Source organism: Euleptes europaea, chromosome 11 (assembly GCF_029931775.1).
Source record: "Euleptes europaea isolate rEulEur1 chromosome 11, rEulEur1.hap1, whole genome shotgun sequence".
NCBI classification, from domain to species: Eukaryota; Metazoa; Chordata; class Lepidosauria; order Squamata; family Sphaerodactylidae; genus Euleptes; species Euleptes europaea.
This window is the reverse complement of record NC_079322.1, coordinates 23,671,970-23,744,058: the sequence shown is the minus strand read 5'-3', so window position 1 is coordinate 23,744,058 and position 72,089 is coordinate 23,671,970. Positions and strand designations below refer to the sequence as shown.

At 45.2% G+C, this 72,089-nt stretch overlaps 1 protein-coding gene across 1 annotated transcript; it reads right to left on the bottom strand.

Moving 5' to 3' along the window:
* Window positions 1–16,731: 16,731 nt before the first annotated feature.
* Window positions 16,732–60,308, bottom strand: LOC130484147 (dual specificity calcium/calmodulin-dependent 3',5'-cyclic nucleotide phosphodiesterase 1C-like). The gene is made up of 3 exons (XM_056857052.1): window positions 60,222–60,308; window positions 20,219–20,269; window positions 16,732–16,913 (listed from the first exon to the last, which is right to left on the bottom strand). Exons 1-3 carry the CDS (start codon window positions 60,304–60,306, stop codon window positions 16,732–16,734), a joined length of 318 nt encoding a protein of 105 aa, XP_056713030.1. The 5' UTR covers window positions 60,307–60,308.
* Between the last annotated feature and the right edge of the window lie 11,781 nt (window positions 60,309–72,089).

Below are 72,089 nucleotides of genomic sequence, written 5' to 3'. Positions count from 1 at the left end.
TAATGGGCTTTGGTCTGATCCAGCATGGCCTTTCTTATGTTCTTATAAAAAAAAGCTGCACTTTCTCTCATTCATGTTTTAGTACACCTTCATTCTGTCTCACACTTAAATGGCAGAGCCGTATTGCAGTTTTCAGGCTAGAAACACAGAGCTTTGGGTGATGACAGTCACATGTTTGAATTCTCTCCCATATTTTAACTTAGAAAGCTAACAGGTTATGGAGAATGCTTCCAGCCTAGCTTTCTCCTCCAACGTATTAGTCTCAAATGTGCAGGAGCCTTCTGGGCAGGAGGGAGCATTCAAATATGATTCAGCCTTCAGCCAGAAGTGGTATAATCCAGTAAGAGCTCTGTCGTTAGTTTCCATTTTCTCACTGTGCAGCCTGCGGTCAGTTCATCTCGTGGCTTCCTTCCTCTGCCTTCCAGGTCCCAACAGTTACAGTGCAATTCTAAGCAGCGTTATATCATTCTAAGCCCATTCATAGTGGACTTGGAAGAATATAGTGGTGTAGTGGTTAAGAGCAGCGGACTCTAATCTGGAGAACCAGGTTTGATTCCCCATTCCTCCATATGAAGCCTGCTGGGTGACCTTGGGCTAGTCGCAGTTCTCTTGGAACTCTCTAGCTCCACCTACCTCACAAGGTGCCTGAACCGAGCCCGCAATATCTACAAGGTATGCTTGTATCTGAAAACATACTATCATAATCACTGCTTATTAACATAGTTTATAGAATCATAGAGCTGGAAGGGGCCATACAGGCCATCTAGTCCAACCCCCTGCTCAATGCAAGATCAGCCTAGAGCATCCCTGACAAGTGTTTGTCCACTCTCTGCTTAAAGACTGCCAGTGAGGGGGATCTCACCACCTCCCTAGGTAGCTGATTCCAATGTTGAACAACTCTTGCTATAAAAAAAATTTCCCCTAATATCCAGCCGGTACCTCTTTGTCCGCAATTTAAACCCATTATTGCGAGTCCTATCCTCTGCTGCCAACAGGAACAGCTCCCTGCCCTCCAAGTAACAGCACTTAAAATACTTAAAGAGATCAAACATGTCCCCCCTCAACCTCCTCTTCTCCAGACTAAACATTACCAACTCCCTCAGCCTTTCCTCATAGGTCTTGGTCTCCAGGCCCCTAATCATCGTCGTCGCTTTCCTCTGGACCTACTCAACTCTGTCCACATCCTTTTTGAAGTGAACCCTCCAGAACTGCACACAATACTCCAGGTGAGGCTTGACCAATGCTGCATACAGCAGAACTATGACATCCTGTGATTTGGATGTTATGCCTCTGTTGATGCACCCCAAGATCACATTAGCTTTTTTTGTTGCTGCATCACACTGGCTGCTCATATTTAACTTATGGTCCACCCGTACCCCAAGATCTTGCTCACATACACTGTTACCCAGAAGCGTATCCCCCATCCAGTATGCATGTTCCGCATTTTTGTTACTCAGATGTAGAACTTGGCACTTATCCTTGTTGAATGACATCTTGTTCACATCCGGCCACTTTTTCCAGTGTGTTCAGATCTCACTGAATTCTGCTCTGTCTTCTGGTGTGTTTGCTGATCCTCCCAATTTGGTGTCATCTGCAAATTTAATGAGTAGTCCCTCCACACCTTCATCCAGATCATATATAAAAATATCAAAAAGTACTGGGCCCAGAACTGAACCCCATGGCACCCCACTGGGCACCTCCCTCCATTCAGATGAAATGCCATTGACAACTATTCTTTGAGTGTGGTTCTCCAACCAGCTCTCCATCCACCTAACTGTCCTAGGGTCCAGTCCACAAGTCCTCTAGTTTCCCCATCAGAACATCATGGGGAACCCTGTCTAAAGTCTTACTGAAATCCAAGTAAACAACATTAACTGCAGTTTACCCACTAATCATTTAAAAGCTGCAAATATTTGCCAAATAATGCATTAATTTACATATAGGGTACTTTTTTCTGAATTGTCATGTCAGGTTCTGATCACAATGCAATCTTCCTAGTTCCAGCGGAGCTGGCAGACTTTACTTCATCATACACAAAATGTACATCTGGCTCCCTGAACATTCATTGATATTTTCTATAATCTTTCTAATGGGTAAAATATTGCTGACATTCACAATAATGATATTAACAGAATTGTTAAAGTAATTAAGGAAATGGAGAAGCTCTCCAAAGGATGTTCTTTAATAACAATCCAATATTTTCTCAAGCTTTCATCTTCACAAGGAATTTAAAATAGTGCCGAAGAACAAAAGAACTGTTCAGAATTAGAGCTGAATTAACTATTATCACAGTTCAATTAGCATGAAAAACGTGGTCTTTTTGGATAGACTCAGCAAATATTTTGGCTTTATGACCCAACTTAACTCAAATTTAGAGGACTCAAAAAGCATTCACAGTTGTGTTATGCTGTGATATCACAATCTAAGGAGGGGGGGAGAATTACCAGCATATGGGTCTAATTTAAAAATGGACTCAGCTGTATTCAAAATGAAAAACTAAAATGTGTTGCACTTTTTCTTTGTCACAACAGTAGACACCAGAAAGTACACAGAACTTCTTCGACCCTTATTATCACTGCACGGTGGCAGTCCAGCTGCGCATTCCATCATTACAGGCCACAAAACTCTATGCATATCAACAAGCATATGTTGAGGCAGGCATTACAGTATACCCAAAATCTTGAACTGGTAACACTGGCACTTTACTACCATGGTATTTTGCCAGAGGAAGGAGAGCAGCTACCCAGATCTCTGCTGTCCTTCAGCACCTCCACTGCAGATGGAACAATGCAGTACTGCAACTACCAACTTAGCAGGGATCAGGGTGTTACCCAAGACAGGCAGTCTCCACTTTAAGTTGGGGGAATTAGCTACAGAGACAGAACGAGAGGCGGTAAACTGGGATCTGTAACCCACGTATACCAGGATTAAGCCTGGGGAAACGCTCAACTAAGCAGGCCGTTGTAAAATAAAAAGGGGTTTTATTGAAAATAACAAATAAAGAATTCTCTTTCAAGTAGTCGGCAAACACACACAAATCATACAAAAGCTAAGGAAACAAGGGTGGAAAAGTGGAATAGTTCAGGGATGGGTGATATTTACTGATCCTGAAGAGACGTCTAGTGAAGGCAGCGCCAAGAGGGGAAACTACCAGCGTTTCTGGGAGCAAAAGAGAAGGAGACCACATGCAAGTGGGGGTGTATGCACGGATCCAAGACACACACACACACACACACAATGAATGGCCAAAGGACTAGTATTTATACCTCAAAATGAGTCCTGAGATGGTATGAAGTAGCAGGAAAGCCAGAGACAAAGAATTGATTGCTTTACCAGGGTTCGAACAAAAAGACAGGAGAGGCTCAATGAGTCATCAGGATGCAGGAGAATGCCTGGGCTATTCTCCTGAATACTGGTTGATTGTCCAGGATGGGTACAGCTAAGATAATTAATGGTCGGCTCAGAGCACTGATTAAATCACCTTAATGTGAGGCAATGGAGATTAGCTAGCCCCATTGTTTAGCATGGCACACATTTGGGACATGGGAAAACACACAGCTGTCAACCAGCTTCCTGCCTGTGCTATACACACAAAATGACTCCCAAAACTTTCTGAGAGGCTTCCATTTTGTGGACAGCAGTGTCCTGCTTTGCTGTCAGTCCTTGGTCCCCATGCCTTCATGGCACTGTTTAGCAGGAAGGGTCCGGCTGCTGACAAGAAGACTCATGGGCAAGCAGAAAGTTCTGCTTGGTCCAATAAAATACTGACTGGCCTAGGTCGAGGGCACTCAGGAGCTTACTGGTTATTGTTTCCCACTTACCTGCTGGACAACCTATGTGTTTCCTGGTTCAAGTCCCTAACAGATGCATGCATACCTGCTTCCTTTCAGACTGCAAGTCACGTGGACACAGATGGAGTGTGGCGGTCTCACAGTGCAATCCTAAACAGAGTCACAGCCATTTAAATCCATTGGAGGCAAGGGGCTAAGAAGGGTTTGACTCTACTTAGGACTGAACGGTCAGTGTAGATCAGGTTTTCCCACCCTTTAACGAACATTCAAAATGCTTCTTTTTCAGCAGTATGCAAAAAAGCAGCTACACTTTATTTACTTATTTATTTTATATCCCGCTTTCCCTCCACTGAGGCGGGGCTCAGAGCGACTTTCAAAATTTACATATATACAAATAAAAGCAATACATAATGATTGGATGTAGAGTAGCAATAAAGCCAGATTTTAAAATCGAATTTTGGTTGAGCAGCTCTACAGCCAGTCCAAAAGGCGCAGGCAAGCACTGCCTTCAATTGTACCAATTCCCGCTCCCCAGCATTTGAAAAAAGCACTTTCACCGTTCACTATGGTTGTGCACAATTTCCACTGCCAGAAGTCAAGAGAGAGAGACTTTTTTTTAATGCAGTTGTCATATGCTGGGAGAGGAGAAGGGAAAGGAAGTGACGATAAGAATCAAAACATAACAGGCACACTCTCCATTTAAAATGTTTTAGACAAAATGTACTACATAGGGTCTGATGCGGTGAGATTTAGAGATTCTCTTTGTTCCTATTGCTTTATCAGTTTCTCCGCTAACTACAGTTTAGCAAAGCTACACTAATGAATTTATCCGAAATGAATCTGTCACTTTTTTCTCTCATCACTCTGAAGTTGCTGTCAGAGTGAAAAAAACCTTTTGTTCCTACTTCAGAATACAAGTCACAAAGGGATTCGCTTTCAAAGAATTTTAAAAAAATAATGTTCTTCCAAATACAGTTTCAGAAGAGTTACATTCCATTAGCAAGCTACAAAAAAAACAGAACACAAAAGCCTTTCCCTTCGTACAGCAAAAGAATCAGAGGGCCAACAATGTTCCTCCCCAAATGATTCACCCCACATGGGTCAGCTTTTTTGCATGCTCCAAGAAAAACCATAAAATAGACAAAAGCAGCTGGTTGTGTTCATGCACCAAGACTCCTTAGTGTGCCTGAAACTTACTCAGGCGGACCCTCCAAATTCTACATCGCTGGAATCATTGAGGTGAGAGTCATAAGGGGGCTGCCAAGAACATGTGTAAGAATCTTAGGGTCAAAGGCAGGATATTGGGAGATCCATGATTGGATCTTCCAAGGAAAATTCACAGCCAGCTCTGTGAGTTGCTCCGAAGTGGTCACCGCAGGTCACAGAATCCGAGAGTGGTAACTGCTGTCCTACATACCACCAACTGCTGTCCCCACCCAGAAGTGGCAAGAGATTGTTCTCCTTACAAAAGCGTGTGGAGCTGCACACAACCGTTCCCAAACTCTCACAGGATGCCTTCTTCATGCAAGAATTTTACCACCATTTCTGTCTACCTATGGCGAGGGCAGAATTATTGCGAGAGGAAGGGATCTCCTAAGACAGGGGTCGGCAAACTCATTAGTCAAAAGAGCCAAATATCAACAGTACAACGATTGAGATTTCTTTTGAGAGCCAAATTTCTTAAACTTAAACTATATAGGTAGGTACACTGTTTATTAACTTAATAAACTTTAATTAAAGTTTTAAGTCTTAATTAAACTATAGGTACACTGAATAAAACTTGATATCATACTTAATAGTGATCTTATTTATTGATAAAAATTAAATTGTAAGTCCCTGCCATTTCCCCCTCCCCGTCCAGAGTCTTCGTCTGGAGGCCTGGTCTACAGCCATAAAAGCCTATTGATAGACCTGGCCTCCGGCTGAGTCCCATTGGGAGGCCAGGTCTACCCATTGGCTTTCTTGGCAGTAGACCTGGCCTCCGGAGGCCCATAGAAGCCAGTTGGTGGACCTGGCCTCTGAAGGGGGACTTTTTTCCCCTCCTCAGAGTTCAGGTCTACCGCCAAGAAAGCCAGTGGGTAGACATGGCCTCTGAGGAGGGAAAACGACGGGGGAACGGAGTCGGCGCCGCAGAAGACGGGGCGCCGCAGCCTAGCGCCGCTGCTGGGGACGCGCCGCCAAAGGAAGCCCGCCCAACAGCAGATATTCGGGAGGGGTGGGCCAGGAACCACCGAGCCGCCCGCCCAGCAATCACGCGGCTAGAGGGGAGGGGAGGCTTTAGCCTCCCAACCATTGAGGGCAAGGGCAAGGGGGACCCGGCCATTCTTCACGGCGGGGGGGGAGAGAGAGCCCTCTTGCAGGCTCCGCAGCACGAGAGGGCGCAAGAGCTGACAGCACGAGAGGGCGCGAGAGCAGGGGCTCCGAACCAAGTTCGGAGAGCCACACTCAACAGGCCAAAGAGCCGTATGCGGCTCGGGAGCCGCGGTTTGCCGACCCCTGTCCTAAGAGTTCATGACGCCCTACAGGGCATTCAGAGCTTGCTGTGTTATTTTAAAGAAGGTTGAAAAGGTAAGAAGGCTTATCTCCTCTGGGACGGCGGCAGCGGCAGTGAGACAGGTGGCCGACAGCTAGGGATGCCAGCCTCCAAGTGGGACCTGGGGATCCCCCGGAAGTACAGCTCATCTCCAGACTACATAGACCAGTTCTCCTGGAGAAAAAGGGTAATTTAAAGGGTGGACTCTATGGGGCTGTACCCAATGGAGGTCCCTGTCCTCTCCAGGCTCCATCCCCAAATTCCCAGGAGTTCCCCAACCTGGATCTGGCAACCCAATCCCCCCACCCTCCGCCAGTGGCCTGGGGAGACCTGGCAGCCCTACCACCAGCTACAACAGCTACTGCCTCTGCTTCCTCATGTAACGAAGGATCTTGAGCCACCACTGGCTAACCTGTACCTATGCATGCCCCAACTCAGACTGGGAATATTCCAGGGAGGAAAGGAGGAATAATCCTTGCACCTCTAACTGGTTTTGCCTATTGAAACTGCACCGCTATTAGCCATGGAAAGCCCCCAAAGTAAAAAAGTCGGGACATGGTTCTTTGCCTTCTTTCTTAGGTTAACAGCAGTGAGGGGAGAACAAGTTGAACAGGTGAAACCCTGCAGGGGTGGAAGAATAAGCCACCCTTCCCTGCATTGCTGCAAATTATGGTCAAGCTAGCTACAGTTTTTGTCCTGTCACTCCTGACTACCTAAATGCTGCATGCTTAGGGGCCAGTGCACAATGCAAGTGTCCATTTGTACATGACACTAGAACATGGGAAAGTCTGCAGAGGGAAGTGCTTTTCTCATTCTAGTGGTTGCTTCTACACAGAACTCTTGCTCCATCCCCCCCCCCCCCCGCAAGCTGCAGTAGTTTTCATTTCGGCATCCATGTGACATCCATGTGTTTCTGACAACCTTCCGGGTTTTCTCTGGTTCCACCGCAGGTTTCCCCAGACCTGCTTTGGTAGACATTTCCTGGTTTGGGATGAAGAGTGGATAGGAAAGTACAGCTCCAATGTATAGGGTTGCCAGGTCCCTCTTCACCACCGGCAGGAGGTTTTTGGGGTAGAGCCTAAGGAGGGCGGGGTTTGGGGAGGAGAGGGACTTCAAGGCTATAGAGTCCAATTGCCAAAGCAGACATTTTCTCCAGGTGAACTGATTTTTATTGGCTGGAGATCAGTTGTAATAGCAGCAGATCTCCAGCTAGTACCTGGAGGTTGGCAACCCTACTTATTGGATGCCTCTGGAGAATTCACAAATGGCTATTATTAGGTCCCATTGCTTTCCTCCCAAAATCTGAAAAAGGAGACACCATGGTATTACCTTTGCTAATAGTCCTTGATAGACCAGCAGTTGTCTTGACCTGGATGGCCCAGTATCTGGAGGTTGGCAACCCTACTGATGTGAGTTCCCCTCGTGCCCACTGTTTAGGCCTGACCACCATTCATTCCCTCTCTCCCCAACTGCCCATTTTGTTTTGTTTTTGCTGCTCTTTTCTTAAATTACTAGTGGTAGATATATTGCTATATCACTAAAACACTACAGCAATATACCTGCTACTGATTTAAAATCCTGTCAGACGGGGTGAGGCAAAGTGGGGAACTGGTGAGTTCAAGAAGGAAAGCACAGGGAACTGTTCTGCGTAGAAGCAGCCTGCCTCATTTAAATTGTGCTTTTGCCCATTTACAAGCCGACTCTTTCCCGAGCCATTTTAGCGACAATACTCCCAAAACACAGGGCTTATATTGTGACATACTCAACGGGGGTGAACTGCCCAGCCTTGCAACTGAGCAATACAAACCACACTGCCGTACAAATGGTACGAATAATCCTAATAGCCTCCTGTCCCATTTCGGTCCTGGCTTCATTTTCAGCTGCTCGAACGTGCAAATGGAATTTGGGGGAAGCAACCTCTCTTTCTGTCTCTCTAATACGCAGGACTGGCTGGCTTTCATTCCCTGAGAACGTGCGCTCTGGGCAAATGCGTTTCACTCTCCCTACTTAATAGCAGGGATGATGACTAATACAGGCTAAAGGCTTCACTCGCAGGATAACCCCTGTCCATCATCACGTTGCGCTGCCACCAGCCCACGCACAACCCTTCCTTCTTGCTGTATGAATGCAAGTTAGCTGCTGAAGCATTCTGCAGCCTGGACTGTTTTTTTTTTTAATGTGCCAAACATCCACAATATTTAAAATGCCAGGACTAGCCTTTCCTCCAAATGCTATGAGCACTCTTTCTCTGATTCTTCTAAGAGGCATGGGACCATGAGTATTTCCAGTCCACTGTTTTGTGGCTTTTTTGTTGGGGGGGGTGTTACCTTATAGGTGGAACTGAGCAGAATCAAAACTCTGAGCTCAGAGTAAAGGATAGATAGAGGTACAGTCCAAGAAGCAGAAAAGCAGGCCTGCACTGTGATTGTTAGAAATTCACGCACTTATGCAGCACTTAGTAGGGTTGCCAGGTCCCTCTTCACAGCCAGCGGGAGGTTTTTGGGGCGGAGCCTAATAAGGGCGGGGTTTGGGGAGGGACTTCAATGCCATAGAGTCCAATTGCCAAATGGGCCATTTTGTCCAGGTGAACTGATCTCTATCGGCTGGAGATCAGTTGCAATAGCAGGAGATCTCGAACTAGTACTTGGAGGTTGGCAACCCTAGCGCTTAGGCACCAGCAAGGTCTTCTAAGGATCAATTTAAATGGAACACAGTCCCAAAAGAACTTGCAGGAATCAGGAGGATCACGTGTAGCCCATTTTCCCCTACTCAGGCAGCAGAGTGGAGGTGCCCAGGCCCAACACAACCAACCAGCAGCTGGAGGAGGTGACTCTGAAACTGGCAGCAGGCCAGGAACAAACCCGAGCATTGAAACTGGGAGGGGAGCCTGCCAGCCTTGGGGGAGCCCACCTCCCACTGGCCATCTGGCAGCCAGAGGGAATCAACCGTTCCATGCCCATGATGTCACCAGTCGCAGCATGGTGGTGGGGCTGGTGCCAGCAGCTGGTCCTTGCTGGCCACAGGTGACCCTGGAGAGATGCAGTGATGATGAGGAAGAGCAGAGAGTAAGAGAATAAACGTAAACAGTCACACCTGGAAACAAGACACATGCATAGCAGCAGCTACCCCCTTGGCTACCACCATAGAGCAGGAAACACCACATCTAGGTTCAAGGGTCATAAAGGATACTCATTCCCTATGTGGGAAAGAGGGGCAATTTTGACAGTCAGCTTTTGAAAGGAAAGGATAAACAGCCAGCCTGAGACGTGATCAATTCCCATGACTCTACAAGATGAAAGTGAACCTGATGGAGGTTTGGGGTCCAACGGGGCCCTTTTGGGACACTATCAGTGTTTACTGAAATGCAAGCCAGCAAGTGGCAGAGGTGATACCACCAGATTCAAACCCTCACCCCCACAAACACCGAGACCACGTAGTGACAAGTGTACCTTCTTAAATATTGCTCCCCTTCGCTTTTCATTAATAATGTATCTAACAGACTTTGATATCAAAAAGAGAAACAAACACCTCTTCAAATGGCAGATGTCAAAAGCTGCACGCGTGAAAATAGGAAGCATTCTATGAATGGAATCAGTGCTATAAGACTCATTTCTGCTTATTTCCAAACTAAGGACACCTCACCTAGAGTACTGTGTTCAGTTTTGGGCACCGCAATTTAAGAAAGATGTAGACAAGCTGGAACGTGTCCAGAGGAGGGCAACAAAGATGGTGAGGGGTCTGGAGACCAAGTCCTATGAAGAAAGGTTGAAGGAGCTGGGTATGTTTATCCTGAAGAGGAGAAGACTGAGAGGTAATATGATAACCATCTTCAAGTTCTTGAAGGGCTATCATATAGAGGAGGGTACCGAGTTGTTTTCTGTTGCCCCAGAAGGTCGGACCAGAACCAACAGGTTGAAATTAAATCAAAAGAGTTTCCATTTTTCTAACAATTTTCTAACAATTTTCTAACAATTAGTGCAGTGGATCAGGCTTCCTCGGGAGGTGGTAAGCTCTCCTTCCCTGGAGGTTTTAAAAAAGAGGTTAGATGGCCATCTGTCAGCAATGCTGATTCTATGACCTTAGGCAGATCATGAGAGGGAGGGCACCTTGGCCATCTTCTGGGCATGGAGTATGGGTCACTGGGGATGTGGGGGGGAGGTAGTTGTGAATTTCCTGCACTGGGCAGGGGGTTGGACTAGATGACCCTGGTGGTCCCTTCCAACTCTATGATCCTATGATTCTTACTCGGTTTCACAGTACTTGGTACTCGGGTACAGATACTTTTTGGTACTCGAATGCAGATTCCTGTGATCAAAATACGCATGAAGTGCAACCAAGTACAAAGGCAGAACATGTGTTACAATTAGGGCTGTCGATTCGGTTCCATCCGACATGGAAAACAGCCGAATATTCCCCGATTCGGCGGTTTCCAGTTCGGATAGAGTCAAAAAAGGCGGGAAAACGACGAACTGAACTCAGTGAGTTCGGGCGGACGCCGGATAAATTCGTACAACTTCAGCGCCCCCGAATCAGCATTCTCCCGCGGCCAATGGTGGCCCAAGCTGGGTCTTCTTCTGGCCAATCAGAGCCGGGATTTTCCCTTTTGAATTGGCCAGGAGAAGAGTATAAAAACTCCTGAGTCCCTCCCGTCCCGTCCCGTTCCCTCCCGAGTTCATTTCCTTCCATTTTGGTGGTGCTGCTCCTGAGAGATCCTGAGCTGTGCTGCTTACTGGAATAGGATTGGATTTACTTCTCCTCCCTGCTCCTGCTGGAAGACATCCACACAGTTTGATTTTTGGGGTTTTTCTCTATACCTTTTCTCCTGTGTGTGGGGGGGGGAAGCAGATTCTGTGTGTGTGGGGGGGGGAAAGCAGTTTCCGTGGTTGGGGGGAAGCCAAAGGGGGGCTGTTGCTTGTTCTGCTGGGGGGGTGCCCGCTCGCCTCTGCAGGAGTGTGCATTCTGCCTTTTTCTGCCCGTTGCCACCCTCGCCTGGATTTGAGTTAATGCGGCAGTGTGGCGTGAGTGTCCCTCTGCTTGGCACCCGCGCCTCCTCCTCTTCCTTGGATCATTTGTTTGGGGTTGAGCTGAGAGCCGTACTGGTTTGAGGGGGGGCTTTGCATGTTCTGCCGGGGTGGTGTGCCCGCTCACCTCTGCAGGAGTGTGTGTTCTGCCTTTTTCTGCCCATTGCTACCCTTGCCTGGAGTTGAGTCAGTGCCGCGGTGCGGCATGAGTGTCCCTCCGCTCGGCACCTGCGCTTCCTCCTCTTCCTTGGATCATTTGTTTGGGGTTGAGCTGAGCCGTACTGGCTTGAGGGGTGTTGTTCTGCTGGGGGGGGGCTTGATTGCCTCTGTGGAGTGTGATTTGGGGGGTTACCTGTCCGGGGGGGGGCTGATTGCCTCTTTGTGAGTGAAATCTATCAATCCTGAAGATACGGAATTTGCGCAGATCGCACTTACACTAGTAGCATTATAAGATGCACTTTGGCTGTGTTGAAATGAAAAGATACGTACGTTACCCATGCTAGTTACGCTGTTTACTTATTCTTTGAGCGTTGTTGGATGCACTTTCGGCGTAGTTACATCGGCTCTTAGAAGCCACGGACTGGCTTCTACTGTGTGGGGGGGGGAGCCAAAGGGGGGGTGACCTGTCCTGTTAGGGGGGGCTTGATCTCCTCTTTGCGAGTGTGATTGTTGCTGTTTTCACTGATTGCCACCTTCGCCTGGAGGTCAGTGTGGGTCAGTGAGTCTCTCTCTGGCTGCCTCAGAAACAATGGGAGGTTTTGCCTAGGATTTGCTGCTCTCTGATGCACATTAAGGATTGCCAGCTCCTCTTCATTCCAATGGGCGGAGGGGGGAACCCCTTCCAGACCCCATAACTCGGGACCCCCTGACCCAATCTGCACCAAACCTGGGGGTTCTTGCAAGAAGGGTCCCCTCAAGCTACACTGAAAGTTTGGGACCTCTAACTCCAAAAATCCCCCCCCCGGAGCAACGGAAAGCCGCGAACGTGCTTAAATGGCATTATTCGGTCAAATTTATTTGCGAATGCTGAATTTCATGCCGAATTCCGCGGATCTGAATAGGGGGAGTTCAGACTTCGGCATTTCCTGAATAAAAATGGGCCGAATTTTGCCGAGTCCGAATTTTACCAAAAAAAAATTTCAACAGCCCTAGTAGCAATTGCTGTTTTTCTTTAAAACACAAGCAAGCAGAGATCCAGTTCCTTCCTGCTCACTCCACACACACATATTGTAAAAGCAAACAAAGCAACGTCTGCATCTTGCATACCTGACAAAGTGCACATTTATTTGATACCAAGGTTCTGTTTCTGTCTAGACATCAGGAAGAATTTCTAATAGTTAGAGCAGTTCCTCAGTGGAACAGGCTTCCTCGGGAGGAGGTAAGCTCTCCTTCCCTGGAGGTTTTTAAGAAGAGGTTAGATGGCCATCTGTCAGCAATGCTGATTCTGTGACCTTAGGCAGATGATGAGAGGGAGGGCATCTTGGCCATCTTCTGGTCACCAGGGGTGTGGAGTGGGGAGGTAGTTGTGAATTTCCTGCATTATGCAGGGGGTTGGACTTGATGGCCCTGGTGGTTCCTTCCAACTATATGATTCTATGATTCTACTTGGAACAAAAAGTATATGAAACAGTCTTCAAAGTCACAGCAGAGCTCTGTCTGTAAATGTCTTGCCTAACTTTCAGCGTCGTTTATGGGGGAGGGGGGCGCCTGCCACTTTTGTACTACTGACCTATCCTGTATCTATACACACTGCAAGAATTCCAACATTTGGTTTGTTATGACGTTCAGATGTGAATGCTGACAATCCCAGGTGAGTTTTATGAATGGCTGAAAAACCTAAAAAACAAAATTTAATATTCTCTGCTCTTCCAAAGGTTTTTCTGGGTGAATTACAAATTTATGCAGTCATGAAAACATGACAGCCATAAAATTATTTTCATTAACAATCCAAATAGCCCAAACTGAATAAAATTCAAGCATTAAAGTTGCTGCATCGCCACAAGATCAATAAAAATAAGGGAGTGAAGAGGGCGAAATACGCTCCAACATTACAGAGGAATAAGCTAAATGAGTTCCCAAGTGCAGAGCTGCAAAAGTACTAGAACTACGGCTCCTTTTGAATTCTGAACAGATCAGGAATCAAGCATACGGGATGCTCCAACACGACAGAAAAATTGCCCCTGCAAGCAGGGTCAACTCCATTTTTCAGCATTTTCTTTGCCAAAATACCTAGCCACCACTAGTTGTGGATGCTTGGCACTCTGCATATACTCAGAGGCTCTTCCATCCGCTGTCTCCCAATCAGTCAAAATTTGACCCTGAACTATCCAGGCAGAAACATGGCTTGTTTGTTAGATAACTATGGACTGATCAAGCGACATGAAAAATAATCTGTTGGTGCAATATCACAAATATAAATAAGAGATGTAAGAAATACAGTACTCTCACATCCCCACACTTAGCCTTGAAAACCGGTTCTGAAGTTTGATCCTTATCACATGAGTTATCCTCATCAAGTACATAGCAAAGACCACATATGACTGTTTTTTTAGCTGAATGGCTAGAATCCAGATATCTGTCCTCTTGAATTATATTTACTGGTCCTACAGCTCACAAGATTAGACCCCAGAGTTACTGACATTTGTATACTGTATAGTGCCAGAGTGGCACAATGCTAGATTTTACCCATGAAGGCTCTGGCTCAAATCCCTACTCCGCCAAAAAGTTCATGGGGTGATCTTACGGTTATTGTAAGGAGGAAGTGGGGCATGTATGGTAGTCTGGTCTCTGGGGGCAAAGTAAAACATTTCATTATTAGCAAACAACATCCAAATAAAAGTGAATCTTCAAAAGAAAAAGTGACCCTGCTGTAACTCTTAAAGTTTTCAACACTTCCTTGCACCAAGAATAATTGCATACATTATCTATTGTTACTTTGCGCCCTCTAGTGGACTTTCAGTGTCACATTCTTAGTGCGGAAAGTGTTAACGTTACACACCTTGACTCACAAGCCAGAATTATACATAGATGGCCAACTTATGTTTCTTAAACAGCCTCTGCTAAAAATTCTTCCAAAATTATCCAAATTTCTCCCTGGGTTTTGAAATTCCAAATGATTTGGCCTTGTTTCCAATGTGGGACTGATAAACTTTGAGCAAAAGCATTGGCTTCTTTGCTCATGCCAATCCTGTTGCAGAGAGGAGTTAGGGAAAATGAGTGGTTTGTTTTCTAGTGTTCCTGCCTTGGCCGTTTTACCTCCCTGGTTGACTCCCAAGGATGAGTGTGTTTGTGTTAGTTTATGCTAACTGGAGATATCTATTCTTGGATATCTGGCCATTGCAGCTCGGTCCAGGTAGTTCTGAGCCAGCACGATGTGTGTCACCAGCGGCATTAAGTAGCACATAGGCTATGTCGTTGATTTTAAATGGTGCATGACTTACCCATGATGATCCTGGGGTATATGTAATGCAAGCAAGCCAGTCAACAACGAGCATGTACCAGAAGCAACTATCTGGCCAGCTGAATGTTGAGCCCTGCTGAACGCCACCCCTGCGCAGACTAAAACGACACAGAGTGAATTGCAGCCAGTTGATATTACAGGCATAGCTTTTACCATAGAGAGCTTGGAGAGCATCACTAATTGTTTTGTGCAAGTGCACCTGGTTTATAAAATCAAGAATCCCCAAAGAAGATGAATATTTGATGTCACTATGCACTTTTAAAAAAAATCTAGCTAGCCACTTAGTCATGTAAGTTGACCCTTTTACAATGAAAAGTTTATAGGTGACGGAATTAACACAGTCTCAGTGTTCAGATGGTACTATAAGCCCTAAGAACTTTAGGTAACAAATCAAAAACTTTTGCAATGAAATGACGATACAATTCCTGGGGCCCTGGATGAAAAACAACTCCTAAGAGCAGAAACCTTGACTCAGCAGTCTCAAGCTTGTTCCCATTATAATGTCAAGGAAGCCCAGGACTCATGTGAACTTGTTAGAAGAAAGAATGAGTCGTGTTTATTTTGCGGTTGGCTTTGCAGTATTGGCACCCCCACCTTTTCTACCCAAACAGGTCCATAAGGATTAAAACATCACAAATGATATAACGAGACAAACAAAAAATCCCTACCAACTAAAAGCAACAACAAAATTCAAGTTTAACTGGAAAAGAAGCGCCTCCCAAAAAATCGAACTGCAGTTACTGGCAGAACGAATAACTCATAAAACCAGCAACCAGACCCCAAATCAAATGCCCAAAGATCAAGTCTTAAGCAACTCCATTGGCTGACTAACAAATGGATAGTAAAAGAAGCACCTGGGAGAGAAGAAGGCTCTAGTCCTCATGTTAAACCAACTTGGGGGTCCTCCTTTCACTAGTTTATGACTACTCTCCGTTCATTTTAACCCGAATTAGCAAAGGTCACATGCGATGCCACGCCAGGATAGAAACGGGCATGGAGCTTCATGTATGAGAGGACATAACCTTGCTTAGCCATGCCCGGTTCCAGGACCCAGGTGAACCAATCCACTTCCTTCCTCACCAGCCCACACACATCAACAGTGCTGCTAACAGAATGTTAAATAGTATAGAACGCAATATGAGGGCTGTACTGGTGTCATTTTTGAATCCTGCTTTTGTTGAAACAACCAATGTTGTAAAATTTTACAAACAATTACAGAAAACACCTATTTTGCCAGTTTAGTACTATAGCACATATACTATAAAAAGCAGTGGATTTACCAGAATATAAAAGAATCCAGAATATAAAACAATCCTTCAAAGGCTATATCGGATATGACAAAGTCTTACTGTGCTAGACTTATGACATTTGTCTCTTTCGAGTTCAGGGGTCCCCAGCCTCTTTGAGCCTGCAGGCACATTTGGCATTTTGAGAAAAGGTAGTGGGTGCCCCTCCAAAATGGAAGGCAGGAAGGCAGGAATCAGCTCGTTGCTTTGGGAAGAGATTCTGTTTCAGTTCGGTTTCCTAAGAAAGGGGAGTGTTGGCTCCCTGGTTGGCCACAGGAAGAAGTTAGAGTAGGGAGGCTGGGTCACTAGTGTGACATCGACATGACACTCTAGGATTCGGGCAAAATTCAAGTTTTGCCCGAATCCTAGAGCATTACATCAACATCACGATGGCAACATGACATCGCGTCCAGGCATTCATCATCTCAGCCTCCCTCCCTCTCCCACTGGTTGCCTGCCAGAGGTTCACTGTTGTAGGGTTCCAGCTTAGGGGAGGGGAATACAATATCTACCAATCTAATATTTCATTTCTATGACAAGAACACTGGGAAATACGCCTGCAATCTGGTTCCAGCTGAATGCCAAAACTTCAGTATTCTAATCACTAAGAAAAATCAACAATGAAGAATCCACATCTATATCAATCAAACCTGAATGATGTTTTCACGAGCGCATCAGGACTCTCCACGGGTGGCAGTTCATCTGCCAAGATTTCTTCCGGAGGCCTGGGGTCATAGACTATAGTGGGTTTCTGCTTTTCCTTAAGATTTCCTGTGAGCCCACCAATAATGGTGTTCCACAGACAGTTCTGAGATTTTGACCCTGGATGGATAGAAAAGATGGAACAATGGTCCAGTCTGCAAAGCTGTTTCTTCACAAGGTCAAAAAAAAGGCAGCAAACAATTCTTCCCCCTTTGACCATTTAGACCTTCAGGCCTTATCTTGACATTAAACTTGAACGGGTGGTTAAAAGGTCATGAAATCCATATAGTATAATTTGCTATTTCCATGCAAAATTTAAAAGTGTACTAGGTAAACAAAGTGACCATTTGCAAGTTTGCAACTGGTGTAATTAATGATGACAGTCTCCATTGTTTTATTAAGCAATTTAACACTGGTAGCAGCATTTTTCTTCTCTCCTCTAATGTGTGTATCTGCTGATTCAGAATTCATTTCATGCATCTGGTGAAGCGGTATGTAGCCCACAAAAACTGATGTTTAAATACTTCAGAATATTTTAGGTACTGCAAGACTCCTTTTTGATGCAACAGCAAACATGTTTCCCATTAGAACGTATACTGCACCATGTGGTTTTTGGAACACATGATTGTACTGCACCAAGTGATTTTTAGTGATTTCACCACTGGATTTTATTTTATTTTATTGCAATAGTGGGTAATAGCTTAACCATGAAATAACATATCATCATTGTAGGAAAAACTAGCACATAACTCACTTTTTAAAAAACATAGCAGCATGCAATCATCTTCTATGTAAACACAAAGCAAACATTTGGTGCATGAATACAGCAGTATAGAAATTTCCATGTGGGAGTTTAAATCTGAAATTCAGCTTATACTACTTTTTTTTAAAGGGTTCAGTTATCTGCAATAACTTCACTTTGCCTTCCACTGCTACAATTACCATTCTTTTCCTTTTTTTTAACTTCAGTAAATGCTCAGCACCTCTCGCTCAAAGCTTCTCTCATGAGGGAAGTGAATGGGAAACAAATCCCCATTGGCTGAGATTTATCATTCACATCCCCGCACACAAATGTTTGACGTTGATCTGGCAATAGCCTTTAGATCTGAATTGGGAAAGCTTAACTCTTCAACATCTCAAGCTAGAATATCACAGGAGGGAGAGATTTCAACACAGGGTAATGACAGATAACAACATTTAAACCAAGTCACAGCAGTATTGATTCCGTCTTCCTTCTAGCTTTCCAGTTTCTATGTCATGTGTCTATAACAGCACCTCAAACACTGCTTCAGCTGGGTGCTGCCCACACCCCCATTCTTCAAGTATGCTGTATTAAAAGTGACATATGCACATTTATTCATACATTCATACATTGTGTGCATTGCCTCTGACCTTTGAGATAGGGTTGCCATGTCTCTCTTTGCCACTGGAGGGAGGTTTTTGGGGTGGAGCCTGAGAAGGGAGGGGTTTGGGGAGGGGGGACTTCAGTGCCATAGAGTCCAATTGCCAAAGTGGGCATTTCCTCCCGGTGATCTGATCTCTATCGGCTGGAGATCAATTGTAATAGCAGGAGATCTCCAGCTAGTACCTGGAGGTTGGCAACCCTAATTGGGCAGGGGGTTGGCCTAAATGGCCCTGGGGCCCCTTCCAACTGTATGATTCTATGATTCACACCTTCTTCGCCTAGTCTGCCTCCCAGGGTTGTTGCGAAGATAAAAAGCTGGCTCATGTACACTGCTTTAAAATCAGTTTCAGTAGAAGAGGAAATTAATAGTAAAATAGTAATTGGCACATAGCACTAAATCAGAGTGTGCTTTTGGGGGGGAAGCTGAAGAGAGTTATTTCTAAAGGGCGACAGCCTCAGACTCAGGTTATCCCATGACTTTCCACTTTAATTTGAATCCCACTGCCAATAAAACTTATCATTCCACATGCTTTCCATGTGGCAGGAGTGATATGTCATTGTTTAGCACCTCATATCACACAGTCCCAAAAGAGTACCTGCTGTTCAGAAATCTGGCACAACTGGTGCCTCTTTTTTGCAGTCTTTTCAGTAATTTAGGGTCCGTTGTTGCTTAACTTGTGGAATTTACAGTCACAGGATGGATTGGCGGCCATTATTTTTGGTGGCGTTACAGGAGGGGTAGGTAAATTCTTGGAAGATGAATGGACCTATTAGCTGCAACAGCTAAATTTATTTACTTTTGGAATCCGAATTCTGATTAAAACTGATCAGGTCTGCTGAATTTACAGGACGAGGCAGACAGCAGAAAATAATTTTTGACTTGCTCTCTAGGGTTGCCAGCTCCAGGTTGGGAAATACCTGGAGATTTGGAGGGCGTGGAGCATAAGGAGGTTGGGGTTTGGGGAGGGACTTCAATGGGGTATAATGCCATAGAGCCCACCTTCCAAAGCGGCCGTTTTCTCCAGGTGAACTGATCTCTGTCGCCTGGAGATCAGTTGTAATAGCGGGAGATCTCCAGTCACTATCTGGAGGTTGGCAACCCTATTGCTCTCTGAACAGGCCGTATGTGTGTAGCTATAATTTACCTGGGGGACAAAATCCAGAGAGTTCTTTGAAATACTTGTGTACCCAAAAGGTCTTTCACATTATTTGCTTTGGAAAAGACCACTTATGCTGCACAATGCTGCACAATAACGTCCCCAAGTTTCAAAAAGGGTTAGCCAGGGCTCTTGAGGACTCTTGAGAGGATACTATTAAAAATAAAACCAAAAGCCCCACTAGCAGGCAAGGAAATTGATGCAATGTTTTGTACACAAAATATGGCTATAGTGCCACCATGTGACTGCATAGGAATATTGCAACCACAAGAACCGCTCCTTTCAGTTTAAATCTACAGACAGATGCTTTGCCAAGTTTGACCGTACAGGTGAAGGCAGATGGTAGCATCTGAGCATATGAAAATGCCTTATATGGAGTCAAACTACTGTTCTATCTAGCTCAGTGGTATGACTGGCAGCTACTCTCCAGGGACTCTTCCGACACTTGCTAGCCAAGATCCTTTAACAGGAGACGGCAGGAACCGAACCCGGGACCTTCAGCATGCAAAGCATGTCCCTCTTTATAGCAGAGACTAAATCCACTCTTCTTTTCCTGTGCAGCTCTGATTCATATCACAGCTGCACACATGTAAGTTTGTGTGATCTCCATCATGTCTGTTTTGACCCTTACTTCTTAATACAAGGATTGGCAATAAAGGCAATCTCCAGTCTTGGGCAGGGTGGACATGATCTTCAAGCATGGAACACTCACGCAAAACTGCCTTTTACTTCCTACAGCCAGCTTCTGTGAACCTGGATTTAGGAGAAGGACTTCCCTTCCTGGGTATGTCATCCACAGAAGCCTCAAAATTTACTTATTTATAACATTCAGGAAGTAAAGTCAACAGGACCAGACTACTTACGAGCAAATCGTGAAAGCGGCCGAGCATTTTTGTCTCCTGTCTCATTGGCAACTGAAAGAGAAAATACAGCACCTATTAAAATGCATCCATTGCTAGTATAGAATCATAGAATCATAGTTGGAAGGGACCACCAGGGTCATCTAGTCCAACCCCCTGCACAATGTAGGAAATTCACAACTACCTCCCCCCCCCCCACACACACACACAGCAACTCCTACTCCATGCCCCAGAAGATGGCCAAAAAAAAAAAAACCCCTCCAGGATCATTGGCCAATCTGGCCTGGAGGAAACATTACTTCCTGACCCCAAAGTGGCAATCGGCACTACCCTGGGCATGCAAGAAGGGGCCACGAGGGCCAAACACTGATGCAAACCTTCCTGCCCTCCCTCTCATTATCTGCCTAAGGTCATAGAATCATTATTGCTGACAGATGGCCATCTAGCCTCTGCTTAAAAACCTCCAGGGTGGTAGAGCCCACCACCTCCCGAGGAAGCCTGTTCCACTGAGGAACCGCTCTAACTGTTAGAAAGTTCTTCCTAATGTTTAGCTGGAAATATTAAACAGTAATATTAAACAATGCTTCCCATCGGGCTAAAAAGCACATTGGAGTTTTGATCTCTTCTGCCAGTGCCTTGGGTGCTACTCTCGGTCTCGTTCTTTCAACATCTGGTCAGAAACAAGTGAAATTGGTTGGAGCCAACTAGCTATACTGCTCATGAAAAATGAAAGAGGGGTCTTCCTTGACTACTAAAAAAAGGCTATGCTCAGAATTATGGACTTGCATGTCAAAAGCCATGTGGGGCCAGGGCTGTAGAATAGAGAGGACTTGGGAAACGCTTCGCAAAAAAGCTGACTGGACCCAACACAGTATCTCCCTGTCCCCCTTCTTTGTTTGCCTGTTGACTAAGAACAGCACAACCACCAGAAAAGACACGTGAATTTGTTGCATCTTCTATTTCATCTTGCTATTTGTCCTTTATTTCAATGAACTACTCCTCGTTTATAGAATCAGAAACATTCGCGGAAAAGAAGAGGGGCGGCCAGACAGTAAAAACCAACTTTAATTTAAAACATCATGAGGACAATACAGTCTAATAACAGATTGGGCAGAATCCAACCAGCTTTTCCACTCAATCGCCTCCGATTCCTCTCCTCACTGTAGCCCCTGTCCCATGTGGTCTTTATCCATGTGGGCCCCACAATCCCTGGCACTGCAGTTTCAGTTATACCTTTTCCTCACTCTTTTGTAAGTGGAAAAAGCTGGTAGGATCCAAGCTTTGCTGGACCTTGTTTTACAGAAGTTTAATTGGTTTATTTTTAAGTCAGAATAATTTATTAGTGTTACATATCTCAGTTATTGTTTTTTAAAAAAATCTTAGTTCTACTGCTATCTGACAGTTTTTAATATCTTTAATGGTGGGAAGTGCTCTCAAGTTGCAGCCAACGTATGGTGATCCCATTGGATTTCCCAGGCAAGAGATGTTCAGAGGTGGTTTGGCATCGACTGCTTCTGTAAATAGGCTTTAAGAGGGGAGTGGACATGTTCACGGAGGAGAGGGCTGTTCATGGCTACTAGTCAAAATGGATACTAGTCATGATGCATACCTATTCTCTCCACGATCAGAGGAGCATGACTGTTATATTAGGTGCTGTGGAACACAGGCAGGATGGTGCTGCTGCAGTCGTCTTGTTTGTGGGCTTCCTAGAGGCACCTGGATGGCCACTGTGTGAACAGACTGCTGGACTTGATGGGCCTTGGTCTGATCCAGCATGGCTTTTCTTATGTTCTTATGTCACTAGCTATATCATTCAGACTGCATATACATTCTCCATCTCAGGCTGCTTCCACACAGGGATGGTAACGTCTCTGATTGCTGCTGCAAATGCAAAGACGTTCACAGCAGCAACAGCATTTCCACCTGGAGATTTCTCTGTGCTTTGCTCTCCCGCCCACCGTTTCCCCCACATGCTCTACCAGTGGGCTCTTTGCCATTAAAAAAAAAAGTGTGTCGTTGGCAGATCTCTACAATGCTTTAACACTATAGCAACATACCTACCAATTTTTTTAAAAGTGGCAAAAAGCCTGCCAGAAGTGAGGGAAAATGGTGGGAAAGGGGAGAAATGGCACCAAGGGGCATACCAGATGTGAGCAGGGGGTTCAGAAATCTGCACCTTCCCTTTCAAACTTTTCCAAACCGTATCTGGAAATCACATTTCAGGAAAGACTGCAAAAAATAGTGTCGTGCTGGGAGATATGGGCCTTAGACTGGGTTCCTCAACCCCTGGTTGGAGCATGTCAGCTTCCCTTAGGATTTTCTTCCTTGGCTCCTACTCACGCCTGGGTCCTTTTATTTTCTTTTGCCCCTTGTCCACATGCAGATTCAGCACGTGCTCCCTCAGGAAGCCCCTTACACCAGGATGCCCAACTCCTGTGTGCCCTCTTCAGAACAGGTGTGTGGGTGGTGTAGCTCCAAGTCCCTAGGGATGCCAACCTCCAAGTGGTGCAAAGGAATAGTAACAAGCTCTTGCGATATATGAAAAATAGTGATGTTATTCAAAAAGTGCAAAAACATGCAAAGTTACAATGATATGACGAACTCACACTTATATACATGTCTTCCAAAAGGAAGTCAATCTTGATAGGCACAAGCTTTACAAGGTAAGTACAAAAACTTATTTCTCTTAACATTTGTTCTTTTTGCAGGTAGAAATGTTGAAGTGCTGTGGAGGCTGAAACGGATCGGGAGAGTCCTTCCGGAGAGCGTCCTTCTGGATGAAATCAACGCTTTTGCTGTTACACGACAGCTTCTTCAGCCAAGAGCCTAACTCATACACTTGTCTAAATTCCCAATAAAATACAATACATTTTAAATATCTTATCTGACTTCCTATTATTTATGTTAACAGAACATAGTAAGCTATTCCAAAAGCATTAATAAAATCCTATTTTCATCCAGCAGTAATTTTTCACAGCTTATTCAGTCCCAGGCAGAGCACTGGCTGGGACTGGATAAGCTGTGAAAAATTACTGCTGGATGAAGGTATGATTTTATTAATGCATTTGGAATAGCTTACTATGTTCTGTTAACATAAATAATAGGAAGTCAGATAAGATATTTAAAATGTATTGTATTTTATTGGGAATTTAGACAAGTGTATGAGTGAGGCTCTTGGCTGAAGTGTAACAGCGAAAGCGTTGATTTCATCCGGAAGGACGCTCTCCGGAAGGACGCTCCTGATCCGTTTCAGCCTCCACAGCACTTCAACATTTCTACCTGCAAAAAGAACAAATGTTAAGAGAAATAAGTTTTTGTACTTACCTTGTAAAGCTTGTGCCTATCAAGATTGACTTCCTTTTGGAAGACTTATGTATATAAGTGTGAGTTCGTCATATCATTGTAACTTTGCATGTTTTTGCCCTTTTTGAATAACATCACTATTTTGCATATATTGCAAGAGCTTGTTACTATTCCTTTGCACAACGTGACTAGTTAGTGTAGGTGCTTCCTTCTATTAAACCTCCAAGTGGTGGCTGGAGATCTCCTGCTATTACAACTGATCTCCAGTCGATAGAGATCAGTTCACCTGGAGAAAATGGCCGCTTTGGCAACTGGACTCTATGGCATTGAAGTCCCTCCCCACTCCAAACCCCACCCTCCTTGGGCTCCACCCCCAAAATCTCCCAGGTATTTCCCAACCTAGAGCTGGCAACCTTGCCAATCCCTTGGGTCCTTCCTCTGTCCTCCCTTTCCCAACCTCCAGGCCCCTTCTCCCTTCATCTGGAGGGTCTCCCTCTGCTCTCCTGCCTCCAGGTGTTCTTCAGTTAGGCATACCAGGTCTCTTTGTTCTACTGGCAAGAGCTCTTCAGCAGTGTGCGACCCGCGCAACGCGCCCACGTCACTTTTGGTTTTACCCGGAAGTGATGCAGATGCTCTATCAATCTCTGCTGAAACTCTATGGTTTCCATCGAGTTTTGGCAGAGGTTGCTAGAGCATCTGCATCACTTCCAGGTAAAACCAAAAGTGATGTGGGCATGTCGCACGGGTGTGCATGCATGCGTGTGCATGCTGGCCCTCAGGTGGTCGAAGGGCAGCCCGGTGGATTGGCGGGATTTTACCCGCAGCCACCGGGCACTTGGCAACCTTATCTTGAGTCCCCCTTCCAGAGACCCACCTCCTTCTTTTGATTCTGCAGACCATGGGGGGACAGGCAAAGCCCCACCCTCCTGCCAGTGGCCTCTTGTCACTTCCAGCCCAACCGTATTTGCATCTGGCCAGGCAGGTTGAAACCCAGAGACGCCACCCATAACCCATGGGTAGGGGTGCCAGGTCCCCCCTTTCAATCATCAGGAGGTTTTCGGGGGCAGGCCTAGGGCAGCACACAATGACATCACTTCTGGGTTTACTTCCAGAAGTGCCACATCGCCGCAGCCGATTTAGCACACGGCCATGGCCCCAGAGCTGCAATTGCCCACCAAAACCACCCACTTGGCAACCCTACCCATGGGGCCTGCTGCAGACTCACCGATTAGGGTTGCCAACTGCCAGGTAGAAGCAGGAGATCTCCTGCTAATTCAACTGATCTCCAGCCGATAGAGAGCAGATCACCTGGAGAAAAATGGCCACTTTGGCAATTGAACTCTATGGCATTGAAGTCCCTCCCCTCCCAAACCCCTCCCTCTTCAGGCTTCACCACCAAAAATCTCCCGCCAGTTGAGAAGAGGGACCTGGCAGCCCTATCACCGATAGGTCTGAGGAACATTGGAGCAGAGCTGGGGGAAACCCAGAAGGCTGGCAAAAGCATGACGTTGTCGTATGGTCATCAGAATAAAATCCATTGCAATTTGGGAGGGAATGGAGAGCAAGAGCTTTGGGCAGAGGCAACCCAAATATCTTCTGTCCTCCTCCCTATTTTACCTCTCAGATCTGTGCCTTGGAGAAAACTTCCAATTAGAAATGGCATATGGATTTGTGCTGAGAAATCCAGGTCAACAATGTTTTTTCAAAAAAAATAATAAAGTGTTATTGCTACTGTGCCTAAAAAAAATATGAACCTCATGCAAGCTGTGCCAATTCCCACAAACATTCTGTGTCATGTGGAAGGAACATATGGCGCATTTTAGACTATTTGCTTTCCCATGCACATATTTTACATCCAATTAAAGGAAGAATAAGGCATTAAAGAGATCAGATGCTTTCAAATTCTCTCAATATTTAACATCTCGATGTGAGGAAGCTGGCCCCTCGGGAGTCCAAAAGAAGTCAACACCAAATTACCCTTCCATCCACCAATCCACTAACAGAGTATCCAACTGGCCCAATCCGAATGTTATGCTGATGGCCCCTTGCCCAAAACGGAGGGCGGAGAGCCGACAAAAATAGCTGGGGATTTTTCCCCGTTCTTGGGTAGCTGCTCCTCTAATGTGGCATACGTGCATGCGCTGCGAATGCTCCATGCTGTGAATATGGCCTCATCCCCATTGCCGCTAAGAAGCGGAGTTATGTATACTTAATATAGCCAATCTGGCACGTCATCCTAGCAACCATCTGCAGAATTTTGCCCACAAAGGTCAAAGAGGCAAGTTTTTTTGTGTGAAACCTATTTGTAAATGAAAGTCTTCCAATACATACAAACATGAAATGCAGTTTATAATGCTAAAGGCTACTGAGCGGTAAGAAAACGACAGAAGAACCAATCCCTGTGCACAAAGCCATTTTTGAAATGGAAATTTTTTTCCTGTCCTCCTGGTAATAAAAACATCCTGAGGACTAGTCTCAAAGGAAACAATCACCAACTTCTAAAAGTGCCAGTGTCATAATGCTAACCCTGGAGGGTTTTTTTTTTTTTTTTTAATGCCGACTTTCTCTACCACTTAAGGAAGAATCAAACCAGCTTACAATCACCGTCCCTTCCCCTCGCCTGAGGGAGAGTCCAGCACTCCCATAGGTAAACTGGTTCTGCTGTTGAGCTGTCCTTCCCATCAAACCTCCTGTACTTTGAGTCTAGTAACTTTAGGCAAAGTTTCCCAACCCCTGGCCATGTACGGTTGAGCTCTAAATAAGAGCAAAAATATAGTATAGAGTGTTCCACTACTTTAAAAAAAATGCCAGGACCACTTTTGATCAAAAAGTTACTTACTGAACTGTATCCAATAGTAGATGTTTCAATTGTGTTGCTAATTCCACTGTCTATTTTCTCTAGAGTTTGTTTTTCAGCTTTCTATTGGATAGAGTAATTGTGCAGTTAATAATAATATCTCATAAAGCTGGAGGGAGCAGAAGATCCTCTCTTGAGTAACATGACGTGCTATATATAGCTGTTCCCACCGGCATGAATTTCTACTGCTGGTTACTTTAGAAGTTATTAAACCCATGCAATGTGCAAATGAAGTGTTACCACGATCTTATATTGCTTTCCATAAGTGGAATGCAAGGGACAGGGAAACAAAGGTTCGTGAATAGCTGCACTGCTAGAGTAATCAGTACCTGTTGAGTTCCAGCCCATGGTGCAGAAATTCAAAGCATATAGCGCCTATCAGGAATGTAAGAAGCTGCTCTGATGGCAGATCTACAATCAAGGGTTGATGCTCAACCCTATTTAAGAGTCAGTTCTAGTGCTATAGCCTTGGCTATGCTTTTTGATTAGTATGGGTTGCCAACCTCCAGGTACTACGTGGCTATCTCCTGCCATTACAACTGATCTCCAACCAATAGAGATCAGTTCGCCTGGAAAAAATGACCACTTTGGCAATTGGACTCTATGACATTGAAGTCCCTCCCCTCCCCAAACCCTACCCTCCTCAGGCTCCACCCCAAAAACCTCCCGCCGGTGGCGACCCTATCAATTGGGCAAAATTTTTGAGAGTGACTATCTTTATTGATGTGCTGGGCTTCATTTGCCCCTTCTCTTTCTTTCCCTTCTCTCTCCTCCCCCTTGGTATCAACTCAACTCAAACCAATGATCCAGAACCAAAACGTTTCCTTCTGGATTGTAGCCTGTTGGTATGCTCCCACCACTAGGCTGCATTTTAATGCTCCTTTTTTGCTCACATACCTGAGAGTAAGCCCCATGGAGCACACTGGGACCCATGTAAACATTCAAATTCGATTGCACACAGATTTGCACATTAGAATTTAATAATCATGCCACTGAAATTCACAACACAGAGACTTTTAAAAGCCATTATTATGGCCTCAAAACAGCTATGCCACTGACCACTGCCCTTCTTTTCAGAACCTTAACCTATGTTCTCAATATTTTCTTTCCGATCAGGTCATATGCATTTCTGTGAAAATCTAACCTTCCTGCACCAAATCCCACAATCTCAACTTTTGTGCTAATGCTTTGTTCCTGTTCTTGAAGTTCACCTCTCATTAATGTATTCTATTCTAGATCAAACAAAGATAAAGTTTATATGATGGAACAGACCAAGGCTGTTACCGCACTAGGTATTCCCAGAGATGTATCAAGAGTTTGGAAATGTTATAAAAAACATCGCTTTAAAAGGGTTTTTGGATGCCACGGCTAAAAAATGGTTGGAAGACATCTTCACAGCTAAAGGGGCCAAACAAAGTGTGAACAGTATTTTTTATAACAGTTTCAAACTCTTAATACATCGGTGGGAATACATAGAAAGTGCGAACAGTATTTTTTATAACATTTTAAAACTCTTAATACATCGCTGGGAATACCTAGTGCAGTAACAGCCCAAGACTGACCTTTCACAACCCATCCCATTTGATCCCAGAGTCGATTTTTAAAGCCCTGTCCAAGCATGTATAGGGGAACAGATCTATAAAAGTCTGTTCCCTATAAAGAGAGAGGACTGCCACAATGTCAGCATGGAGACCACGATACTACAAAATGGGTATCCATAGCTTTGGTCCCTGCAATTCCTAGGGTTCTTAACAATGAAAATAGAGTATACGTGTAAACCGTTTGGACACCATTCTGTGTAGGGTTGCCAACCTCCAGGTACTAGCTGGAGATCTCCTGCTATTATAACTGATCTCCAGCCGACAGAGATCAGTTCACCTGGAGAAAATGGCCACTTTGCCAATTGGACTCTGTGGCATTGAAATCCCTCCCCACCCCAAACCCCGCCCTCTCAGGCTCCACCCCCAAAACCTCCTGCTGGTGGCTAAGAGGGACCTGGCAACCCTATACACCACACTAGTAGTCCTATGTCTAAAAATGCCATATGGGAAGGATTCAACTCAAATATATTGCTATGTCCCCATGCTTTGAGAACAGCTTGGCAGTTCTTCTCTGTCTTTGGAAACTGAATTTCCTCCTGCCAAATTCATCATAAACAAAACTGTTTTCATAGGATTCCCACCACCACCACCCCCGCCACTCCTTTCCCGTCTGCAGCATTCAGTCCCTGGCAATCTAAATTGAGAGCAAAGTCTCTTAGCCAGCCCTCTCTTCATTATGGATTTTTGACAACTGCAATACAGGACAGGAAAAGGAGGGTGGCTGAGTAAATGAATTATTCCAAGCCCCTGAATAAATGCCATGAATTAGTATGCTACAAACATGGTTACATAACCCTACACTTAAGGTACCTTGTTTTTAAAATCAACAACTGGTTCAGCAAGTCCCCAGAGCAGGAAATGTTGGCAAACACTATAATACAGATAGAGACTATGTATTCCAGAAGGATTTCATTCAGGGCAGGCAGAGGGTTGTTTTTCAGCTGCCTCAACTGTATTCCTTAACTGAAGTTTAGCACCAACGTATCCGGAATGCCTCCATTTTTGTTTATGCTGTTCCCTTTGGATGGGAAGCTTTTCATTATACGAGATCAACTTCTCCCCCCAAAAAAAACAAACCTCGCTCCTTGTGAGTAGTCGAGGGGAAGGGAATGGAAGGAGTAGATCTATAAACCCATACTTCCTTCCAAGGAGCTCGGAGCAGTGTACCTAGGTCCTAGTTCTGCCTTTCACAACAATCCTGTGAAATAGGTTAGGTAGAGAGTAACTAGCCCAAGGCCACCCAGCAAGCTTCCATGGCAGAATGGGGATATAAATGGGGCCTCCCAGACCCCAGTCTCTAATCACCACACCACCCTCATCTGGGTAGGTGGGAAGTTCCCAAGCCAAGATTTCGCCAGTATTAACAATTTATGGCCAAACACAGCCACCAAGGTCGCCTGAACCTCTTCCTTTGCCTCATCCATGAGAACAGATAGGGGGGTTGAAGCAGTCAGTGCCTTGATATTTAGTTTCCAGCCATACAAAGCCTCAACTTTGGGACTGTGAGAGCCTATGAATATGCTGTGGCCCCATCTCTAATCACACCTAACAGCCATGTTTTAGAACAACCATAATAAACTGACCCAGTTGTGGTCTTCCGCACATGGTAGTGCCAGGGACCCTGATGTCCTGGGGCCTCACGGGAAAGAATTTGCTGAGGAAAACCTTTGCAGTCGCTCAACTCTCCATATGTCTTTGATATACAGCACAACAAGAGTGTGCCTGGTCTAAAGTAATCTACAGAGTATTTTGGATTAATCTGAACCCAAAGCTCTCTTGTCCATACCCAATACGCTTCTCATTACCCTACACTAACTCTTGAGCTTTATCTTAGTCACTCCCTTCCAAATCGTACCCTTCTCCCTTTCCAAATCTTTCCAAATCATGCTCTTGTCCTTTCCTTTATTAAAAAATATCAACATTGCAAATACAATTGAATTACAGAGTGAGTTTTAGCAGCAGCTGCTTCAGACACGGCAAGCAAAATGTGTCCTTTTCTGGATTTTGGATGGGGCCAATAGGGCTATTGACAACTTTTTTTCAGGCAAACTGTACAGCCTTTTGAAAACAACATGGAAGTTCCAGAATGCAGTAGGACAACCATGACAGACCAGGAATCAAGGAGCTAGAAGGGGGATAGCTGTGCCATTTATATCAAATTGGGCCAGATAGGAGTAGGTACAATGTCTTGTCATGCTAGCAGAGTGGAGGCCCTTGGTTTAATGAAGAGGTTGAAGGCCAGTAGAGGTTGAAGGCCAGTGATCCATAGGGTTACCAGGTCTCTCTTCGCCATTGGTGAGAAGGTTTTGGGATGGAGCCTGAGGAGGGTGGGGTTTGGGGAGGAGACTTCAATGCCATAGAGTCCAATTGCCAACACAGCCATTTTCTCCAGGTGAACTGATCTCCAACACCTGGAGATCAGTTGTAATAGTGGGAGGTCTCCAGCCACCACCACTGAGAATATCAGTGCAAAATAATCAAACCGGCTTACAATCTCCTTCCCTTCCTTTCCCCACAACAGACACCTTGTGAGGTAGGTTGCGGCTGAGAGAGCTCAAAGAGAACTGTGACTGGCCCAAGGTCACACAGCTGGCTTCATGTGGAAGAGTGGGGAAAACAGCCTGGTTCTCCAGATTAAAGTCCACCGCTCTTAACCACTATGGCACGCTGGCTCTCAGCTGCAGGACACTCTGTTTTTGGTCACCTGCATACTTGTCCCCTCGCTTCTCTGTTCACCACCTCTTCCCTGCTGAGAATGAAGGCTTCCTACAGCCAAATACGTGAGGCTGAGTCAGCTGGTCTCAGCCCCCAAAGCGGCCGGAGGGAGCAACAGCATGTAATTCACTACAGCATGTAATTCACTCATGTGCTGCAATCCTGGGCACATCTTTAAAACAGAGCTCAAAAACCTGTTTGCCGCACTGTGCACCTCTTTTTAAAATACACCTGTGCACAGCCTATGATCTACTAACTACATAGTTTCTTCGTACACTTTTTCTTTTTTCCTGTTTGTGAATCACAATGTGGCAGTGTCCCACGAGCATAATTTCTTGGCTTTACATGTCATCCCCATTAGTAAATGAGATCCCATGTGAATCTCTCACATGCTGTTTTTTTCCCCTGGATGAATGTTTGTTCAAAGACTGAGGCTGTTGTTCCCAATGCAAATATCTCGAAAAGTTTTCAAATGGCAGGCGAGTCTACCTTTGCTGACAGAAACTCCCTTCACGTATTTACTGTATCAATGTCTTACCTACCTGGGCATATTTTTAGATATGCTAATGGTACAGTCCAAAGAACACAAAATATAGAATCTTCTTCGGCAACAAAACTTCCAAAGTCATGTCCATCCACCCACAACCATCTAACTGATATCTGCCTTCTCTTTTTTACTGGGCAGGTGCTATGGCTCATTGGTAGTACAGAAGGTTTTGAGCTCAGTCCTCAGTACTTACACATAAGGAATCTCATGTAGTGCAAGATTTTTAGAATCATAGAATTATAGAGTTGGAAGGGACCACCAGGGTCATCTAGTCCAACCCCCTGAACAATGCAGGACATTCACAACTATCTCGCCCCCCCCCCCCCCGCACACTCCCAGTGGCCAAGATGCCTTCCCTCTCATCATCTGCCTGTCACAGAATCAGCATTGCTGACAAATGGCCATCTAACCTCTTCTTAAAAACCTCCAGGGAAGGAGAACTTACCACCTCCAGAGGAAGCCTGAGGAACTGCTCTATCTGTTAGAACTCTTTCCAAATAAATTCCTCTAAACTGTTAAATTGCATAGTTAAATGGTGGAACTCCCTGCCCCAGGATGTGGTGATGGCTGCCACCTTGGAAGGCTTTAAGAGGGGAGTGGTCATGTTCATGGAGGAGAGGGCTGTTCATAGCTACTAGTCAAAATGGCTACTAATCATGATGCCTACCTATTTTCTCCAGGATCAGAGGAGCATGCTTATTATATTAGGTGCTGTGGAACACAGGCAGGATAACACTGCTGCAGTCGTCTTGTTTGTGGGCTTCCTAGAGGCTCCTGGCTGGCCACTGTGTGAACAGACTGCTGGACTTCATGGGCCTTGGTCTGATCCAGCATGGCCTTTCTTATGTTCTTTCTTATGTTAACTTGGATGTTATGCTAAAAGCTCAATGCTGCTAAATCCCAAGATAGTTTAATTTTCAGGGGACTCTTCCCATGTAGTCTTCATGAAGCTTCATTACTGTAGAGCTGGGGTTTTCACCATTCCAAACTGTTTTCATAAAGGCTAATTGGATACCATTTCCCTTGCACTTCTATTGAGGAGCTCCTAAAAAGTGACAGATAATTACTAGGGAGGATTTTTCTGTTTTCGTTCATTCATCTACAGACATACAATCTTTCTTTTTTAAGGAAACTTTTCAGACACAGTTGAACTGATATCCCCCCCCCCCCCACAAAAAAAGGAACTCTTCTAGTTCCTTAACAAAAATAAAATCATAGAATCATGGAGCTGGAAGGCTTTGTATGTATTTGCTCATCACTTTGTTAATGAGCAATAAACTAAACTAAACTAGAGCTGGAACGGGCCATACAGGCCATCTAGTCCATCCCCCTGCTCAATGCAGGATCAGCCTAGTAAGGTTGCCAGGTCCCTCTTTGCCGCCGGTGGGGGGTTTGGGTGGCGGAGCCTGAGGGAGGTGGGGTTTGGGGAGGGGAGGGACTTCAATGCCATCGAGTCCAATTGCCAAAGCGGTCATTTTCTCCAGGGGAACTGATCTCTATCAGCTGGAGATCAGTTGTAATAGCGGGAGATCTCCAGCTAGTACCTGGAGGTTGGCAACCCTAGCCTAGAGCATCCCTGACAAGTGTTTGTCCAGCCATCCTTTGAAGACTGCCAGAGAGAAGGACCTCCCAAGACAGCTGATTCCACTGCTGAACTACTCTTACTGTAAAAAAAAAAATCTTCCTAATGTGCTGCTGGTACCTTTCTGCCCATAATTTATATCCATTATTGCAATTCTATCCTCTCCTGCTAACGGGAACAGCTCCCTGCCCACTTCTAAGTGACAGCCTTTCAGATACTTAAAGAGAACAATCATGCCCCCCCCACCTCCTCTTCTCCAGACCGAACATTCCCAAGTCCTTCAGCCTTTCCTCATAGGGCTTGGTCTCCAGGCCCCTGATCATCCTCGTCGCTCTCCTCTGCACCCGCTCCATACTGTCCACATCCTTTTTAAAGTGAGGCCTCCAGAACTTCACACAGTACTCCAGATGCAGACTGACCAATGAGGTGTACAGGGGAACTATGACATCTTGCAACATTTTTAGGTGTAGTTTGCCACATAGAAAATGTGGACCAAGTCACTCTTCAAAATATGTGTCAAAGAATATCCTCAAAAATGTTTCTATGAAGACTAGGGTTACCAACCTCCAGGTAATAGCTGGAGATCCCTTGCTATTATAACTGATCTCCAGCCGACAGAGATCAGTTCACCTGGAGAAAATAGCCGCTTTGGCGATTTGACTCTATGGCATTGAAGTCCCTGCCCTCCTCAGGCTCCTCCCCCAAAATTTCCCACCGGTCGTGAAGAGGGACCTGGCAACCAGTGAGGACCAAAGAAGTCACTGGACTTAATGTATAGCTGCCTTTCACATTATCACTGAGGCGTCTGCACAAGGCAAACTCATGGAGACAGTGCCCACAGGTATACTCACTCCCCCGTCCATGATCAGCGATGCTACTTCTGTAATATTTTTGATCACAGGGAGAGGGTGTATGTACGGGTGCTTCCTCCATGTGTTCGCCCTGTGCTGACCATTCAGCCATCCTGTAAAGGTGGGGGCACCACCACCACGCTCATGCCCACTCTACCTTCCTAAAGGTAAAGGTCCCCTGTGCAAGCACCGGGTCATCCCTGACCCATGGGGTGACGTCACATCCCGACGTTTCCTAGGTAGACTTTGTTTGCGGGGTGGTTTGCTATTGCCTTCCCCAGTCATCATCCCTTTACCCCCAGCAAGCTGGGTCCTCATTTGACCGACCTCGGAAGGATGGAAGGCTGAGTCAACCTTGAGCCGGCGACCTGAAACCGACTTCCGCTGGGGTCGAACTCGTGAGCAGAGCTTTTGACTGCAGTACTGCAACTTACCACTCTGCGCTACCTTCCTACACAATGAATAAACATGTGGACGGGTCATCTGCATTGGGCTTCTACGCTTCTAGATTGGGGTGGAAGCTCTAGAAAGTGCAAATGGCGATTAGAAGTGATAATTAGCACTGGGACTGCCTCCTTTGTTAATTACAGCAAATATTTATAAAGAAAATAATAATAAGGTGTGCCTACAAAACAAATGTGCACTTAAATATCAATGTACGCCTTTAAAATATTTGATTTTTTTAATAAAACTTAATCTTTGGTTCTATTTGTCTCTTGGAGTCAGTGTCTGTCTTTCCTATGCCTAGTAGCTACCAGAGCATAAATGAAAGGAGCATTTTGCCTTTAACGGTAAATGATGGCGGAGGAGAACAATGGAGTGGCTCGGATCCAGTGACATGGAAGTGGAAACATAAACAGCCTTAGCGCACTTCTGCTCATGTAAGATATTGTGCAACACCTAGTGCTTTCCTCCCTATATATTAGAGAGCCCAGCACTGGTTGCACAAGATCTCGGGAAAACAGAAACGCAAGTTGGCATACAATAAGTGGGCATACAATAAGTTAGCTCAAGGGGCTATCGTGCCCCCCCCCCAGGGTTGCCAGGTCCGTCTTCGCCACCGGCGGAAGGTTTTTGGGGCAGAGCCTGAGGAGGGCGTGGTTTGGGGAGGGGAGGGACTTCAATGCCATAGAGTCCAATTGCCAAAGCGGCCCTTTTCTCCATGTGAGCTGATCTCTATCGGCTGGAGATCAGTTGTAATAGCAAGGAGATCTCCAGCTAGTACCTGGAGGTTGGTAACCCTAGCCCCCTCCCCCATTTCTGCTTGTGGAAGAGCTCTAGCACAAGCTGAAATTTTGCACTTGATCTAACCCAATATATAGAAATACGCAGGACTGCATTCTCCAAGAACTAGAAAAACTAAACATTTTTTAAGAAACCTAAATTCCTCCCTCCCTCCAATTGCAACAGCTACCTTAAATGTACACGACACTTTACAAAGGACAGCAACAGGCAACAAGGTTTTTATAGCCTAAAAAGCTGAGAAAAGAAAGCTGGGGAAGAGGCAGTGGCAATAATAAACAAGGGAAGATGTGTAACTGTAATGAATACATTGGCTTTGTTTCAGTAAAGGAGGGGAATTGTGGTAGACAGGGTGGCTTCACCCAAGGAAAACCACATACAGTATTGTTTCTTCTTCCCACATTTGTAAATCTCAACTTTTCTTCTTCTCTGATGATAACCCATCTGCTCCCCTCCCCTGCCTCCTTCCCCGTGAAAATTCTTATTTTATCCTTTTAATCTTTACATCAGAACATATTTCATCCCTGCTTCCATGGCTTGTTGTGCTCCATCTGTAAAATGGAGATAACAGCTGTCTACTTTGGGTGATGCTGCAATTTATTAGAGACATTTTGACTTCATGGATGGAAGGTGGGACAGAAATCAAATATCTCAGTATTGATTCCCAGAAACTAATTTTGCCAGTTTAAACACCAGAGTCAGTAATACCGACACATTTTCCCCTAAGTTTTAAATTCATTTGTATTACATTTTATGTCAAACATTTGTTTTACAGTAGCAAACATTACCTAGGATTTGTGGGGACAGCAATCCATGTATGGAGGCATACCAGGTTCCTGTAGGCTTTGTACATGCAGATATAAGGTCAGGCCACACATAGGGTTCCCAACTCCGGGTTGGGAAATACCTGGAGATTTTTGGGGTGGAGCCTTATATCCCGCCGTCATTTCTAGCAAACCGGGCTATCTATGCTTCTGGACAAATTGAAGGATAGTTATTAGATATTATTGAACTGATCTCTATCGGCTGGAGATTAGTTGTAATAGCAGGAGATCTCTAGTTACTACCTGAAGTTTGGCAACCCTGGGTATACGCCTATGGGTGGGGAGTAAATTAGAAGTTGGAGGCAGGGGGGAGGAATCTGAAAAACGTGACTTCCCCTCGTCCACAAATGGAAAGGAGGAGCTACTGTTGTTTCAGTGGAATTGCACCAGAAGATCCAAGTCTACCTGCCCTCTCAAAACCCAAACTCACAACCCAGACAGCACTAGAAGACCCAAGTCTATGCCTGTCCCCTCACAACCCAAGCTCAGTACTCAAGATTTCGCAACCTATGTCCCAAATGTTAACAAACCAACATTTCTTAATTGGCTAGCAAGGATTTTTCGAGAAGTATACAGCATGCATCTGTGTTGGCATCCAGAGCATCCTTAAACAAGTCCATGTGCATGCCACTCATATCTTGATGGTCAGAAGATGTTCAATAAAAAGAATTTAGGGCTACCGAACCGCTGAGCTGACCAACCCCCCAAATTCATGAACCGTCAGGCATTCCCTACCATACTTCCCTGGATCTGCCTAGAAGGGAAATGTGTTCTATAAGTGCTCTCTATTATAATGTGCTCTGCAGAAAGCTCAGGGGAAATGGAACCAACCCATTCCTGGAGAAACAGCTGTGGGTTATTTTTGTCCTCCTTATCCATTAAATTTGTAAAAAAAAAAAAAAGTTATTTGGAACATAAGAACATAAGAAAAGTCCTGCTGGATCAGACCAAGGCCCATCAAGTCCAGCAGTCTGTTCACACAGTGGCCAACCAGGTGCCTCTAGGAAGCCACAAACAAGACGACTGCAGCAGCACCATCCTGCCCGTGTTCCACTGCCCCCAGTATAATAGGCCTGCTCCTCTGATACTAGAGAGAATAGGTATGCAGCATGACTAGTATCCATTCTAACTAATAGCCATGAATACCCCTCTCCTCCATGAACATGTCCACTCCCCTCTTAAAGCCCTCCAAGCTGGCAGCCATCACCACCTCCTGGGGCAGGGAGTTCCACAATTTAACTATGCGTTGTGTGAAAAAATACTTCCTTTTATCTGTTTTGAATCTCTCACCCTCCAGCTTTAGCAGATGACCCCGTGTTCTAGTATTATGGGAGAGGGAGAAAAGCTTCTCCCTGTCCACTCTCTGCACACCATGCATAATTTTATAGACCTCTATCATGTCTCCCCTCAGCCGCCTTCTTTCCAAGCTAAACAGAACATTCATTAGTCACTTAAAAAGCTCACAAAAGAAACTTTCAAAATGGAAAAATGTGTTAATGTAACAGTAATGGCAGTTAATAACAGCCTCTGGCGGAATGGCTCCTGGCTCCTACAGAAAATGATAAAATTCAGGGTACCATGTGCAGTCTCCTCTGCACTCTCAGGTGGGGTGGCTGACTTTTAAACCAGCAATTTCCTCCAGGCTGTGTTTCCTACTTTTATTTGCCAGTTTCAGCCAGATCTGCTTTCTCTCACTTGTTTAAACTTTTGTTCCAAATCAGTTCAGGGTTGAGTTATCCCACTCTTTTTTTCTTTCCTTCCTTCCTTCCTTCCATCCATCATTTATATCCCACCTTTCTCCCCAACGGAGACCCAGAACAACCTTGTGAGGTAAGTTAGCCTGAGAGTATGTGACTGGCCCAAGGTTACCCAGCAAGCTTCCATGGCAGAGTAGGAATTCTTTACTTTTATTGTTATTATGGTCATTGACCAGAAAAAGACATATTCACATATATAAAACATTCACATGAAGACAAAAGCAATTTTCGATAGGACAACACCATAGGATTAATTCATGAAAATACTAAAACCGTTTAGCCACTTGTATAATTTTAATAACAATAGAGTCCATAAACAAATCTGAAAAGGCTAAAATAAAAATAAAATACAGTAAAAATATGAATATGAAATTTAAAATTTAAATTCATTTTAGCATTTTTATCATTCTACCTGCAGCAAACTTTATATACAAAAGCACAGAATTTAGCAACATTACTTGTGACTTGTGGATTTTCGTCAGAGAGGAGTTTTTCAAGTCAAGTTTTTTCAAAACAAAATGGGATTTTCTTTAATAAAGGGTAAATAATCTTCATTCACATTCCATTGTAAAAAGGACACTGAAAAACACATGTTCTCGAGTCCTTACTTCCCCAAGTATACATAAACAGTTTCTCTCCAAGACGTGGATCTTTTTACACTGTAACCACTGGCTCTTCAAGTCCTCGGTCTAATGTTAACAACTTTAGCATGACCAAGAAATAGAACTGGGGGCAGGGCTATGCAAATGAATGGGGTGGAGCTATGCATACAGCAACTGGCTCAGTTCTGAATGGGTTTCATTTTCTGATAGCTCTCATAATGAAGGGGATTGCAATCTGCTGCCCCAAAAGGTCCTTGCAATGTAGGGTTGCCAACCTCCGGGTATTAGCTGGAGATCTGATCTCCTGCCAATAGAGATCAGTTCCCCTGGAGAAAATGGCCGCTTTGGCAATTGGACTCTATGGCATTGAAGTCCCTCCCCTCCCCAAACCCCGCCCTCCTCAGGCTCCACCCCTCAAAGGAGATAACCCTCCTGCTGAAGGCAAAGAGGGACCTGGCAACCCTATTGCAATGTATGCCCCCCACTGTCCCTTCCTGTGATAGAGATCCTTCTTTTCCAGTCTGCTAATGATGACCATGGAACAACTCAGTCCCATCTCATCCGCTTTCTTTTTTAAACAATTCACCTTTACCTTCAACAACAGAAAAAATCTCTGGCTGTTTTGTTGTCCTGCATTTGGATTAAAAGCCCCAATTAGGGAAAAAAATATTAAAGGGATAAGAACTGCTTTGACTCAAGACACAGTGAGACAAATGACCAAGATAAGAATAATATTAAAAAATAGTGCCCAAACAGAACTGCAACAGAAGATAAATGCACTTCATTACAATACATAGCTTATTCATTCACCAACTAGAAGGTGAATATTCATTCCACCAATATACTGCCACCACTTGTGATCCTTAACAAAGATTTGGTAGTGCAATATATGCTTAAATTTATGCTTCTACGATGCAATGCCCTGCCTTCTATGTTCTTAGATGGGAAATATAACAAACTCCCACTGGAAGCACGTAAATGCATTTGTAAAAACAAGATGCACTTGAAACCTTGGAACATGTGTTATTCGTATGCAAACTGTATGATCATATACGTACGAGATCACTGATTCCATTACTTGTAGATTGCCCTAGAGTTCTGAGGAAACTTTACTTTAATGATACTGTTCATGTTGACAATTCAGCCCTGAACAATGTCAAACCCACACACACACACACACACACACACACACAAAGGAACTATCTAAATAACCCATAAGGAAATTAGTATTTTTTAATCTTAATTGACTGGGAAAGAAATTTGGCAAGTCCCGAGGAAACAACGACTTAAGCTTTTATTATCGGACACAATAGATAATTTAACTATTAGAGTTACCAAGTTTGCTTAGCTAGCAATTAAAATAAGGCAGAGCTAGACGAAATCTACGCAATAGCCAAGGAAGCATGGGATCTTTATTGCCCAGAACCTTTTAGACTAGTTTTATATTAATTTTAGGAATATTTATGACTGGATTATTTTTGTAATGTTTTGTAATTTTAGGTATTGTAATTTTAGCCATATTTTGTCTATGTGCTCTACTATTTATCAACCATTTCTGCAATCCTGTTTTATTTGATGGGCTATGACAGTATAATAATAAATTAAATGGACAGGTTTTTTTTAAGGGTACATAACAGGCTTAAGTGGCTGGAAGCCACTCAGGGATAGCCCTTTTAGCCTTGTCTTATAGTCCATACATAGTCGTGAGAATGAGCTCTGATTTCAACATGAATTCAGCTATATGACTGTAGCCCAGAAACTGTTGTGTTCCCCCCTCCCCTTGGTTTGAGTTTTATAAGTCACAATTAAGGACAAACTAAACCAAGAATACCCACCTTCCCTTAAATTCAATTTCCATTCTATTACAGAAAACAACAATGTTATATCAGTCCACATGGTGAAGGACTGCTAACTCAGAATGGGCAAATTTAACCACACAAGACAAATTCTCAGACTTTTGCTCATCTCTGCTTATCTGGCAAAACTAACTAAGCATCACATTTTCCCTCCGTAAATCAGATGTATTCTGAGCGCTTTATCCTTCCCAGCCACGTGGGGGCCCAATTCAGATTGGGACTGTGGTGCACACAGAGGAGAGGCTTAGTTCTCCCACCGCCCTTCCATGCCATTGTCCCACCCTACAACCGTCCCGGGGAGAGCCACTATTTGTCCCATTGGATGCTGTGCATGAACTGAAATGGCTAAATATAAGTATCTCCAATGGAGCAAACGGTGACTCCCTGACACCATTTGCAGTTGGGAAAACAGCATAGGGGAGAAAGTCTAAGCCCCTTCTCTCTGTGTGATGCATTCCCAATCTGAAGCCCTCCCTCGTGTACCTGGGAACCACAGAGATTTCAGAAAATATCCATGACCTGATCTAAGGACATACCTGGAGAAAATGTAATGTGTAGTTGTGACAAATAAAGAGTTAATCTTTGAGAGAAGCTCAGAGAAAGGGAGTGGAGAGAGCTAAGGAACTCGCTCTCTCTGTTCTGAAGAAAGGAACTGGATTCTGATTTTGGTAACCTGCATGTTCAGTAGCTGTGTTTGACTCTGGGAACCTGAGGGTTCAGATTTGCCTAAGCTGGTGTAAAACAAATCCTGTGGAGTGTCAGGCAGAGATTGGGAGGAAAGGGACCCTTTCTCAGGTCACTGGAAGGGAATGGGCTCTGGGAAGGAGATATTCCAAATACAGGGTGTTGTTTAGGGATTACTGCCATAAAAGTGGGGAATATACTGAGAACTGGGAGATTTGAGGAGAAATGTCCATACTTCTGTGTTTCTCTGGGGAAGAGAAATTGTGTGGTCTCCAACTTCCATGACAGCTAGGCAGCAGAGTCTGTATAGAAACGTCTATAAGAAGTTCTAGGAACTGAACTGAATTTGTGAACTGAAACTAAGAATGGTAATACTGCCCCAACTAAGCTATCTAAGATCAATGCCTTCTCTGAAATGAAACTTATAAAATAGCTCTGGTTCTATGCTTCTCCTAACTATAGTTTTCCCTCCAAATCCATCCCTTGGATAGTGTTTAATAAATCTCTGTTAACTTGAAAAAGCCTCTGGTGTCTCATTTCTTCTGAGGTAAGATAAGTAGCAGGGACTAAGAAGAATCAAAACTCCAAATACACATTCTAGCAAACAAGCAAAGCTCTCCCTCTCTCCTGCAGTACCCACGAAGAGGGATCGTGATAGTAGTTAAGCCAAATTATCTAGCCCCAGAGCTCACCATGCCAGGATAATGTACAAAATGGGCCTTTTGTCTTCCCATAGCCGACATAAACAGCCATGCTACGTTCTGTATGTAGTGGGTGGGAGTGAACTGCCCAGTTGCTTCTAACACTTAATATTACATACTTGCTCAAAAATGTTTCATGCCTGGGAACTATCACAAGATCCCAGCTGTCCCTCACATCTGGCAAACCAGCTCACCAGCTTCCATAGCAGGAAAAAAAATCACATCATGATCAAATCCTCCTACAGAAAAATAATATAATTACCAAGCTTAGGCTTTAAGGCATTCGCCTCCTTGCACTGAAATTTTGACAGGGAAGGTTTCTTTCTTTCAAAAAAAGTAATTCTTGTATAAAGTTAACGAACTGCTCACAAAACAGACATCAGACCCAAGTGGCGAAGCAAAACATGTAAACACACACAGGCGGATGGGAATATCTCCCCAAGGTTTTGTTTAAATATCTGTGCGGAGACAGATAGAGATAATTAAGCATGCAAAGTGCTACTCTAAGTAAGCAAATGCCTAATAAACTAAAAGACTGGAGCAAAGGGGCGATGCAGAGCTCAAAAGGGCAGCGTGCACGGAAAATGACAGGAGCAAAAAATTTCCCCACGAAAGCAAGGCAATTAAATGGCACAAGGAATTCTAATTAATAGAGGCGCATCGGAGTAGGAAAAGGTGCTCTGGAATAAACAGCCTCTCACATGCAAGAACACTGACAACTTCTGTCAGCGGAACAAGCACACCTTCAAGCACACGGCTGATCTTTGTTATCGGGGGTGTTAAAATTGGCATTTTCAGTGCTTGGCACACCCCAATCCAAGAACAATTAAATCTCTGATATTTGCTACAGACATGGGAATAAGAGAAGCAGGTACGGCATCAGGCACTTCTCAAAACGGCAGGGAGTAAATGGGAGGGGGAGTAAAACTACTAGGTCTCCATTTAATGAGATTAAGGGGCTCCCATTTGGCCATGGAACTGCACAAATTTACATTTCAGGTGACAGCCATGCCATGTTTAAACTGTAATTTACAGAACTAACCATCTCAAGAACTCTTAGATTTATAATCTCGGTTTTCATTGAAGTTAAGCATCAAAACATGTCAGACTTGGACTACAAGTAGCTACACTCAGCCCACACCGCAGATTTTGAACGAAGTGGCATAATGAAGAAACACCAGTTCTGACTAGCCTCAGTTTTTTTCTCATCACCAGGAGACCAACTAGGAGGGGGGAAAGCTGTAGGGTGTCTAAAAGTTCCAAAATGTATGAATTCTAGCCTTGGGGAGCAAATCTTCCTTAAGGAGAACCTAAGATTTCAGACACCAAAGTGATAGCTAGTATTTCCAACTCCAGTGCTTGTGGGTAGGTGGGATGGGATGGACTTCTTTGCTTGAAAGACCACTAGAAAGCCCGCATGGTGTAGTGGTTAAAAGTGGTGGACTCTAATATGGAAAACCAGGTTTGATTCCACACCCCTCCACATGAGAGGCCGACTCTAATCTGGTGAACCAGGTTAGTTTCCCCACTCCTACGCATGAAGCAAGCCAGGTAGCCTTGGGCTAGTCACAGTTCTCTCTGAACTCTCTCATTCCCTCCTACCTCACAAGGTGTCTGCTGTGGGGAGAGGAAGGGAAGCCGGTTGTAAGCTAGTTTGATTCTCCTTTAAAAAGGCAGAGAGAGTCGGCATATAAAAAACAACTCTTCTTCTTCTAGCCAAGTTTCATTTACAGGGTTACTTTGGACTCCCAGATCCCTCAACTCTTCCCAGTTCAAGATCACCTTTTCTTTTGAACTGGCCACTGCACAAAACACTACACTGGATCTGCATACCTTATAAGCCCTTCAAGGTGTATGCAGCTCACCAGCCATGTACCCCATCAGGTGCTCAAAAAAAAAAAAAAAAAGACCAGCTTCTGCTATCAATGCCACTTGTGGCAAGTCATAAATTGTGCAGGTCTGTGACAAACGTTGGCACAAATGTATCTGGCAGCGCACTGCCAGACTTCCTATCTCCATTTTCAGTGCCATCAATGCTGCCAATTTCCTAGGCCAACTGACAAGCTGATATCTGATAAGGACACACATGAAGCTGCCTTCTACTGAATCAGACCCTTGGTCCATCAACGTCAGTACTGTCTACTCAGACCGGCTGCAGCTCTCCAGGGTCTCAGGCAGAGGCCTTTCACATCACCTACTTGCCTAGTCCCTTTAACTGGAGATGCCGGGGATTGAACCTGGGACCTTCTGCATGCCAAGCAGATGCTCTACCACTGAGCCACAGCTCCTCCCCGACTCAGAGCTGTTAAGGTTTGTGGAAATCCCATTCTGCAAAGAGATCCAAACCTGGTTTTCATACAGCTATCATTAACCTAGCCCTGACCTGGATGGCCCAGGCTAGCCTGATCTCATCAGATCTCAGAAGCTAAGCAGGGTCAGCCCTGGTTAGTATTTGGATGGGAGACCACCAAGGAATACCAGGGTTGCTGTGCAGAGGAAGGCAATGGCAAACCACCTCTGCTAGTCTCTTGCCATGAAAACCCCAAAAGGGGTCGCCATAAATCAGCTGCAACTTGATGGCACTTTACACACACACATCATTTACCTAAGAGGTAACAGACTGTACAAGACACAACATAATATGACTTCTACCGCGAGAGAGTTGGTAATCAAAACTGATGGGCATGACCAAAACCGAAGCAGGGGAGAAGAATTAATAAGGGATTCGTGAGAAAACAAAAAACAAGTATCAAGCAGAGGCAGGCAAAAAAGAAGGGGGCTTACGGGAGATCATGGCTTTGAGGAGGGATTTGAAAGGGCGAAAAGTAGTTGCTGTATTGGCACCCAATGGCTTTTTCTTAGCTAAGGAAGGGCCACTGAAACTCACCCATATAACTTATCCAGAGTTGCAGTATGTGGTTTTGGAATGAATCCCAGAGTTGGCAAAGGGAGGAGCATCTCACAAAGAGCAATGTAAGATATCTCCTTTGGGTATTAAGTATAAGAGTTAGTCAGGTAACCTTTGGAACATACCAGTCTGGGAGTTCTGGAAAGCCCCCTGCTCAGGATGATACAAGATAAATTTCTGGCCTGTGCATGTCGTTCTGAATTCTAGATATGGCCAGTGCAAGTTCCTAAGATTAAGAGCAAGGAAGGGTGTTGAATGTCAACATGCAGCCACTGGTTGATTATTGCTGTATCAATAACGACCCTGCATTACACCAAATCACCCCATTGGTTAGGGTTGCCCACCTCCGGGTACTAGCTGGAGATCTCCTGCTATTACAACTGATCTCCAGTCAATCAGTTCACCTGGAGAAAACAAGCTGCTTTGGCAAATGGATTCTATGGCATTGAAGTCCCTCCCCTCTCCAAACCCTACCCTCCTCAGGCTCTGACCCCAATACCTCCCGCTGGTGGCAAAGAGACACCGGGCAACCCTAGCATTGGTTCGCCTAGCACTGGATTCCCAACATCTGCTGCATGCAATCCTTTAGATGGGCCTGACAGAAATTGAAACTGCAACCTTCTACCTGCAAAGCAGGTGGCTCTATCACTGAGCCACAGCTCCTCCCCTACCAGCAATTGCACTCACCAAACAGAAAGTAGTCACACTATCTACGCATGTTCAGTAGACTGGGAGATTCCCTCATCCCTCCCTTCCTAGACCCCTTGTAGTCATGAGAATTCCTGGCTTAATGACACTGTGATATCTTGGCATCATCTTCAAAAATGAGGCAATATATATATACATATTTAAATCCTTTCTGCATTAAAAACAAATTGATTGTAAGAGCATCAATGGAGGCAGTTTGCCTTTAGAAGGAAACTATGTTGGGACTGACTCAATAAAGGAAGCCACAGCCTTCAATTTGCAAGATCTGAGCAAGGCTGTCAAAGATAGGACATTTTGGAGGACTTTCACTCATAGGGTCGCCATGAGTCGGAAGCGACTTGACGGCACTTAACACACACATGTTGGGACTAGGATCAGGAAATTCCTGTGGATTGAGAGTGAAGACTGGGAAGGGTGGGAGATGGGAAGAGGAGGGACCTCAGCAGGGTACAAGGCCAAAGAGTCCACCCTTTAAAGCAGCTGTTTTCTGCAAGGAAACTGATTTCTGTGGTCTGGAGATCAGTTGTGATTCCAGGAGGTCTCCAGGCTCCACCTGGAGGTTGACAGCCCTAGTTGGAGCTTGAAGGCAAGCATCATCCTTTCTTGGTAATAAAATCCTTTCTTGGTAATCTGACCCCGGCCAAAGGGGCAGAAGACAAAGGAGGAACAAAGGGGCCAGTAGCAGAGGCTCTTCTGTCCTGGTGACCTATTATGTGGTAATAGGCTACCTTGTTGCAGAGGTGCAGACAGCTGTCAGCTAGGATGCCTACCCTCCACCGTTGTAGAGATTAAAACAGTGGCACCCTTGAATACCTGCAATATTCAAACCCCATGGGATTCTGCCTGCACAGAACTGCCCACCGCAGCCTGACTTTCATGGACTTCTGAAGCAGGCTAATAATACATATGGTTGCCAGCTCCTGACTGGGAAATACCTGGATATTTGGGGGGTGGATCCTGAGGAGGGCGAGGTTTGGAGAGGGAAGGGACTTCAATGCCACAGAGTCCAATTGCCAGAGCAGCTATTTTCTCCAGGTGAACTGATCTCTATCGGCTGGAGATCAGTTGTAATAGTGGGAGATCTCCAGCCACCACCTGGAGAATACAACAGGTAGAACAATCTCCTTGTTTAGATTGTGCAATAGAACATTTGGTGCCTCAAAGGTGCTGACTGCATCTATTATAGAAGGACTGCAACTCAGACACATCCAGCAACATTTGCAGAAGTGGGTTGGGGGAAAGGAAAGCAGGCTATATCAAGCTACATCCATTACCCACGCCCTAGACTTGGGGAGACAGCTGAAGTCTGAAGTTCTAGGCAAAAGCAAGCAAAAATTAAAAGACAACCCCCAACCCAATGTGCAAAAAAAGGAAAAATGAGGACAATAGAGATAGTGATTTACCAGCAACAAGTACTAAGGAAATAGGGACTGTTGCCAGGAGTAACATTTACAAAGACACGGTATTTTATTTTATTTTTAAAAAAGAGTGAACCTCTCTAAAGCCGAGAGGCAATGAACTGATACCGAGCCTAGAGGAAACAGGTCTCAGGCTCGGTTGTGAAGTGACCCCAACAGGTAATGTGGGAAGCCCTGAACAGTAGAAGCCTCACGCTGCAGCTTCTCTTCGTGCAAGCAGAGCTTTCCAAGCGCTGGCATTGACACAGAGAAACAATATATTATGGGATGCTGTTGTGTAGTCGGGGACTTCGCATTACCCTGGAGGAAAGAGGGGCACTGCAGCAGCTTTCCATGACGTCTACAGGCAGGCAACTGGGGAAAATCGGAGTTTTGTTTCCTGCTGCACTAGCCAGCTTGATCGAATCAGGAAGCGTTTGGTCAAGCTCTGCAGGCGACCGGAGGAAAGAGGTGAGAAGAATGAGAGGAGCAGAGCAAAACATGCCGCTGAGAAACCGGCTTAATGAGAGCTTGTTGTAACATTAACTGCAAGCCAAGAATCGTACATGGACCCCACAACTCTTCTGGCATGTGATACAAATGTTCAGAATAACCTCTTGTTAACTTTAGTAGGTATGTGTGGCCTTTACATACCCTCAAGCGAACAGCATGGTGCATTTGCCTTAAGCACATTCAGCACTGGACATCTCGTAAAGAGAGCTATTGCTTAAAGTAGCGGTACTCCGTCTGCAGCTTGCGGAGAGCCACCTTTGCAATTACTATCAACCATATTTATTTCAGTCTCTGGCATGAGTAGAGATGCCATTCCTCCGGTGGAGAATGAGAATCCCCCACCCAAAGCACCCCTATTCTGCCATTGCTCTGGAGAAAAAAAAAATTTTTTAATGTCCATCAGGCCTATTACGTGATGTTTTTTTCTGCGGAAACCCTGAAGTGACATCACACCTCTGTAGAAAATGATCCCTTTGCTCCTCTCAATTAACACCGCCTTTCCATGGGGAGATAGGATCACCAATAAATTACGCACAATAGGTCTTGACCCCAAGCAACTACTGGAGCTAAGTCTGAGAAAAGCAAAAGCAGTGGCACACCAACGCCTTACAGACATTGACCTGCAGACCGAAGCAGCTCTTCTCCCAGATTTCTGTGTGTGTGTGTTAAGTGCCGTCAAGTGGCTTCCGACACATGGCGACCCTATGAATGAAAGTCCTCCAACATGTCCTATCTTTGACAGCCTTGCCCAGATCTTGCAAATGGAAGGCTGTGGCTTCCTTTATTGAGTCAATCCATCTCTTGTTGGGTCTTCCTCTGTTCCTGCTGCCCTCAACTTTTCCTAGCATGACTGTCTTTTCCAGTGACTCTTGTTGTCTCATGACGTGACCAAAATACGATAGCCTCAGTTTAGTCATTTTAGCTTCTAGGGTCAGCTCAGGCTTGATTTGATCTATAACCCACTGATTTGTTTTTTTGGCTGTCCACGGTATCCGTAACACTCTCCTCCAGCACCACATTTCAAAAGAATCTATTTTCTTCCTATCAGCTTTCTTCACTGTCCAGCTTTCACACCCATACATAGTAATAGGGAATTTCTATAGGCCCCTAAATTTCTATAGGCCCCAGATTTCTATAGGCCCCTAAAGTCATGGGCAGGAATCTCTATGGCTCCGTATCTGTCCTCTGCTTCTGTAGAAAACACTGGAAACTATGTTTTTAGTGATTGTATGTTTCAGCGATTTTTAGAGAGGACTGACATCACTTCCGTAGAAAACTATATCGTTCTGGTGATTCCCACAGAGGCGTGATCTCACTTCCATGTTTTCCCAGAAGTGACATCACACCATTGCTGTCGGCGACTCCCCCAGGACCCCTTCTCCCTGAGTCTCCTGCTGGTTCCCAGGCCAGGTCTAGCAACCCTAGGCATGAGGCCTGCACCTCAGGGAGGCTCGCAACTTACCCATTCTTCTGGCAGGTGGAAACCATTTGGCAACAACATGCCCCACCAGGCAAGGGCCTGGCCCACGTTTCTCACACGTGGCAGGTTCCTCATTGGGAATAATGCTCAGAAGAGCCACAGGTGGCATGTCAAACAACCACATGTGTAGGGCTGCCAACCTCCAGGTATTGAATTCAAAACAACACCTCGTGCTTAATAATTGGGATTAAATAAACAACACAAGCACTGATGGCCAAACAATGTATTATGTACATGTAATCAGAACAAAGTAGAACACATTCTTACACAGTCCCAATTCAAATAAAGCCTGTAGAATCTGCAATTGCAGAAGGCTAAGCCGGGAGAGAGTGCACCACGGCAAAGTCCATGCCTCACTCCAAAAAGTGAAGCGGTTGCTGCAAAGTCCCTGAGTGTGTTTCGGTGCAATGGAATGGATGATGACTTGATCAGAATATGCAGGCAGAAAAACAGAGATTCTGCTGTATAATTGAGACACAAACCTGCTATTCAAATAAGACAAATGGGCTAACCAAAGCCCATTATCCCGAGATGAGGATCCGGTATTAAACCCATTTCGCAGTCGCTTTATCCATCGGGAGGTAAAACTTGAGTAGCTTGACTTTGCTGTGGTGCACTCTCTCCCGGCTTAGCCTTCTGCAATTGCAGATTCTACAGGCTTTATTAGAATTGGGACTGTGTAAGAATGTGTTCTACTTTGTTCTGATTACATGTATGTAATACATTGTTTGGCCATCAGTGCTTGTGTTGTTTATTTAACCTCCAAGTACTAGCTGGAGATCTCCTGCTATTACAACTGATCTCCAGCCAATAGAGATATGGCATTGAAGTCCCTCCCCTCCCCAAACTCCACCCTCCTCAGGCTCCGCCCCAAAAACCTCCCACTGGTGGCAAAGAGGGACCTGGTGAAGAGGAACCCAATACATGTGTCTCATGAGCCACTGAGTGAGTATCACTGATCTAAGGTATACACCTAAAAGGTAATGTGTGAAGTGGGCCTATCCCAACAGAATGTCCAGACCAAATGTTCTCTTTTTTCCTATTCACTCTCTATTTGGGAGAACGTGGAAGGCCAATTAGCTGGGACGCCATTAAATCGTTCAGAGCATCGGACCCCTCCACAGAAATTAATTGCTTATTTATGTATTATACTGATGGTGGCTGTGGGAGACGGTGGGAGACTGCGGGGTGACTGCCAAAGGAGAACAGCCTCAAAGGAGGGGTAGCAAGGAGCCAAATATTTGAACCCGTGGGAAGTTTGGTGGAATTATGGCTGCTATGACAACAAATGGAGGATGTGATGTCAAGGAATAGTTCAAGAGACTGCGATCGCATTGTTCTAGTACACTGCTCTCACTGCCTGCTAGAAACCCAGCAGAGATCTCATTAAGCACACTGGCCTGGTAATTGCTGCAACTTTCTTTCATCATGAACGCCACTCTGAAAAGCAGCCAAGCCACAAGGCTACAGCTAGTGATGAAATAACATGGGGAAAGCTCCTGCCCAATTTCAGTTTAGAGCCCACGGGGACCAGAAACCTGAACTTCCGGTGTAATCATTACATGAAATCAGGTCCATTCTTTGGGGAGGGGGAAGGAATGCACTCACTTATGAATTGCTAGAAAGTGGTAACAATAACAGAGCCTCGATATTTTGCTCGGTGTCATTCAAAACGCTCTGGGGTGGATCCTACTCAATGGTGGATCTACTATGAAACTAATTAAGTTAAGCTTCAGGGCCCCTAATTGCGGAGGGGCCCTGAAGCAATTTTTTTTAAAAAATGAGTAAATTTTTCAACAAAATCGATGGGAGTTTTTAAAGTGTATGTTATTAAAATAAGGCTATTTTAGTGATAGAATCATAAGCCAAGTGGGTTGAAGTACTCAATAGTGACCTTAGAATATGCTCTAATACCCATTTCATATGGCCTCAAATGTCCTTGTAATTGGTCAAATTTCAAAATTTTCTTGGAGGCTTGCAGCGCCCGAACCCCCAGCTGTATGGGCTCTCTGAGCTCGCCAGAATCTATTCATAGCCTACATTTTGGCAGCTGGATACTTGAATCCTTTGTTGGTGCACGGCTTAATATTTCTGTAGCTCAGCCCTTAGGCTAGAGCAAATCAAAACCATAAAAAGACATCTGAAGTCTCAATTCAGGCTGCACTAGTCTTGCTTGTGCATTTTAACACTTCTCCTGGTACACCCCCCGAAGAGTGTTGCACTCTGCTGATAACTTGTTGGTGGTCCCCGGCCCCACCCGCGCATCTGTCCTCGACTAGAGACAGGGCTTTTTCGGCACTGGCTCCAGCCTGGTGGATTACTCTGCCTAATAACATCAGGGCCCTGCAGGACCTGAAAGAGTTCCGCAGGGCCTGTAAGATGGAGCTATCCCGCCAGGCCTATGACCGAGGACAGCCGCAGGAGATATCAATACCCCACTTTTGTCTACCGTAACGAGTCTAAAAGTGGATTACAATCGCCTTCCCACACACACACACACACACACACACACAACAGGCACCTTGTGAAGCTGGTGAGGCTGAAAGTATTTGGAGAGAACTGTGACTAGTCCAAGGTCACCCAGCAGACTTCATGTGAAGGAGTGGGGAATCAAACCCGGTTCTCCAGATTAAAGTCTGCCACTCTTAACCACTACACCACGCTGGCTCCATTGCAAATATTCCAAGAAATGTGTTTCCTTAGCCTGTAGAGTGTTGAAGAACATCCTGTGTGATCACACCAGGTTCCATCAGTGTTACACAGCCATAAGTGCAGCACTGTATAGATGTCGTGACTCTACTTAATCTTAATAAGTCTACTTTCCTATACTAGCGTTTTCACAATTCCCATGACGCTTTTCAGATCGAGAACCAGAAAGCTGAGTACTTTCAGATGTTACAAAACCCTGTGCAGAGCACAGAACGCCCTCCGCTCTTCAGCAACGTTTCTAAACAGTAGCCGTGCAATTGGAAGCAAGAGAGCAGTTCAAGGATGTGGAAGCAGGTGGTGAAGATCACTCTGGGAAAATCAAGAGCTACATGCCCATTCCGAGGACAGATGGGATTGCCACAACAGGGTTGTCATTCGGAAGCAAACAGCCGCGAATGGGCTCTACAGAGAATGGGCGCTCGATAGGTGCGGCTACATCTCCACGAAATCTGTGTATAGCATTCATTATATTCCTAACATATGATCATGTACTCATGTACTCATGCTACAGATTTGCTTCAGAGTGAAATGTTCAGAATTCAGCCACCTGTTCGTGCTTCTCAAAGAGACTTCACTGAACAATACACCGATACGGTACTTGCAGGTGGACATTTTGAATCAGAGATGTGAACTGTCCCGGGGTTTTGTTTGCTGGTGACAACGACCTTGAAAAGCCCACATCATGTCCCATACAAAACCATGCCAACTTTTCATGCCACAATGAAGTGTCCTGAATTACACAGCAGCAACAAAATATTTACACCTGGTCTGGACATTTTAGACACAGTCTGTACTCCTAACGATGGTACGCCATCTGTTAAGAAGAAGAGTTGGCTTTTATATGCCGACTTTCTCTACCACTTAAGGAAGAATCAAACCGGCTTACAATCACCTTCCTCTCCCTCACACCCTGCATAAGATTCTCCAGGTGTGAAAGTGCCAAACGAACAGCCTGGTGTACTTAAGTGCATTTATAAACTCTATCTTGGAAATGGTTTGAAGCACAGACCATTTTGCCTGTTGTGATTTCAGGACTAAGGTACCGGGTTCCCCATTCCCATGCAGCTATAAAGTGTGCCTGTGAAAAAATTGTATAGTTTCAGGAAAATGGTTTTTGCTTATAGTGCAAGTTGCCTCATGTAACCTTTCCCAATATGGTGGTCTGTGCCAACAGAAGACTAATAGGAGTGCTGGGGGATGGCATGGGTTATCATTAGGATTGCCAACCTGTGGGTATTACAACACATGATGATGATGATGATGATGACGACGACGACGATGACGAAGAAGAAGAGTTGGTTTTTATATGCCGACTTTCTCTACCACTTAAGGAAGAATCAAACCGGCTAACAATCACCTTCCCTTCCTCTCCCCACAACACTCAATCAATCAATCGACCTTTAATGGCATATTCTCCTAAATATAGCATAGACGGTACACAAGAATCCTCAATCCATACATTTCCCATATAAATATAATCTAAACTTTGGTCCTAGTCTTGACAACTGTCAAAAGTTACAACAGACACCCTGTGAGGTAGGTGTGGCTGAGATAGCTCTAAGGGAGCTGTGACTAGCCCAAGGTAACCCAGCAGGCTTTATGTGTAGGAGTGGGGAAACCAACCTGGTCACCATATTAGCATCTGCTGCTCATGTGGCATGGAGAATCAAACCAGGTTCTGCAGATTAGAGTCCACCGCTCCAAACCACCATTCTTAACCACTACACCACGTTGGCTAATATCTTCTACCTCCTACACATGTGCTAGACTGACAGGGCATTGGATGTGTGCCTGACCTCAGTATTAGAAGTTTTTCTCCTTCTCTCATAATACCAAAACGCGGGGTCAACTGCTGCATCTGGAGGGTGAGAGATTCAAAACAGATAAAAGGAAGTATTTCTTCACACAACGTATAGTTAAATTGTGGAACTCCCTGCCCCAGGATGTGGTGATGGCTGATCCAGCATGGCTTTTCTTATGTTCTTATGTCAAGCTCTAAACCTTCTTCTCCAAAACAAGCAAGCACTCACAAGAGGCCAATAGCCATTTTGTTACGCTGCCAGAATTAGGGTTGCTTGTGAAGTTGACAATACATGTGTTGTTCCTTCAAATTGGAAGCAGAGCATTGTTTATCCATTATATAAAAAGGGTAATAGACAGGGCCCCTCTGGTTGCCAGGTCCCTCTTCACCACTGGCTGGAGGTTTTTGGGGCAGAGCCTGAGGAGGGCAGGGTTTGGGGAGGGGAGGGACTTCAATGCCATAGAGTCCAATTGCCAAAGTGGCCATTTTCTCCAGGGGAACTGATCTCGATCAGCTGGAGATTAGTTGTAACAGCAGGAGATCTCCAGCTAGTGCCTGGAGGGTGGCAACCCTAACATTGTAGTGCACTTACACACTTGACACATACAGTCTCATACCTACTTTTCCGGGTAGTAAATACACTGTTGAGTTGCAACTATTCTATACTGGAAGACTAAGCATTTTTTGAAAAGGAAACTGTTACGGTCAGTGCATCCACAGACCTGTTTTCAGAACCCAGAGCAGGACCAGGCTTTTGCAGAATAAATGAACACGGCATATGGCAGGCAGCAATGTGTAATGATAGAGGGAGGAACAGCTCGCATACTGACCCTTGGTGCAGGAACAGAGGTGTTATAAATACTTTACTGTCCCTATTTTCATCCGCGACATGTTGGCGACGATGCATCATACCTCTCAGCCTTGGGCTGCTGGGGATAAGCACAATCTAACAGCAGTGGAATAAACAGAGATTGGCTCAGGCTGCTTCCACACAGGGATGTTCCCCCCAGGTGGAAAACAGCATGCCCCCACTTTGAGGGGAGGGGACTTGCACAGATGTCGCGCTCTTTCCAAGCATGACATATGGGGCTTCTCCCTTTAAGCCAGAGCAGAGGGGAAACCTCCTTTGCTCGGACTTAAAAGGGGAAACGGCAGGGTGGCTTTGTGGATAGAGCTTCTGTATGCAAGGTCTGTCCATAACCAATCTAAGGACAAGACAGAGCTACATCCTGCCTTCAAAACGGCAACCCTAAGACCCATTTTTCTTCTCTCTCCACCCCCCCCACCCTTTAACAGGTGCTTTTTAAAAAGTTCACTGCTGAACCATGGTGCTTTGAGCACCAGGGGTAAGCTATGAAGCAGACAGCAAGATTCCCATCTAGGGCTGCCGGCTCCAGGTTGGTAAATACCTGGAGATTTTGGGGAGGGCAGGGTTTGGGGAGGGGAGGGACTTCAATACCACCCCCAAAACCTTCCCCCGGTGGTAAAGAGGGACCTGGCAACCCTACTTACTCAAGCCTGGTTTTACTCCCACCTTGCCATCTTCATAATCATTACACTTTGCAGGAAGTTTGGTTGTCCTGCTGCTGGGAGGCAGCCAGTGCCTGCGCCCCAGTATTCAAGGATTTTGCCATTTGCAATGAACTTGAGAACAGAACCCTTATGAATGGTGATAGAGGGTCTGTTATATTAGCAAGACTGATCTAGGAAAACAGGTAATTGCGCCATGTGCATAATTTATGGATCAGAAGACAGCAGTAGCATATTTTTAACCCATGTAACAAATTGCAGTATATGAAAAAACTGGCATGTGGTTTTAAGATGCCATGGAATTAGGGTTGCCAGGTCCTGGTTGGGAAATACCTGGAGATTTGGGGGGCGGACCCTGAGGAGGGCAGGGTTTGGAGAGGGGAGGGACTTCAACGCCATAGAGTCCAATTGCCAAAGCAGCCATTTTCTCCAGGGGAACTGATCTCTATCGGCTGGATATATCAGTTGTAATAGCAGATCTCCAGCCACCACCTGGAGGTTGGCAACCCTACATGGAATATACAGGCCTATAAAAATTTTCTATCCTCCAGAGGAAGACCTCTGAATAAAGCCAATAACATCTAGATTCAGGCTTCCTCTCTGTCCGTGACTGCCTGGCCTTTCATCAGAAGGTAATCTAATGCTGTATTGGACAGCCCTGGGCCCTAGATGAAGGAGTTCCCCCATGTGTTTTCTTCAGACATATTGGAAATATTAAGCTTCTCCCCCCCCACACCCATCCACCTGCAAGTACAGCTACTCTTGACCAAGTCCAGGATCTCAGGCACACTACACCAAATATAAAACTGTGCCTTAGTGTCAGAAATGTCAGAAAATGTCAGAAAATTCAGACCTTGCTGGTTATGGCACATGCAAACATTCTGAAACATCCTTATTTTCTGTCTTCTGAAGTATCTGAAGGACTGTCTCCACCTTATCAACCTGCTTGGGTCCTCAGATCATCTGGGAAGGGCTGTGCTATAGGAACCTACCATTTTAGAAGTCTTGTTAGCCCCATGTGAGGGTCTTCTTTGGCTGTTGCCCCAAAACTTTAAATCTTCTTCCCAAGGAGATGCACATTACTGGCACATTATTATAGGCTTTCCACTACCTGTCAAACACATTTTCATTCCAGGAAGCTAAGATATGAGGAGCTGTGTTTGGAGTTTTAATGTAATGCTAGTCTTCACTTTTGAATTTTAACATGCAGTTGCATTGTATATTTTATTGTAAAATATCTGTAGCATACAACAAATAGAATGGCAGTCTGGAAATTTTCTAAGTCATCTGAAAAGGATGTTTTCCAACCAAAAGAGTGAGCAGAAGCTTCCACCAAAGAGGATCGACACCATTTCTGGGCGCAGTGTTTTGGTTTTCCAATAATTACTGCATATTCCCAGTGGTCTGAGGAAGTGTCTTCATTATACAATAGTAGGGTCCTGTTTGCCTGTGTTTTGTTCTTTACTGTGGCTGACTACAAAAGGGCAAACATTTTGCATGGCATACTTCTGAAGTAGGCACTTCTACTTGTGTATGTATGTGTGTGCCGTCAAGTCTCAGCTCCCTTTTGGCTGACACCGTAAAGATTTTAAGGAAAGAGAAGTTCAAAGGTGGTTTGCCATTGCCTGCCTCCAGGTAGGCTGAGAGAGTTCTGAGAGAACTGTGACTGGCCCAAGGTCACCCAGCCAGATTCATGTGGAGGAGTGGGGGGATTGAACCCAGTTCTCCAGATTAGAGTCCACCGCTCTTAACCACTACACCATGCTGGCTTGGGAGTGAGCAATAGAGGCAAAGGCTATAAAAACACACCTGTTATGGGGCAACTGCCTGTGGGGAACAGGAACAAGCATTTTGCTTTTTCTACCCTGAAAGACAGAAGATTTTTTTGGGGGCAGGGGGTCAGTAGAGGCAAAGGTTCAGACTAGCCAGACTACATATCTAGTTCCATTATAGCAGAACTCCCTGAAAACCAGGCTATAGAGCAGATTGGGAAGGGATAAAGGCAAACGTTCCTCACCACCACCACTATGAAAAGATAAGGCCATCTTAGATGAGACACATGAGATTTGTGATAAGGAATGATCTTCTGTTTGAGTGATCAGTGAGGGCCAGTTTTCTGAGATCTCTTGATGTCTTAAGTTTCATGAAAAAGCAACCACATCACAAGGGGAAATAAAGGGAGGCAGCCCCTCATTTAAAGAAAGTTGTGGGAAGAACCCATTTTCATCCAAAACCCAGAATGTGCAGGAGAACCCTGCTCTCTCCAGCATCACATGTTTGAGTCATTTATCTCCCAGTCTCGCCAACTTCCGGTGTCAGATCTTGGCTGGGAGCAAAATGCCTTAAGCACCGAGCATAGGAAGAAGGGTTTGACTCCCCTTGTCTGCAGATTTTACTTAAAAAATAAACTCCCCAGCACCTGCTTTAGACATCATCCTGTTACAGGAATAGGCAACCTACAGAACGCACACTGACCATTTTCTGGTTCTCTACCCAAGGGACAAAGGGGGATAACCTAGGCAGTAGCCATGCCAATCGGGCTCCTCTTCCTCCCAGGGTGACTAGCCAAGTGCCACCCTTCTCTGTCACTCATCCCCCTCATCATTTTGTTGGCCAGCGTACCGACATCTTTACAGGCTTTTTGGCACTCCGACCAAAAAGCCTGCCTCAACCAGCCCTGCTATACAAGCCTGCCTTTCCCCAATGCGCAAGTGAGAATATTAACTAAAATGAAGATGCTACTTCCTATCTGCTTGAAATTTGGCAGAGAGGGTCCCTTAGCTGGTTGGTGCAATCCCTGGAAAGTTTGTCCCAGTTGGCTAGAAAACACATTCCAGCTGGAAATGCATTTTGCCATTGAAACAAATGAAAATAAAGATTAGACTAGAGAATCCACAAATGGACACAATTAACATTCTTGTGTGCATCCCTACAAGCCCCTCACCTTAGCCTCCCCTCACACACATATGCAGACATTGACACAAACATATTCTTACAAGGATGTTGTCAAGATTACCGGGATAATGTACGTTCAGAAGAAGAAGAGTTGGTTTTTATACCCCGCTTTTCTCTAGCTTAAGGAGTATCAAAGCGGCTTACAATCACAGTCCCTTCCTCTCTCACAACAGGCACCTTGTGAGGTAGGTGGGGCTGAGAGAGTTCTGAGAGAACTGTGATTAGCCCAAGGTCACCCTGTAGGTTTCATGTGGAGGAGTGGAGAATCAAACCCAGTTCTTCAGATTAGAGTCAGCTGCTCTAAACCACTACACCACTCTCTTTGGCATGGTGCATATCCTAAGGTACTTTAAAAATGATGACCATCATGATTTGGCATTGAGTTTTTAGATTACTTTGTGCATTACAGTATATTGTATTGTTTGTGATTTTAATTAATATTATACAGTTAAAGAACAGATATCACAAAAGAGTATAAAATATATTGCATAAAATAAAATATGAAAACTTGGGGCATGATTCAGCCAAAATTAAGCACTTTAAGGCTGCAGTCCTATGTGTATAAACTTGGCAGTGAACCTCATTGAAATCAGAGGGACTTACTTTGGAGTAAACATAGATAGAATCAGGCTACAGATATCACTTATTTTAATCTGATTAAGCACCAGCGGAACTCTTTCCCACACAAATCTTGCAATCTAAACATGTGCTATTTGTGTCCTTTGACCAAGAGCTTCAAAACAGAGACTAAAACAATGCAGTTGTTCAAAACAGATACTTATAGAAACATAGAGTTGGAAGGGGCCATACAGGCCATCTAGTCCAACCCTCTGCTCGATGCTCAACTTAAAAAATTAAACTCTCTGTATTTGAATCTCCTAATGCATAATACTTGAACAACACTACTCATCTAAACTATTTAGCCTTCTCGCAATGCACACATAGTATTTATGTTGTACTTCCTACACGAGTCAAAAGCAGCTAAGTCCATGCAGCTTCAGCAAGCTTTTCTAGCAGCACATGTTCTCAATGTTGGGCAGCTCATAGAGAAGATTTACATTAAGCATCAGTTCTAACCACAGTAGAACACCATGCGCAGACAGCAGAAAGACTAAGGCAGTCATTCTGGCACTTCACCAGCAAGAAACTTTAAATGGTCCATCCCGGGCGCAGTTTTCATATTATTCACCAGACATCATTCCAGAAGCACAATGAAGGAGCGCTCCATTAATCAGCATCTGGTCATGAAGGAGGAATACAAAGTGGAGCAACCCCTGATCATTTGTTCCGCATCAGTTATCCAGTCCGATTACAAAGGAAAATAAAGTCAGCAGGGACAGCTTGTTTTGTTAAGACATACAGGGATCTGCACAGCAGAGTTCAATCAGATGTAAAATTTCAAAGGAACAGCTTGCTTGGTTTACCCCAGGAGCCTAACCTTTGCACAGCAAGCTCAGCAAAAGAAAAAGGTGAATGCAGCACCTGTGGCTTTTGAGCAGGTTCCACCCCCTCTTTTCCTTTCTTCCACCAGCAAGATAATCAGAGTTGGGCAAACTGATCTTAGATTTTCAAAAGAGCTAGGGCTTCGCTGGAGGGATGAACATAAGAAAGGCCATGCTGGATCAGACCAAGGCCTATCAAGTCCAGCAGTCTGTTCACACAGTGGCCAACCAGGTGCCTCTATGAAGCCCCCAAACAAGACAACTGCAGCAGCATTATCCCGCCTGTGTTCCACAGCACCTAATGTAATAGGCATACTCCTCTGATCCTGGAGAGAATAGGTATGCATCATGACTAGTATCCATTTGAGGGCCATGAATAGCCCTCTCCTCCATGAACATGTCCACTCCCCTCTTAAAACCTTCAAAGTTGGCAGCCATCACCACATCCTGGGGCAGGGAGTTCCACCATTTTAACTATGCATTGTGTGAAGAAATACTTCCTTTTATCTGTTTTGAATCTCTCACCCTCCAGCTTCAGCAGATGACCCCGCGTTCGGGTATTATGATTTAGGGAGAAAAATCTTCTCCCTGATCACTTTCTCAATACCATGTATAATTTTATAGACCTCTATCATATCTCCCCCTTAACAGCCTTCTTTCCAAGCTAAACAGCCCTAAGCAGGTCCGGAATCTGTTTCCAGGGCCCAGGTGCATTCTTAAGAACACTGAGAAAGGGCAAGCGTTTCTCCAAGCATGTGCAGAATGCCCCTGCCTAGCAACAAATCACAAGGAGCCTTCGCCTTTTGGGGATTAGAAGCAATCCGAAGGCACAGTCAGCGTACAGGCCTAAGCTTTGAGACCTCTCTTCTAGAAAAGAAATGCCATAGGGCAGAAATGAAGGCACGTGGCTGCGATTCAGGTCTTCTCTTTCCATTTCAATGTCTCTTCTTTTCTCAGATAAAAAGGGCAATTTCAGGAAAGGTTCAGCGGACCAGAACGAACAGTACACGGGTTATGGATTTCAAAACCTTGCTAGCTAGCTAAGCTCTCAAGTAAGAAAAATAAACTCAGGGTAACACCGTGCTTCTGTTCCGTGGTCTGTAGGAAGGAAACAGCAGGAAAAACAAAGTTGGGAATATGTCATCCTAAAAAACACAGGCTTGCTTTCTTGCGATAAGGGCTTCAAAGGAAACCCCAAAGTTCTGCGTTTCTCTCTCGGATGAAGCAATGCCAAAACACAACGAAAGCACGGTTGGCAGAGACCCGTTTCCTGGACAAAAGGAAGTCAGGGACAGCAGCAAAAGGGCAGCGCCGAGCCAAACAAAAAGTTACAAGGCGGTGGCACGTTCCCAAAGGACACCGGACCCCCTCGCCTCCTCCGTCCCAGGTTCCTACTCGAGACAGACGGGCCACCCAAGAAACCACACACAACAGCGCTCACCAATTGTGAAGCTATAGCCATCGATGCTGAAAGTGGCACTCCGGCATTTTTTAAATCCTTCTTTTCTGTTGCTCGGCTCCGTCATGGTGATCCTGCCGGGAAGGATTCTAGCAGCAGTGGCTCAGGCTGCAGCGGCGGCGTCTCTCCCCTTGTGGGATGCCGAGGTTTTCTGAGCCGGCAATTAGTTGCCCTTGAAGCTCTCCCTTCGGCAGCGCTTGCAGCCGACTTCTCACATCACCTAATGCACAGTGCAGAAGCCCAGAGAGGCGCACCGAGCGATATTTCTCCACCCCCTAAAGGCTGTCACAACAGTGTGTTACTGTTACCTACTCGGAGTTTTTAACAACCGGTTCAGAGATTGCCGGGATCCAAACCCAGCGGCAATTAGTGTGATGCTCCCAAGCCAAACAAATCTACTGTATCCGTCACATGCCCAGGTAAAGCGTTCCAGATATCCTCTCGAAGATACGGAGTATCCCATGCCGCTCTCGGAACAGAAGCAGACGTGGGGAATTTATGAGCCGGTGGCAAGAGATCTGCAGCCTCAACAGTTACTCACTCCGCACAAATGGAACTTGGCAAGGCATTTATAGATGGTCTCAAAATAGCAGAACTCTAGGAGCATCAAGTTATCTTTGCCAACTTAAAGGCTTTTGTTACGAAGCTTCTGAATAAAGATTGAAGAAAAGTAGGTTAAAAGGTGTTTTTGTTTTTTTTAAAGTTGGCACCGTGATTTGCTTTACGTTCTATGACCTGACCCACAAATTTGCCTCTGCTAGAATAAAAACAGAGAGGGTAGGAATGGCAGTTTCAATGGGAAAGCAGCCCTAAGAAGGATGCCTTCCTCATCCTCACTCCGCTTCCATGCAGGTCCTTCCCGTTAAGTCACCGATGAATTGTATGGGTTTTTTTAAAACCACAGAATGAAGCATAATGCGTAGTTCTGCCCCAAGACAGCTCCATTGCCATTATGAACTGCAGACAGAATAAATTTTCTATCTAGGTAGCACAGTTGAAAAGGCATTCCTTGCAAAAAAAAATCTGTTTTCAGTGCAACTTTTACTAGTCCAGGAGTTCTGGATTTGGAAACTGTATACAGGCACAATTTTTCCTATGGGCAGCTGGGTCAGCCACACTCCAAAGGGGTTCTTTGTTTAAAAGGAGAGGACGAAAAGGGGGGTGTTTACACAGAATGCTGTGCCTTCCATTGAAGTGAATGGGGAGGTGGGCTAGTACAGTCGCTGGGCCTCCTGCTTCTGTGCTTTCTTCCCACTGTCACTCAAAGCGGTGACAGGAGAAACATAAACCAAAAAATCAGGTTGAGCTGACGGCATGTTACCATAAAGTTTCCAGCTATTCCTAGAGAGGAGTGACATCACTGCCAGGTGTCCCATGGAAGTGAGCCACAATTCACCAAACGTGCCCCCATGTCCCCCTGCCCAGCAAACCTATTGGCTATCAGTGGGATCCTTATGTGTACAGTTAAGCCTTATTTAGAGGAATTCAGGGTACCTACAGAAACTCCCTCTTCCCTGCAGTCAGTAGAGAGTTTTTTTTATATATATATATATATATATATATATATATATATATATATATATATATATATATATATATATATATATATATAATATAGAGAGTGTGACTAGCCCAAGGTCACCCAGCAGGCTTCATGTGTAGGAGTGGGAAACAAATCCAGTACACTAGATTAGCCTCTGCCACTCATGTGGAGGAGTGGGGATTCAAACCCGGTTCTCCAGATCAGAGACTGCTGCTCCAAACCACCGCCTTCGACCACTACACCACACTGGTAGTGACAGTGGTTGGATCCAGCCAGCTTTTCCACTCACTCTCACCATACTACTGCTCCATAGCACACAACTTTTTATTTTATTTATTTACTTTATTTATACCCAACCTTTCTCCCCAATGGGGAACCCAAGATGTTTACATCGTTCTCCTCTCCTCCATTTTATCCTTACAACAACCCTGTGAGGTGAGTTAGGTTGAGTGTGTGTAACTGGGCCAGCGTCACCCTGGCATTGCCAACCTCCAGGTACCAGCTGGAGATCTCTTTCTATTACAACTGATCTCCAGCCAATAGAGATCAGTTCACCTGGAGAAAATGGCAACTTTGGCAATTGAACTCTATGACATTGAAGTCCCTCCCCTCCCCAAAGCCCACCCTACTCAGCCTCCGCCCAAAAAAACCTCCCACCAGTGGTGAAGAGGGATCTGGCAACCCTAGGTCACCCAGAAACTGTCTATTGCAGAGTGGGGATTTGAACCTGGTTCTCCCATATCCAGCATTCTAACCACTCACTATATAATTCTCGCTTTCTCATGATTCATATGAGCTCATGATTCTTAGCCAAGACTTTTTGGGGGGTAGTCTAAGAGGGTACCTCCTAACTTTTTTACCAGCATAAAATTTTTCCTTTACATATGATCCTAATGGAAACCCAGGTCTTTTATGCATGGCTGTTTCACTTACCATCACCCCTCCAACAACTTTGGGTCTTTGTGTTGATTATGCATGCTGTGTCTGGCCGTCAGAGGTCACTTCGCTCTCCCCCTGCATTTCCATGAGTTTTGCCCACGTTTTCAGAGACCTGTTTTATTTCAAATTTGAAAATGCAGGCAAAACTCATGGAAATGCAGGGGGAGGACGAGGCGACATCTGACAGCCGGAAACGGCACGCATAATCCACACAAAGACCCGAAGTCGTCGGAGGGGTGATGGCGAGTGAAACAGCCATGCGTAAAAGACCCCAGTATGGTTTGGTGTTCACAAAACAGCTGTTTGAAAACCAAACTGGCCTACCCATTAGCTGTCAGGCTGAGCCCTTCATGTACTCACCTCAACGATTTGCTCAGAATCAAAACAAGCAGAATTTCAAGTTGTTTTATGTTTGCGCCGTGGCAGCATTTGAATGGCGGCTGGCCATCTAGCTGCTGCTGAGACATGCTTCCAATTTGTCTAGACAATGTATGCCCTCCCATCATCATGAAGAGGTTGCCCATCACTTAAAATCAACTATATCAGAGCGGATGTGCCACTTTTTGCAGCTCTGCCAATGGTAGCATTCATCAAGCAAGAGCATGTTCTGAGCTTACAGGAAAATCTAGATACCGGTGGCAGTAGGGTTGCCAACCTCCAGTTAGTAGCTGGAGATCTCCAGCCAACAGAGATCAGTTCCCCTGGAGAAAATGGCTGCTTTGGATAGGGTTGCCAATTTCCAAGTGGTGGCTGGAGATCTCCCACTGTTACAACTGATCTCCAGCCGATAAAGATCAGTTCACCTGGAGAAAATGGCCACTTTGACAATTGGACTCTATGGCATCGAAGTCCCTCCACTCCCCAAACCCTGCCCTCCTGTATGGAAGTAACAGGTGTATGGCTTTAAGGCTGAATGTTGCTAGGCGGAGAGTGATTAAGCGCTCGACCTTAATTGGTGGGGGAGGTTTTTTTTTAAGGCATTAGCCTCATCCTGAAAGGTTTTTTTTTTCCTGACAGCCTTCACTAGTGAGTAGGATGGTTTTATTTCCTTGTTATGAATTGAGAGGGTTTTCTTTATTTTCTTAAAAATAAATTGTGTTTCACAAAACCAACGAAAGGAGCTGTGCGTGTTGAGAATGCAACTTTCCCAGGGAAGAACCGAAGGCCAGAGAGATAAGGCTTTGGCAAAGCAAAGCCTTCACCCTTATTATCAAACGAACCACACCCTGCCCAGTGGGAGTCTGAAGGGGCTGTCGTCAACATTTCAGACCTGGCTCTACCCCAAAAACCTCCCACCCTAATTGGAACCTTTGGATGGGGCACGAAGCTCTCCCTGTCGAGCTGCCATTTGGTTTTTGGGTTTTGCTGCCTTGGGTAAGGACCTGCTGCTTGTGCCCAAGTGCAGACATCAAGGGAACACGCCCCCTGCCACTCTTTGCACACATGCAGAGAGGAGCGCCAGGATGGCAAAAGGAAGTCATGCAACAGTGCAGAGGATTCCTCCATGACTCTGCCCCTAGATGTTTCTCCTGGTGCTCAATTGCATTTCCTGTCTCCAGCTCTCTTGGTCCTAACCTTGACACCAGCAAGGTCCTAACTCTAGCCCACCCATTTTCTGTCACCTGACTCTGATGTCATGTCATGTGGATACAGTTCAGTGGGGACCCAGTTGCGGAAAGGACCGCTCCTTTAAACAATCATCCTTCCATTTGCCCAACTGAAATAACTTCAGCACAGTGGGTGTTCCCAAGGCGATAATTTTTTAAAAAAGATACTAAGAACAAAGTTTATTCTGAAGTGTTCACTTTTTCCATCCCCCTCAGAAATCACTTTTTCTGTAAGTGGTTTTCTAGGTCACCCACCTAAGCACTGAATTCGATGCTTTATATTTTAAAAAAGCAGCCAAGAAACTCACTCTTATCGGAATGCGCAGCGTGCAGATTATTCTAAATCTGATTTCCTGCTGGCTGCTGTTCTCATCTAGTTATTTTCTACCAAATCCTGATAGTTCCTCCCCTCTTCTCCAGCAGAGTCAGATCCTGTCCTTCCACCCTAAGTCCACTCTGCCTGCTTCAGCAACCTTACGGTTTTGCTTAGAATACATTTCTTCATACTATGCCCTTAAGTGCTAGGTAATTTGTTCCTCGTGCTGTTCAATGCCCCAAAGCTGCCTTTATCATCAAACATAATACTTCCTGCTGATCGTTGGCTAATCCTGCCTGAATTGAGATGGGAAACAATTCATAAATGCAAGATATCATTATGAGGCCTACGAACCCTACGCTAGATTCATGCCAAGATTTAATTACACAACACGCACAAAAGATAACTGAGCGGAACTTGTTATTTTAAATTTACAGGATGCAGTCGCACAACAGCATGGGTGTTACGTGGGTACCAATGATTTCTCTGGTCTCCAACTCCTAAGCCCATATCTGCCCTGCAGGGAGTTAAGAACATAGGAACATAAGAAAGGCCCTGCTGGGTCAGACCAAGGCCCGTTAAGTCCAGCAGTCTGTTCACACAGGGCCAAAACGCATGGTCGTTTTATCCTCCTTTAACCCCTGTTTCAGACAGGATCGAATGCTTCCGTTTCGCCTAATGTGCGTTCGATCCTGGCTAAAACAGGGATTAAAGGAGGATCAAGCGACCATGCGTTTTGGCCCACAGTGGCCAATTCTGAGTTCATTCTATCAGTTTTGGCAGGAGTGAAACACATTAGAACTTGGATGGTGCCTATTGCGGTAGAGCCCACCTTCCAATGTGGTGCGCACTGATGAGGCACAGGGTCACAGCCAGCTACCTCCTGTGTGTGTTCAGTTCTTTTTCAAACGAATACAGTATTTCTCAGCCACACAAATGGCATTCAAGGTGGTGCGCTCCTAGATGAAACCACTGAGGTCAGGGGCCACAGACCCAGAGCCCCTAGGGGCATCACATTTTTCCCATAAGAAGGAACATTAATCTCACATACACTTTTCACTGGGCATGCCACTTGTTTACAACTCCCCATCTTATAGGGAGGGAGTGTGGCTCAGTGGTAAAGCATCTGCTTGGCATGTGGAAGGTCCCAGGTTTTTAAAAAAAAAAAACTGGCAGTAGGTGATGTGAAGGACCTCTGGAATAGGTTTGCCCGCTCCAGGTTGAGAAATACCTGGAGATTTTGTGGGCGGAGCCTGAGGAGGGCAGGGTTTTGAGAGGGGAGGGACTTCAGTGCCATAGAGCCCAATTGCCAAAGTGGCAGTTTTCTCCAGGTGAACTGATCTCTATCAGCTGGAGATCAGTTGTAATAGCAGGAGATCTCCAGCCACCACCTGGAGGTTGGCTACCTTTCCCATGAAAGGTGCTGCCTCTCTCTCAGAGTAGACATTACTGACTTTGATGGACAAAGGATCTGATTCAGTACAAGGCAGCTTCATGTGTTCACCTCATAGAAGAGGACATCACATCATAGAGCAGGTTTCCACCTCATAGGAGTTCCCTTGCAAAAACAACTTACCGGATGTATTACAACTGCTGCCATGAATACACTGAATGTGTGCACGTGGAATACACTTTCTGGTAAAATGTAGCATTTATCTGTGTCAGCGCCAAGTGCTGTTTTATTCTAGCAAGAGCCCCGATCCTTCATGTGAGCACACAAAATGACTTAACCATCCTATAGCTTCAATGAGCAGGTCATCTGAACATATGCTGTCACTGTCGATGTGCAAAGCTGAAAACTTTGAAGCATGAAGAAGATCAAGAATTCCACTGCGAAGCAACATCTGCTCCAAACACACCCTGTGGGGACACCATGCGGGAGACATGGCGGAGGTTTATTTGAAAGCAAACATGGAGGAACCTGTCCTCCACCCGTCTGCCACTGCATGATCGAAAAGAACATGCGTTGTAGGCTAGTTCGCACAAGTTTGGATAGGGAAAACATTACTACAGAGGTGAACTGTTCTTATATTAGTAAGACAGAAACTAAAATATATAATACAAACAGAACCCGCAAGGACTTGTGGGAGGCATCTCATTTCCCCCTTTCCCACTATTTCCTCTTCCCCTTCCCTGAAAGCCCCCATAGCCTCTCCCTTTTTCCTGCTTCCTTCTCTTCCTCCCACCCAGCAGCCAACCTACCTTTATCTGCCTCCCCCATCTTCAGCTTTCTCCTCGCCCCCTTGCAGCCTCTGCTAATGATCCTATGGCCCAGTTGTGGGGTGCCAGGCAGTGGGCCAGGCCCCCTTGCATAATAGGGAGCCCTCAAGGACTTGTGGGGGAGCACCTCCCTTCCCCCTTATCCCCCTCCCCACATTATTTCCCCTTCCCCACCCCACCTGGCAACCTCCATAACCTCTCCTTTTTCTCTGCCTCATTCTCCCCTTCTCAGCCATTCACCAACCTACCTTTTATCCGCCTCCCATCTTCAGCTATATTTATTAGTTATTTGCTTCATTTTTACACCACCTTTCTCCACATACATGATGATGATTGTTCCATTGAGCATAAAGAACGAGATGTCTTTGATTCGAACATGTGTGTTGGGCAGTAGGGGCCCGTCACAATTTTAAAAATCTATAACAGGAGCATTTTAGAAACAGTAAAAATCTATAACAGGAGCATTTTCCAAGTGGCAGTCTTTCCTGGGAGGAAAAAATGAATTTTATAATCTGAACTTTACTTTGATCCAAAATATTAGGAGTTTCAAGATGTTCTGAAACATGAATTAATGTAGACTGTAAAACTAGGGATGGGAACCTCAGCAGAAATGAAATGAAATCTCTGATAATTTCTGGAACACTATTATGATTATCCGTTTCAGATCGGTTATGGCAACAATGATCTCCACGCCTGAGAGATTTTATGAGGGTTTTTCCCCTAGAAACACACCATCTGGATGTTGGGGTGACTTCATCAGGAAAATTCATTCTAATTCAGTAATACTCTTTACTCAGAATAGCTAAAAGGAAATATGATGATTTTTCTAATGCTCAGCTGTTTTAAGTTTGTTTTGTTTTTACTTACAACAAAGCTGACCGCTTCCTTCCATGCCAAACACTAACTAAGCATTCCGTGAAGCCCTGAAAAACCACCATTACATGTGCCTTTTTGAATTTTTCACACAGGGTAGTCATCTGTTTCATTTAGAATGGCAAGTATTTCAGAGTTGAAAAATAGGGGACATTCTGCTACCCCCAACCACAAGTGAGTCAAGTTAACCACATAGGTCATTTATGCATGGGAGTTTTACCTGAGGTTCGTTGCTGGCTGGACCCACACTGTCCTTTTGGGAATCTCTGCACCAGCAGTCGCCAAACTCAAATCAAGTCCCCGCCCCTTTAAAGGCTGCTTTGTAATTGGCTTGCTTCACAGTGCTCACTGTGAGAGAAAATCCCCCCCAAAAAAACCCAATTGCCACATACAAAAGCATTTTAAGAACAAAAAACAAAGCAATCTGAAAGAAGTGGGGGGGGGGACAACCAAGCCTCAGTTTTAAAAACTTTTCTTTTGCTCAGAAAGAGCTCCGAGGAAGTAGGAAGCATTTGAATCCCTGCCTCTTTACACACTGCTTTGTGATTGGCTGTGAGAGAAACCCAGCTTCTGTGCCCAGTGCTTTGCCTTCTGCATGGAGATTTCAGCCAGGCTGAGCTCAAAGGAAAGGGAAAAGTTGGCTTAACAGAGGAATGGGAAGACCCATACATTGCGAGGGCTGGCATCGAGGTCATTTCTAATGGATGGGAAACTTATGCAGAACTCTAAGGAACAACCAAGTCAGACAGGGGGTGAACGTGAGTCCAAGTATCCATGCATAAATGACCATAAGCACATGAAGCTGTCTTATACTGAATCAGACCCTTGGTCCATCAAGGTCAATATTGTCTACTCAGGCCAGCAGCAGCTCTCCAGGGTCTCAGGCAGAGGTCTTCCATATCACCAACTACCTAATCCTTTTTACCTGGAGATACTATTCCAGAGATTGAACTTGGGAGCCAGTGTGGTATAGTGGTTAAGAGCGGTGGTTTGGAGCGGTGGACTCTAATCTGGAGAGCCAGGTTTGATTCCCCACTCCTCCACATGAGCGGCGGATGATAATCTGGTGAACCAGGTTAGTTTCCCCACTCCTACACATGAAGCCAGCTGCATGACCTTGGACTAGTCACAGGTCTCTTAGAGCTCTCTCAGCCCCACCTACCTCACTGGGTGTCTGTTGTGGGGAAGGGAAGGTGATTGTAAGCCGGTTTGATTCTTCCTTAAGTGGTAGAGAAAGTCGGCATATTAAAACCAACTCTTCTTCTTATGCATGCCAAGCAGATGCTTTACCATTGACTGAGCCACAACCCCTCCCCAATGAGGGAACGAGCTGGATTCAACACAAAGCATTTCCTTCCTGTCTCTGAACTGTCAGTCACATCACCGTCCTGTTCAGGAATCCACTTAATTTGCAACTGACTGAAAAAAACCAAGAGCTAAGCCAGTCACTCTGAATGTACCAGATGAACTCAAACTCATGCCTATGTTGCAGAGCACTGGATTCAGACCACAGAGATGTGAACTCAGACTTTAGCTCAGAAGACACTCCTTGGGCATGCTCCAAGCAACCTTTTCCCAGAAGGGTCTGTTCCTTGTTAGCTCAAACTAACATTAATAATGGGAATCCCGCCCCAGAATTTGCCAGAACAAGTGACCACAGGGTACAGAATCCAGAGGAAGGGCCATTATCTTTCATGATACAAGCTACTTTGGTGAGGGGGTTAGAGTTCAGGTTGCCAACCTCCTAGCAGGGCCTGGAGATCTCTTGGAATTATAACTGATCTCTAGACACCAGAGATTAGTTCCTCTGGAGAAAACGGCTGCTTGGGAGGCTGAATTCTATGGTATACCCCACTGAGGAACCTCCCCTTCCCAAAACCCTCCCTGCCCTAGGCTCCACCTTCAAATCTCCAGGAATTTCCCAATTTAGCATTGGCAACCCTAGTTAGAGCATCTGACCCTGTCTGAGGAAGCTTGGGTTTTTGCCATGAAACTCAAGGAATGGGCTCACCTACTTCACAGGGTAGTTGTGAGGATAAAATGGGGGGGCAGGATAAAAAAAATCTACCAATCAAGTGGCAATTGTCTATTCCTGTTGAGAATAGCAGTGGCTATTCTGTTTTCCCTGACCCCAAGGAACTACCCATGAAAACACTGCCTTGGAAAATGACACTACCGATGTATCTATACCTTTTGCCTTCTTATGGAACAGAGAGTCCAAACCAAGGCTCGGAATTTGCACGTCCCTCTTTTGCTTTTAAAAGGCAGTTGGTGGAAAAATGACAGCTTGAATTACCTCAAACAACATGGAGCCCATGCCAGCAGTGGGAGAGCAGGTGGCTGCCAGGCATAGAGCTGGGCTGCCTAATGGTGCAAGACTAACACCAGGGTGGTAAAAGTGGGTGGATCCTAGGGGCAGAGACCTCCTCAAATGTTGTCTGTGGTTGTTTATGCATGAAAACCCAAAAAGGGGTTGCCATAAGTCGGCTGCGACTTGAAGGCACTTTACACACACACACTTAACACTCACGTTTGCCCCTCGTGTGTCTCGGTTGTTTCTTGAAGTTATGTGTTAGTTTTCTGTCCATTACAGCTGACCTTGCTGCCAGCCCTCACAAATCCCAGACCTTCCTGTTCTGTTAACCTGATTCTTCCCTCTCCCCTGAGCCATGCATAAGGTGAAGTGTGGGACACACAAGATTAGTTTTGCTCACAGCCAATTACAAAGCAACATGTCCAGAGGCGGGTATTCAAATGCTTCCTGGGAGCTCTTTCTGAGCAGAAGAAAGGCTTTTTAAAACCGAGGCTTTGATTTCTCCCCACTCGCCCTTTCAGATTGCTCCGTGTTTTTGTTTTGTTTTGTTCTTAAAATGCTCATTTATGCAGCAATTGGGTTTGGGGGGGGATTTTCTCTCACAGTAAGCTCTTCAAAGTAAGCCAATTACAAAGCAGCATTTAAAGGGGCAGGGACTTGATTTGAGCTTGGAGACTGCTGGTGCATAGATTCCCAACAGGAAAGTGTGGGTCCAGTGAGCAACGAACCTCACGTAAAACTCCCATGCATAAATAACCTGTCTCTCTTTCTCTCCCCCCACCCCCAGACACAGAGAGGGAATGCCAGTAAAAGAGGAACCGATAGCACAAACTACAGGAGTAGAAGTGTTTGGGAAGAACTTGCACTAGGGATCCATAGCCCAGAGGGAAGGCTTAGCCCACCTCCTGCATATGGAAGGGAAGAAAAAAATTCACTTCTCAATATTTACAAGGCCCCTGAGTGTGGGAACTCAAAAGACCTTCCTGTTACTCTTCTTTATTTTTATTTTTTTGCATACAGGATTTGCATTCCTTGCAGCTCTTGAACTTTTGAAGATTAGGAGATGCATCTCAGGAGAGTGCTGTAAGCTGAGCCTAGTTTAAAGCCAGTATTTGGCACAGAGAGCAAACACAACCTTCTGGTAGCAACCAGTTTAATAATGTGTAAAGCTAGGGTTGCCAGGTCCCTACTCACCTTTGGCGGGAGATCTTGTGTTTGTGCGTGTGTGTGTGTGCACGTGGGCGAGCCGACTCGACACTTCCGGTTTACAACCAGAAGTGCTGCTTCACAAGGAGCCTTAGACCACTCAAACTCTTAGTTTGAGTGGTCTAAGGCTCCTCACGAAGCGGCACTTACGGTTGTAAACCAGAAATGCCGCATTGGCGTGAGCAGGTACGATTGCCCGCCGGCCCTCAGCTGGTCGGCAGGCAGAAAGGCACATTACCGGGGGTTTGCCCACCACCAGCAGGCACCTGGCAACCCTATGTAAAGCCCACCCTCAACAGCCTGGTGTATCTCCTGCAGAGCAGGAGATTAATTCTTAGGTTACCATAGAGCGAGACGACAAATTTGGCCATCTCCAACCTAACCATCGATCGGACCCTAAAAATGTATATTTCATCAGCTGCCTGCTGTCTGCTACAAATAGTTATCATGAACTGTTTGCTGGATTGGATCAATGAATACATGAAATAGCCCCTGAACTGCCTACAAACATTAGGCACCTCCAGGTTGGGAAATTCCTCAATATTTGGGGGTGGATCCTGGGGAGGGAAAGATCTGGGGGAGGACCTCAACAGGGTATAACATCCACCCTCCAAAGCTGCCTTTTTTCCAGGGGAACTGATCTCTGTAGCATGGAAATCAGTTGTAATTCCAGGAGATCTCCATACCCCACCTGGAGATTAAAAAGGTAAAGGTCCCCTGTGCAAGCACCGGGTCATCCTTGACCCATGGGGTGACGTCACATCCTGATGTTTACCAGGCAGACTGTGTTTACGGGGTGGTTTTCCAGTGCCTTCCCCAGTCATCTTCCCTT

What these genes read in the sequence shown, in the direction of transcription:
- LOC130484147 (XM_056857052.1), bottom strand. Translation starts at nt 60,306, where the DNA reads ATGACGGAGCCGAGCAACAGAAAAGAAGGATTTAAAAAATGCCGGAGT. An exon ending in TGGCTATAGCTTCACAATTG is followed by an intron (nt 20,270 to 60,221) that starts GTGAGCGCTGTT and finishes TTTCTCTTTCAG; the next exon opens with TTGCCAATGAGACAGGAGAC. An exon ending in GCCGCTTTCACGATTTGCTC is followed by an intron (nt 16,914 to 20,218) that starts GTAAGTAGTCTG and finishes CTATCCATCCAG; the next exon opens with GGTCAAAATCTCAGAACTGT.